The sequence below is a fragment of the Pan paniscus genome, chromosome 7 (genome assembly GCF_029289425.2).
Source record: "Pan paniscus chromosome 7, NHGRI_mPanPan1-v2.0_pri, whole genome shotgun sequence".
In the NCBI taxonomy this organism is placed as follows: Eukaryota; Metazoa; Chordata; class Mammalia; order Primates; family Hominidae; genus Pan; species Pan paniscus.
In genome coordinates this window covers 42,321,844-42,393,932 of record NC_073256.2, presented here as the reverse complement: position 1 = coordinate 42,393,932, position 72,089 = coordinate 42,321,844, and the positions used below count along the sequence as shown (strand labels likewise).

General features: G+C 40.7%; 1 protein-coding gene across 1 annotated transcript; it reads left to right on the top strand.

Annotated features, from left to right (window-relative positions):
* The first annotated feature begins 36,496 nt into the window (after positions 1-36,496).
* On the top strand, positions 36,497-49,387 carry STC1 (stanniocalcin 1). Its single transcript, XM_003823571.6, has 4 exons — positions 36,497-36,911; positions 38,920-39,062; positions 39,767-39,978; positions 46,258-49,387. The coding sequence occupies exons 1-4, from the start codon at positions 36,794-36,796 to the stop codon at positions 46,526-46,528; spliced, it is 744 nt and encodes a 247-aa protein (XP_003823619.1). The 5' UTR covers positions 36,497-36,793; the 3' UTR covers positions 46,529-49,387.
* Positions 49,388-72,089: the final 22,702 nt, after the last annotated feature.

Genomic DNA, 72,089 nt, shown 5'->3' with positions numbered 1-72,089 from the left:
GCTAAAAAACAATAACCAAAGGCTGAAATAAATGGTAGTTAACGGTCTGTGACCCAACCTTCCTGGAAAAGACCAGTAGTTAGAATAAGAGACCTCATGAGTGATTTAAAGCTCCTTTCTTAGGAAAATGTCTGGAAGTTCACTTGAGAGGCTCAGGACATTTTTGTCCTGAGAGTGCATTTGGATCCCCATATAACATGGAAAGGTGAGGAAGGTGGCTATGGTTAATCAGATTTTGTCCCTTCAGGCCTACATCTGAGAGCAGCAGAGACAGTAACTACAATGGATCAGTGGCGTCACATGTATTCTTTAGTTTTCACCATCTATAGAGTAGGTATGATCGTATCTCAATTTACAGGCTAAAAAAAAAAAGTTCAAAATGACAATGTGACTTGCCCAAGATCACAGAATGATCTATGCAGTGACAAAGCTGGATTTCAACCATGGAGCTGCCGCCTCCAGAGCTCCAGAGCCTTATAATCTAGAGGGAAAAGTAAACACATATATGTTAACTCAAAGTCAAGGAAGACTAAGATAAACATGTAATAAAAGAATAAGCAACATGCATGAGGACTGTCAGGGAGGGAAATGTTAATCTTGCCCTTTTGCTGCTGCCTCATTAAAATTTGCACTGACCACATCACAGGCAGTGTCAGGAGAGAAGAGCAACCGTGAGGAAGTGAGGAAGAAGATCCCAGACTGCATCTACACTGTCAAGAACAAAGCAAAGGGTAGACACGACCAGATCAAAACTGCAGCGTGCACTGTCTCCTTGCAGGTACATGACTCAAAGCACAAAAGCATCCTCAATGCATGAAGCTATAAGGAGAAGGCACTGTACTGGGAGCCAGGAGAACTAAGTTGTCAAGTCCCAACTTTTCTATCATCTTCAAGGGTGATCCGGAGCCAGCCACAGACAACATTTTGATGATCTGGGCCACAGTGTCTGCAAATTTGAGAATTAGACTAGATTGATTTCCCAGTTCCTTTGCCTGCCCTGAGTTTCCAGGGTTTCAGCACAATGCCATGGGCTCTGTGGACAGTCATGCACAGAGCAAGACTGCCCCTGAACAGACACCCAGATAGAGGACCTCGCAAAGCATAAGCCAACTGTGTTTTTTCCACCTGACCACATCCTAATCATCAGGGTAGTGCTATTGTCAGGCTGCCCATCAGATAGAACATTCCACCTCACAGATGGATGCATTTCAGTGGGTCGCCAATAAACTCTAAAGAAATCCCTGCTTCTAGGATCAGATATTCTGAAATAGCAGAAGTATTAACAGACTCTTAATTGTCGATGTAGTTCCCCTGCAGAACCAAAAGCAAGTGAGAGTCTCCTTGTGTGTTCAACTTGAGAGTTCTAAGTTTGGTATTTAAACTCCAGCATCCTCTGCTGCCTGAGTAAATATAATTAAATCTAGGTTTTTGCCTACTAAAATTAATGATCATTCACTTAGTGATGGCGATAATACTACTAATAATAAGTTCTTACGTCAGTACTTTTCAACTTTTCGGATGACTTTGACATGCTTTATCTCACTTGAGCTTAATGATAGCCATTCAGAATAAGTAGGGCAAGTATTATTATCCCCATTAATACTTAGAATAGCTAACATTTAGGTAGCCCTTTGCATTTACAAAGTGCTGTCACACATATTTTCCCATTCTACTAGAGGCCGAATTCCTGGGCATAAGTACTATGTCTGAGTCATCTCTGTACCCTGTAGTGTTTAGATGGGACCAGGCACATGCAAGTCACTCAATACATGCATATGAGATTTTAATTTCATCCTCATGAAAAGTCCATCAGGTTGTAAGGCAGCTATTTTTACCCTTGTTTTCAAATAGGGAAGTTGAGGCTCAGAGAGTTTCACTGACACATCCAAAGTCATATAGGAGTGTACAGATCAAGAAAACGGTCATTTCTAAATAATCCCAAAACATTGTGCTCTTTTTCCTCCATAATAGTGCTTGTCAAAATTGATCACGTGGTGATCTTGTTAAAATGAAGATTCTGATTCAGCAGTTCTGGGGCAGGGTGTGAATGTCTAAATTTCTAACTAGCTTCTAAGTGATGCTATGACTGCTGGCTTGAAGACCACTTTTCAAGAAGCAAGAGGACATAGGAGGCCAAGAGCCATTAAATGACTTGCCCAAGGTCACCTCCTGAGTTAAAAGTAGAAATAGAATTATGAGTTATTTCACTGACTCACATTCGGCCCTAAGCTCGTTTTAGACATTTGCCCTCATGATTCAATAAAATGGCACTCATGATTCAATAAAATGGCACTCAGAGTTCACATGAGTCCCCACATACTCCCATCCCATTCACAGTTGGGAAGAATTTCTTAACCTCTCACACTCAAAAATACCAAAAACAACATTTCATTGTTGTTTAAGGAACACACACCAAGACACGTAACCAGAGCAAAAACTGCACTTCAGAAAATCAATTTTGTATTATGCTTCCTGTTATGCTACTAAATTGTACTGGCCCCCTTCAATCCCCAATATTCTATCAATTTTATCCTTATAATATGCCACCTTCAGGTCCATTAGGCAGAGATCCTCTCTACCCCTTTTGTCAGAGACCCTGGATTCCCTAATGGTCTAGAAAAATTCCCTCTAGGAAAGGTGGACATAGCAGGATCTGGCCCCAGATCAGTACCAGAAATTCGGATCCTGCCAAACAGGAAACAAAACAGCAATCAGTAACCAGGCACCAAACAGGGCCACATGAGCTGATTGAATAACCTCTCTGTGAGCTTTATATGTTTATCAATCACCCTGATTCATCACCAGAGCTTAGGTAGAGCCCAGTGTTATGCAGAGAGACTAGGTGTATTAGTGAAGGTTCTCAAGGTTCTCCAGAGAAACAGAAGCAACAGGAGACATATATATACACACACACATATATATATACACACACACATATATACACACACATATATGCATACATATACATATATACATATATACACATATATAATATATACATATATACACATATATAATATATAAATATATACATATATACACATATATAATATATAAATGTATACATATATACACATATATGTATATATACACATACATATATACATATGTGTGTACGTATATATGTGTGTTGTGTGTACCTATATACATATATGTGTATATATTTTCACACATGTATACATACATATATACATATATACACATATGTATGTATATATGTGTGTGTATACATACACACATATACACATGTATATATATACATATATACATATATACACATACATATATACACATACACATAATACACACATATATACATACATACATACACATATGTATGTGTATATGTATGTGTATATACACATAACACACACACATATACATAGACACATATATATACATACACATATATATGTATATATTATATGTATGTGTATATGTACACACACACACATACACACACATACAGAGGTGGGGTGGGGAGAGAGAGAGATTTATTGTTAAGAATTTGCTCAAAAAACTGTGGAGCCTGGAAAGTTTCAAGATCTACAGTCAGTAAACTGGAGACTCGGGAGAGCCAATGGTTTAGTTCTATTCTGAGTCTCAATGCCCAGGATCCCAGAGAGCTCACGGTGTGGTTCTAGTCTGAAGGCCAACAGGCTCAATACCCAGGAAGAGCTGGTCTTTCAGTTCAAGTCTAAGGACAGGAAAAAGCCAGTGCCCAAGTTCAAAAGCAGTCAGGCAGAGAGGAATACAGCCTTTTTATTCTATTCAGGCCATCAACTGATTGATTGGATGTGGCCCACCCATATCGGGAAGGGCAATATCTTTTACTCAGAGTCCTCCAATTTAAATGTCAATCTCATTCAAAAACACCCTCACAGATATACCCAGAATAATGTCTGACCAAATATCTGGGCACTCTATGGTCCAGTCAAATTGACACATAAAATCACCCATCATGCCAGGGCACCAACCACATCTACCCACTGTTCAGCTAGGGAAAGAGAACACCCAAAATCTGACATACTCTAATACTCTAACATCTGCCACTCTGCATTTCCTATTTTCCAGAGCCCCTTTTTCCAAAAGGAATATTCTCAATGTGACTAGCTAGCTACAGTGTGTGGTTCTGCTAGTTACCATTACCTGAGGCATATTTAGAAGAGACTGGATGTGAGAGGCCACTGACCAGCAGGAGGGTGGGGCAGAATGGCACATGCCCAAGATGATGTGGCTGGTTTCATTGCAGGATCCTTTCTGTGGTGCCGAAGGGCTCATGCAGAAGAATGGGCTCTGACCTTATCTCCCTCCCCTCGTTATCCCTGAATACTAGTTCTTCATCCCTAAACTCAACCCCTTCCTCCCCCTGTAGCTCTGGAAAGGATGATTTCTCAAAAATCAGAGGAACATTTAAAAATGAGTAATATGGGATCGGGAGTAGTGGAGCAACTTCTAGATAAGAAAGTAATTATAAGAGCATGCATAGACTCAGGTCATGGGAATCTCCTATGTGGTAAGACCCCCAACATGGCCCATCTCCCAAGGCTGATGAAAATAGTTGCTGGACAACTGCGCCCCAAGAAGACTTCCTTGGCCCTGGTTCATTCTAGTTTATACAGTCATCAGGTAGAAGCCCTGAAAGAATTGCCACCGAGGATTCTAGAAAAAAATAAGGTGTACACTAATGGACAAAAGTGAAAAAGGAGGTGAGCTGGGTTCAGTCTGATTATCAGAAAGTATGGAATATATTATACTCACTAGGTGAAGAAAAGCTTTCTCAGGTATTCTGCTTCTAAACTCTTTTCCTGATTTAACCCTGAAACAGGCTTGCAGGGATTCCAACCATGGTCACAAGTTGTACACTGCATATGCATATTTGTGCAATATGTAACATTCAAAAAAATATGCCCAGCAGATGCCAGGCATGGTACTAGTTACTAGAAAAAAAAACACACAAAATAGCGTACTAATCTGTTCCATTTGCAAAGAGCAATATCATTTTTACATACATGATCCCTATTTAATCCTTACAACTGATTTCTGAGCTATGTATTATAATCCCTATTTATAAATGAGACTCGGGGGGTTAAATACTTTATCCGATATTGTGTAAATAGAAGGTAGCAGAGTTGGTATTACTAAGGCAAGTCAACACATACCAGCAATGGGCACTAAGGAAACGCCTCCCACAGTAATCTCAGAGTGTTGCAAAAGAGCTTCTAGAGTGGATAATGACACCATCCTGAAATCCCCAGTATCCTTTTCTATGTTGTGTTCCCCAAGCTCATCAAGCATTCTGGACTCTGAGGCCCCACTCCAATTCTTTCTCCATCACCCACCAAAGTCTGCTTGCAGAAAAAGCTCTAGTATTAATTAAAGGACCATTCAAGGTGAGCAGCAGTTGGTCTGTGACCTTGCCCAAGGGTAACTGTGCATTAAGTCTTCTTCCTACTTGCAAAATGAAGGTCATTGTTCCCCACTAAGGGAAAAGAGGTTCTCCCACCAGTGAGAAAAGAATCAGGGAGAAGTTGGAAGAGATGTTTGAGAAATCATTAAGACCTCCCTTCAAAATGGTACCACAAAGATTTCATTCCATGTGTCAGTCAAGACTCCAAGAAGAAGCATACTCAACCATTTTGACTAGCTTTCATTCCTCATTTATTCATTCTCCCAGAATTTATTTTCCTCTGATTATTTTTTAACTGATAAAAATTTATAACTTATGTATGTATTGCATACAGCATATTATTAAAATTTTGTTATCTCTTATGTGCCAAATATTGAGAGATGAGTAAGATACAAGACTTAATGTCCTACTGAAGTAGAGAGAGAAATACAAATAAGCAGATGATCACAGTTCAGGTGCCACAGCAGAACTATGAGCTATGGGTTCCTGCAGAAACTAACTAACAGAGCCCGAGTAGAAAAGCATCACAGAAGATGGAAATGGGAGCTAAGCTTTGAGGGATAAAATGAAATTTCTAGACATGGAGTAGGAAGAAGCATGTTTCGGGCAAAGGAAGCTATGTGAACAAAGGCACAGAGGTATGGAAGGCATGGAATGTTAGTGGCAGAAACAGGGTGTGCCCTACACCCTGTGTCTGATGTGGTGAGAGCTGTAGCTGGAAGGGAAATGTGAACTTAATCTGGAGCAAAGGGAAATCAAGAGAGATTTTCAAGGAGAGGAGAAACATGCTCAGAACCCAAAGTGACAACCACATTGTAGGTGCCCAATTATATGTTGATTAAACATTAAGCTTTGTTTTTTAAAAATATAACTGGTATCTTGTATAGTGTATGGATTTGGTAGGCAAGGGGATGAGACAGTAAGCAGAAAGAAAGGCAGCATCATCAAGGATGAGGTTTCTCAGAGCCCAAGATCAGAGACATCTTTATGCCCCACTTCAACTTGAAAAGGCCCTTTCTCTGAGATGGCTTACATGAGAAGCCCTTGAACTATTTCATGGAGCATAGTTTTTTGATGGAAATGAGGCTCTCCACCCACCAATATTTTTTTCATCTTTTCTATGTTTAAAATTCTCTACAAACACATCTTTTAAAACTATGAAAACAATCTTGTTCAGAAGAAATCATGGAACTATTTGATGGACAAACATATATTACAAGCCACAAGCTTAGAATTTCAAAGCAACTTCCTGGGGCTCAGGCAGACATTCCTAACCCTGAGTTCCTTTGTTCCCACTATGGTCCATGGCCAGGCTTAGACAGGATGAGGGGCCTTCTCTTGGTTAAAGTTGGTGATAAACTATTGCAAAAAAGAGTACTACATCTTTCCATACTCTTTATAGCGGCTTTGAACCATAATCCCCAAAGACCCAGCAATAAACTCCATAATCCCGAATGGTGAAATCCTGAAAGATCAAAATCTCTAAAGTCTAAAATCCTGAAAATCATAATCACAGGATAGTTGCATCATGTTAGGCCAGTTCTTATGGGCTATCTCCATGTGAATGCCCATAAACTATCCCTGTAATCCACTTTTTTATATGTCGAATTTTCTTTTTAGTTTGTTGTGCTTTGGTTTTCAGTTTTTTCCCTTTTTCTTTTTTTGGTTTTTTTCACCATTTTTCATTTTCAGCACATTTTTAAAAATTTTCTACACTATGTATTTTGTATTCACATTATTTCCAGTAGTGGAAGTATAAGTTATATAGAGACTTTTAGAGCATTCTAATCTGTTTTATGCATTTTTTGCAAACTTGACTCCATGAAAGTCCATTATCACAACATTGACATTGCATGTTAACATTGTGCGTGTACATAAAAACTTTGAAATTTCCTCAGTAAATGAAGAGATGTCCTTTTGGTACATCTGCATTTATGAAAGATAAAATTTCTCAAGATCTGGCTTTTTGAACAAGTGCATATGCAGTGGTGACCCATCATGGTTTTTGAACAATCTTGTCAAAGGCTTAGGTTGTCTATCACAATATTTCAGATGACTGCAGTGATAAAGTTGGGTGCACACAATTGCCATTTATAATATGTGTTTCTATATTTCCCTTTTTTATCTATTTCTTTATAGATGTGGTTCATCTGCTCACAAGTATTGTACTGGTGCAACTGTCATTAGCATAACTGAGTCCTTATGCTTGCAAAAATATGTATGTTCTTCTTGCCTATTTTATTGTGTAAAGTGGCCTGTGAAGTGTCCTGTCATGTTTTTATATTTCTCAAATAAATCCCCATTTTAAAATGTAAGTAAATGCCTTTTTAAAATGTTTTAAATTATTTTTTCCAGAGTTAAATTTTGGGGATTTTGATCTTTTAGGATTTCAACATTCAGGATTATAGTGTTTGGGATTGTATCTTTCAGGTTTACACTTAGCTTATTGGCTTACTGGTTTATTACGGCCTGGTTCATGGAGAGCCTACTATGTGCAAGGAATTGTGGGGTCTACTAAATGTCTTTAAACTCTAAGATATAAACTGATGAAATATTAAAGCATAGGAAAAGCAAACAACACCTCAAAAGAGAATTCTACCAGAAGCTATTAGAAGGCAGTAAACAGCAATCTACTAATGGGTGACACGAACAATAACTGCTAGGAAATCATGGCCATTGTTCACATTGAAGTCACATTTCCCTTAATAGAAAGCATATAGAAGACTGCACAGTTTAACATGCATCTATGGGTCTAGGAGACGTAGGGTTAATTTGCATAACCCCAGATGAGATTCTTTCAGCCATCAATTGTCATGAACTGGATGATATTTTTGTGTGTTTAGCTCTCTAGTAGACATCATGGGATGGGCAGAATGAGTAAAAGGCTTGGTCTCTTCTCTCCAGGAGACTCCAGTTGAATTTAAAAGCATATCCAATCAATAGTATAGGATAAGTAATTGCAATGTGAGGCTTACTAGAGATACAAGTAGAGTAAAAGAAACTATTGATCTACAACAGAGGTTTTATGTTGTAAAAAGAGACCTAGGACAGAGAGCATGAGGCCAGATTACAATGATCCCCACCACTCAGTTATAAAATTCTGAACTTGACTTCTCAACAATGAGGAGCCACTCTAGAAACTATGCTGATTCAGGTGTGAGCTGACTGCATGGCTTAGGGAGTTTGACTGCATTATGACCAAAGAAAGAGAAAGAATCAGTTGGCACTCACCTAGGTGGTATCTGGAGTAATGGACTTTCTGTGGACTTCTGCAAGTGTATTAGTCAAGGTTCTCTAGAGAAACAGAACCAAAAGGATGGATGAGGGGAGAAAGAGAGGGAGAGAGATTTTAGAAAACTGACTCACACGAGTGTGGAGTGGGCAAGGCTAAAATCTGCAGGATAGGCCAGGAAGCTAGAGGCCCATGGAAGAGTTGATGGTGTACCTTGAGTCCAAAGACAGTTGACAGGCAGAAATCCCTCTTCCTCAAGAGGCTTTAGTCTTTTACCTCTTTAGGTCTCCAACTAATTGTTGAAGTCCCAACCACATTATGGGGGTTAATCAGCTTTAAGCAACATCTACTAATTTAAATATTGATCTGATCTAAAATATACCTTCACAGTGACATTTAGATGGGTGCTTGACCAAATATCTGGGTACCACGCCCTAGCAAAGTTGACACATACCATTAGCTATCATAGAAAGGAAACCAGGTTTCTTTCTTATCCCTCCAACCTTGCTTCCTCTTCCTAGTGGCTTGGTTTCCTGTAAAGTACTGAGCCTGACTGGAGTGAATGTTTTGATCTTACTTAAATATTAGGCCAAGTGCAGTGGCTCATGCCTGTAATACCAGCACTTTGACAGGCTGAGGCAGGTGGATCACTTGAGGTCTGAAGTAGGAGACCAGCCTGGCCAACATGGTAAAACCCTGTCCCTACTGAAAAATACAAAAATTAGCTGGGCATGGTGGCACATGCCTGTGGTCCCAGCTACTTGGGAGGCTGAGGCAGGAGAATCACTTGAACCTAAGAGGCAGAGGCTGCAGTGAGCCATGATCGTGCAACTGCACTCCAGCCAGGGCAACAGAGTGAGACCCTGTCTCAACAACAACAAAAAAAAAAGAAAGAAAGAAAGAAAGAAACATTAAAAAGCATTCAGTCAATCTAAAGTAGAGCCAGTTCTTCTCCAGCAATAGGAAAACGTTCCTTGTCTTCCTAAATCCACTTTTCTCAAGACCTCTATCAGCTACATCTCTTCTCCCATTTGGTAGTCATTCTCAGGTTGACCCTGAGAATCTATCTCTTGTTGACTCACCTCTGTTCTGCAGTAAACAACCTGGTAAAACAGTTTACAAGAAACTCATGTCATTAGGGCTGTGTTTTGTTTCGGTTTGGTTCAAAGATTTCTGAACCAGCTCTCCAACTTCATCTAGCTTGTAATTTACGGTGGTTTGACATGTCTTATGAGGGGGAGAGAGATGACTTTCATTTAATATTAACCAAGCAGCTTTCTGCCACTTCCTCTTTTCCATTGTTTCACTTTAATAAACAATGGATTTAGCAAGTTGTTTAAAGTCGGCTGGGCTCTGAAGCATTCTTCTAAGTATTCTGCCTCACACATGACCTTCTGAAGATTTTACTCAACATCTGTTTAGAAAAACACACACACATACCAAACACACAAGACCCAAATAAACTATGCATTGTTTCTAAGTAATGGTCATAATGTACTTGATGTTTCTTGAAAGGGAAGTACTAAGCAAAAAAAAAACAAAAAATTGTTTTCCCCCAAATTATTCATGCTGAACAGGAAAAAAAAAAAATTTGAAGTCAGAAACATTAACCCATAGATAGTAACTACCTTTCCAGCCGGGGAGGGATTAAAAATAGCACTTAGAAATTTCTAGTTAAAATGGCGCTCATCTTTACCAAATTCACTCTACACATTGCTGAGGGTACAGGGAAATATGGTAATGTGCTATGGCAAAAACTCAGGTTTAGAGATTATATAATGTCAGACTCTGTTAGTCATTTCCAGTGAGGAGAGCTGGGTTAAGAAACAACAAATCAGATTTCTCCTCATGGCAACTGATATGGCTTCTTGGATCTGGTCCCCACCCAAATCTCATGTCAAATTGTAATCTTCAGTATGGAAGGTGGGGCCTGGTGGAAGGTGACTGGATCATGGGGGTGGATATCATGAATGATTTAGCACCATCCCCTTGATGCTGATCACGTGATAGTGAGTCCATTCTCCCAAGATCTGGTGGTTTACAAGTGTGTGGCACCCGCCCGGTCTCTCCCTCTTGCTCCTGCTCCAGCCAGGTGAGATGCCTGCTCCCGCTCTGCCTTCTGACATGATTGAAAGTTTCCTGAGGTCGCCCCAGAAGCTAAGCAGATACCAGCATCCTGCTTCCTGTACAACCTGTGGAACCATGAGCCTATTAAACTTTTCTTTATAAATTATCTCGTCTCAGGTATTTCTTTATAGCAATGTGAAAATGGACTAATACAACAGAATTAGGCTTCCCTATTGGAAACAAATAGGAAAAGATATCTTACAGAAATAGCTGGGCTAAAAGAAGGGAGGCAGTGATTCCCTGCCCTTCAGGGGAGAGCAAAAAATGCTGTGTGCTGCAAGGAGTAAAGAGAAATCCTAGAAGCAGTTACTCCCATCCTCTATCAGTTCTGGGTACAAACATAAAACAAAGTGATCCAAAAAGTTCTAAGAATAAGCAGAGATATGTCAGGTAAGTTGCAATAACTAAAATAGGGATAGCTGTATTTATGGCAGAAAAATTAGAATTCATAGTCAAAAGCATAAAACATTCCAAAGAGGGTTCTGTTACGGTGCTAAAGGGTAGAATTCACAATGAATATTTAAATGGCAATTCTAGGTATTTAGTATTAAACTGAACTGTAAAATATTTTGGCTTCTAGTGTAGTTACATTATAAATAAAGCCTACTAGACATAAAAATGTCCATTTCTTTAATCACTTAAAAAGAAAACATTCTAGACTATGTACCGGGATACACTGAGAAAGGACTTCAGTGTGTCTGATCATTTGGTAGCAAGAAGTAGGAACAAAATTGCTATTCTAAGACTTCCAGAAACATGCTTTCTGTGATCCTTAGGTTGGAAGCTTGGATTTACTTAAAAATAAATGGCAGACATTTTGTTCTGAGAGGCACTTCAAGGTGAGTCTCCTTCGGAATGCAAATGTCCTCTGTAAAGGTACCTATTCTTTAACCATGGAAGCTCCAGCTGTCCATAAAGTCACTGCAATCCAAACACTGCAATCTGAGATGTCAAGTATTCTCTTCATTATTGCAAGGAGTCATTCTGCTTCCACGGAAGAAGGAAGAGCATGCCTCTGGATTGGGTCTATTACCATAGAAACAGGAGTCACAACTGCAGGTAACTTACATAAATTAGTGGGCCAGGTGGGGACTGTGAAAAATTCAAAGCTCAAAGCCATCAATAGAGCAGCCTTATGACATGACAATGTGGTCCCAATACTGTTGGGTCTTCCCATGAATAAAGGCAGCCACAAATCCCGAACTTTTTACCATAATTCACTGACTCTCTGATGTAATACTTTACACATTTTAACAGGTTTAAAGTCAGGATATGTATTATAATCAATAGTGTCTTACAGTTATAATTGGCAACAATGTTTTTATTTCCTTAGTGGTATGTAAAATAATGATGTATCTTAAAATCAATCATGTCATCTTAATTTTATAAAATTTTATAAAATCTCCATATAGCTAAATGTTGGTAACTGATTCAAGCAAAATGAAACAGAAAAACCCACTGTAAAGCCCCCCACAATAAAAATTAACTGAGCTACCAGTTTATAATGTTTCATAGAAAGACTTTTCAGCACTCGCCTCCTGGAACTTTTTTAAGAGGACAACTGGCAAATATTTTATTTGTGCCACATAAAATTGTTATAATTGATATAAATGAACTGATTCGTCAAAGGCTGAGAAACTTGACCAAAAAAAAAAAAAGCTAAAATGGCCTGCATTATATGAAATAAGATTTAAGAGATAAAAATTGTACCATGTGTAGATAGAACATACCTTCTTTTCTAGTGATCAGGGAATATTTATAAAAGTTAACCATATATTAAAGTGCTTAAAAGTCACTAAACTGCAAAAATCAAAAGTAGTCTAGACCAGAGGTCAGCAAACTATGAACCACAGACAAAATTCACCCCTTTGTCTGCTTTTGCAATTAAAGTTTAATTGAAACATCACCATTTGAGGCATAACTTATTAACAGACTGTCTAATGCTGTTTTCCTGCTACCATGGCTGAGTTGAACAGTTTCAGCAGAGACTATACACCTGCAAAGCCCTGCCATCTGGCCCTTCACAGAAGTTTACCTATCACTGCTTTACATCAAAATCTATGAACACAATATGATTTCTAAAAAAAGAAAATCATAGCAATCATTTTAATTCATGAGTGAAACCAACTTAAAAACTAGGCTACAAAACATACCTTTAAGAAATTTCTGTACAAAATTGGAAATACATTCAAAAACTTTAAGGTGGGAAGAAAAAAATAAAATAAACATATACATAAATAAAAAGAAATTACAAACACAAACCACAATTGCAAATTATCCAGAAAAATAATAAGATACAAACACTATATAACTAAACAAGTTTGGGGCCACCATTGTTCTCAGAGGAACATTCATGCCATTAGAAGCTCTTCTTACTAGATTACAAAGCTTTCAAAATGTTGGGGAAAGATCATTTCTTCACGGTTTAAAAAATATACTAGGCCATAGAAAACAATAGAAAGTTAACTGGTGATTTACTTCATCAAGTTATACTTACCTTCTCTGAAATCTGACAAACAGCCCACTCAAAAACACAGCTGCAAAACAATCCCATTGGCAAAATATGTAAGCAAAACTCTGAACTAGGGTAGTGGTAAATGAATCCATCAATTATTAGAAAAATACTTTTTAATAAATCAAGTTTTACTCTAGAAACGCCTGAATTATAATATTAGAAATCCATTAACTGAATTTAGATTATCAGTGAAGAAAACTAGAGTCCCTGTACTTTGTGGACAGAAGTTCACTGGTTTTGAAAGCCCTTATTCTAAGAAGAAAAGAGAATGCAATGAATTAAGATGACAGAGTATAAAAAATGTAAACTGATAAACATCTTAGAGGAGATATAAGGAAGAAGAATATTTTAGATATTAAGAATATTCCATTCTTAATAACGAGCTGGTTAGGGTTGCAAGTCAGCCCACTGACCCTCCGTCACCACTTTCTGCTCCTCCCCTTCAGTCCTTTATTCTCCAAGTTAAACTGTTTGAAATGTCCTGAAAGTGCCACGCTCTTCTCTGTGGCACGCTAGGAGCTCTTTTTTTTGTGGTTTTTCTTCAGGTGCCTTCCTTCCCTCTATAACTTGCTACTTATCCTTTAGGACTCAGCAAGATGTCACTTATTCGGGGAAACCTTCCCTGCCCATCCTCCAAGGATGTGTCAGATATTTCTTCTAATGACCAATCACGTCATATGGACCCCTTAGCACTGATAACGTGTATTGTAAATGTCTGCTGCTTGCCTCTTCTAAAGCTCCTGAGGGCAGATACTCACTGACTCTTATCAATATTGTATCCCTAGTGGCTGGGACTTTGAATGGCATAGAAAAAAAAAATGGGTAGAATGAGTAAAGTACTTTTAAACTCTCTTACCCTTTTGCTTTCACTGTGGCAGTATCACAACGAAAGCCCAGTACTCTCTTCAAAGCTGCTAGTACCTACCATCCCACTTCATACCCCAACATCATCATTTTGTGCATTAAGGGTAAAATATGAATGTCTTATGGATGTTCAAGGTGCTCATACACTAGCCCAAACCTGGGCCCTTCTGCCCGTGATTTCCCAACACAAACCATCCCATTTGGGCACGCTGATCCCAACTGCTCCCCAGGCATATCTTATGCTCCCCTGACTCCACATCTTAGTTCACACCATTTCCCCTTCCTCAAGCATCTTCTGATATTCTAGCCATAGATCCAATTCTCCATCTGTCAAGGACTAGCTGAGGGTCTAATCTTTATAATGCCTTCTTTTACACTCAACTCTTATGTTAGCTTTTATATTAGTTTATGTTGGCACCATTTGTTAGCCACTTAGTTTATACAAATACACACACACACACACACACACACACACACACACACACCCCCACAAAGTCAGTGCCTCTAGTCTCTGTTCTCTTATACGATGAGCTCATTAATTCATCCCAAAGCTCTTTCTACTAGACCCCAGGGACAGAGAGTTCAAAGAAAACATGGACGCTCCCCTCAAATAATTCAGTCTGGTATTTGTAAAGAAATACGTATAATCAGACAATTATAGTACAATGTGAAGAATAAACCCATTAAAAATACCATAGCTTTGCAGTCCAAAACATGATACTAGATGATTGATAGGTATAAATACAGGTAAATTTTTTGGAAATGATTTTTATTTTTAAAAAGGTAGAGAATCTGACACCCAATAAATTTAAACCAATTGTTGGTAATCAACAAAAAAATAGCCAAGGGACAACAAACAAGTCATGACTTTGATCTTCAGCTCTTTTTATCTTTTTTTTTTTTTTTTTTTTTTTGAGAGGGGGGTTTCACTCTTGTTGTCCAGGCTGGAGTGCAGTGGTGCAATCTTGGCTCACTGCAAACTCCACCTCCCGGGTTCAAGCAGTTCTCCTGTCTCAGCCTCCTGAGTAACTGGGATTATAGGTGCCCACCACCACACCCAGTTAATTTTTGTATTTTTTTTTAATAGACACAGGGTTTCACCATGTTGGCCAGGCTGGTCAAGAACTCCTGACCTCAGACGATCCACCCGCCTCAGCCTCTCAAAGTGCTGGGATCACAGGCATGAGCCACCACGCCTGGCCTTCTTCAGTTCTTTCTTTAGTTGATGTCTCCGGAAATCTGCTTTTTTCCTTCAATAGTATGTTTTCTTCCCAATCTTCTCAAGACAACATTCACCTAGAGATGTTAGGTAAACAAATATTTCCCTAGTCCTCGCACATATGTCTGACATCGTATCACATAGCTATCAACCAGTTTCTCACACTTTTGCTAAGAACTCTCTTCTCTTAAACCTGAGATTGCCACTGTCAAAAGCTTTTGCTATTACTGTGGCTATACTCAAAGTTCCAGAACAACAAAATGCATGCAAAGAAGCCCACTGGAAGCTTCTGGAAAGTTGTGCTTAGATCTCCTGCGATGGTCCCAGAAGCAGAATCATCACAGGAGGCTCTGTCTTCTGCTGCCATAGTGGGAGGACTGAAGTTTATTGCTTTTAAGGGAGCCTGTGAATATTACATGATGTAAGATTAAAAGTGTTGGAAAAGTCATTTTGAGATAAGCAGAATTCAGTTTTCTCAAATATAAAATGATGGGATTAAACCAGGTTAGAGTTCCCTACATAGGCAGTTACTATGAAGAGAAAAAAGGAGAGGGTGAAATTGAAGTTCACTGTGCTCACCTGAGGGCCAGGCGGGGAAAGAGGTGAATAGAAGGGGCTTAAAATCACCCTCACCAGCAAGCGCTCTCTACAGTCATAATAAGTTCTTATATTCACTAAATTTTTGTCAAATTAGAGCTATACGAAGGCAAACCTATAACATAAGAAAAGACTATTCTCTGCCTCTCTCTATTACCTTATTTCTCTCCTTGGAATCTCATGATTAGGATTAGCAAATGCTAAGTAAATCTAAGCCTCTTCCTTCATCAGAATTCAGCCGGCCTATGTTAAGTGGCATTATTGTGCTATGGTGCATGATAACTAGCTAATCTACAAATCTGTTGGTGAATATTGGAATTATATTAAACTTTGATCCAACAAATGAACATATTGGCATTTTTACAAGGACTGTTTATAGACAATGCTGTATTCCACCATTTCTCAAACTCAACACACAAGTCCTTTTGAAAGCACAGGAGAAAGGGAGGACCACACCAATCAGTGGAAGGCCATGGTGCAGGTCAGGCTGCCTGGCAGCAGGTGAGAGGAAGAGCCCAGGGACACAAGAAGAAAAGCATTGTGTCCAGGACTGCAGCAGGATGGCCCCATCCATTCAGGGATGTGAGTTATTCAAGATCCTGAACCTTCTGCCCAGCACCATTCTCAGGTCTAAGGACATAAAAGGATGACAGCAGCAGCAGCGGTAGCTCCAGAAAGTTGTGTCAGTGATATTATAAGCATCAGAGAGAAGGAACTTACTTCCTGGAACAATATTGTAGAGGCATCCTTGGCACCAACATGAGGGTCTATCACCATCCTTGTGTCTACACCGTGGCCTATCTGAGTACAGAGAGTTCTAGAGAGGGACTTCCCACAGCTGAGACTCCAGCCCTCTGGAAGCCAGGCTCTTACCTTCCCTGGGTAAAAACAAAGATGTGGGAAGCCCCAGAGACCCAGACCTGGAAGTGGGAGTGTAGGTAGTTCAGCTGCCATGTCTGAAACTGAGCTGGCCAGGTAGCCAGATAGTCCATGGGTCCAAATTCCACTAAAAGAGTGGGGAAGGGAGGGTGAAGGCCACATAAGCTGCTTCCCAGAGACCCAGATGTAGTTATGGGATAGAAGAAATGCACTGGTCACTCTGGATGTCTCTGCTGATGGCACTGCCGATAGCCCATTGTCATCATCCTGGGTGCTTAAAGACCTGCTCAGGGGACTGGAGCTCTGAAGAAAAGGGCTTTGGGCTCGGTTCAGTGGCTCATGCCTGTAATCCCAGCACTTTGGGAGGCCAAGGCATGTAGGTCACTTGAGGTCAGGAGTTCAAAACCAGCCTGGCCAATATGGTGAAACCCTGTCTCTACTAAAAATATAAAAAAGTGAGCCGCGCGAGGTGGTGCGCACCTGTAATCCCAGCTACTCAGGAGGCTGAGGCAGGAGAACAGCTTGAACTGGGGAGGCGGAGGTTGCAGTGAGCAGAGATCACACCACTGCACTCCAGCCTGGGCAACAGAGTAAGACTCCATCTCAAAACAAAAACAAAAACAAAAACAAAAAACAGGATTTTGGTTTGAGTCTCATCAAGAGAAAGAAGAAAAGTTGCAACTCCTGGCAGGGATAGACCAAATGACAGCAATGTCACAAACTGAGAAGTGCAAAGTGAGCAGCATCCACACATTCTAATGGCCTTAAAAACTGAAGGGGAATTTGTATTATTTATTCACTTTCAAGGTGGAGGATTATATGGTGATGAACATCATTTATTGTAGTTTTGTGATTTCTTCAAAATTTACAAATGTGATATTGCTATGTTAAAATGAGAAACATCTACATCATCACAGAGGATTGTTAAAAATTGATTGAAAATGAGCAATTGATAGCCATATATTATCCAAAGTCTTTCCCTACACACAATGAATAGTTAAAGGGTGCACTGCAAAGATGACCCTCATTAAAAATAGCACAAGAAAGATGTACCTGGATGTAAATTTAACAAAAAATGTGCTACTGGTAAATGCAAAAGAATTCTTAAGTAAACAAAATGGAAATATGCATTCTTGAAGAGAATGGCATCACAAAGATAATAATTCTTGCTAAATTAAGTACGAACCAAGTGCATAACAATGGGATTTTTCAACTATACAAGTTGATTTTAAAGTTGGTATAAAATAAAATAAGAAGAGTCATTGCAATTGTGAAAAAGATTAATGAGGCCGGGCACGATGGCTCACGCCTGTAATCCCAGCACTTTGGGAGGCCGAGGCAGGTGGATCACAAGGTCAAGAGATCGAGACCATCCTGGCTAACATGGTGAAACCTCCTCTCTACTAAAAATACAAAAAATTAGCCGGGCGTGGTGGCGGGCACCTGTAGTCCCAGCTACTCGGGAGGCTGAGGCAGGAGAATGGCATGAACCGGGAGGCAGAGCTTTCAGTGAGCTGAGATTGGGCCACTACACTCCAGCCTGGGCAACAGAACGAAACTCCGTCTCAAAAATTAAAATAAAATAAACTAAAAATAAAAGAAAGAAAAATATTAATGAGGAGGAAACAGCTTTATCATATATTAAAATGCATCATAAAGTTTAAAATAAACAGTTAAGTATCTGAACAGAGAGATTAATGTAACATACTAGGAAGTCCAGAAATATACTCAAATAAGAATTAAAATACAGTAAATTATATAGGAAGTATTTCAAGTAAACTGTTAAAACTTAAGGCTTTTTTAAAATAAATGTTTTAGGGACTAGAGTAACCATCATGAGGAAAAAATAAAATTGGCTCCCTATTTCATACCATACATCATCAAAATAAATTTTAGATGGATCAGGGATTTAAATCTTTAAAAATTAAAAGCATAAATAGTGCTACAAAAATATGAGTTTTTGATTGTAATCGCAGAATGGAGAGAGTTTTTCCAAATATAATACAAAACTGAAAAGTCATAATATAAAGACTGACAGAGTTTCACCTACTGGCCATGATGAGGTAACTAACCCCTATGACATTAGTTTCTTCACTATAAACAATTATAAGGCCAGGCACGGTGGCTCACGTCTGTAATCCCAGCACTCTGGGAGGCTGAGGCAGGCAGATCATCTGAGCTAAGGAGTTCGAGACCAGCCTGGCCAACATGATGAAACCCTGCCTCTATCCAAAATACAAAAAATTAGCTGGACGTGGTGGCGGGTGCCTGCAGTCCCAGCTACTGGGGAGGCCAAGATGGGAGGATTGCTTGAGCTTGGGAGGCAGAGGTTGCAGTGAGCTGAGATCATGCCACTGTACTCCAGCCTGGGCAACAGAACAAGACTCCATCTCAAAAAAATAAATAAATAAAACTGGACAAGCTATACAAAGCAACTCTTTTAAGACGTTGGATAAGTCAAGATAGCTATAATTTGTGAGAGTAGGAAAATTCAGGAGGTAAGCTGAATTTGACAATCCTGGTGAGTTTAGGAGGAAGAGATCAGAGTTCAAAGCAGCTGATTTTACAGGGAAAGATGTAGGAGAGAGAGGCAGATGTGCAGAGTTGGGGGCTCCAACAATCTGTGTTAGGTACATGAGCCCATAATGAGATCTAGACTGCACATGCACAAGACAATTCCATTCACGGTTTTCCAGAGAGCAACTGCAACAGGGTTGAAAAGAGAACCTGGCTTCTAGAGGTTGGACTGTGCTGAGGTAAGAGCAGTACCAGGGAGTTCTGACCCCGCCAGAGTGGAGAATCCTCATTAATTTCTCAACATCAGGCTGAATTTCCAGAAAACCTTTACTTAAAAGTAAGGATAAAGCTCTAGAGCAAGACTTATTCTAGACTTTCTGAAAATCAGTAACACTTAAAACTAAGCCCTGACAAGATGTTATGGAAGAGGGACTTTGGGAGTTGAGATCCCTTTTGTTATAAGGGACTGCCAAGACTTAAAGGGGCTTGGGAAATATATCCACTCAAATAAAGCATAAAGTCTATTCTATACAAATTCAAAATGACCAACCACTAATTTCACTGCCTGCTAAAACATGCCTCAATAATCTTCAAAGAAATATGACAGAATTCAGAATCCTTACAGTGTTTTATTCCAAATGTCCAATATTCAATAAAAGCCACTAAAAATGTTTTTTAAAAAATAAAGAAAATGTAACCTATCGTAAAGGAAAAAATTAATCAATAAAACAAGTTCAGATGTTATATTTAGCAGATTAAGAGTCTAAGGAAGTGGTGGCAGGTTGTATCTTCCGAAGATGGCTACAACAATATCCTCCCCCATATGCTCTTTTTCAAAGTGTATGTGCCAATCTCCCATGGTCTGGTTTTGGAACTTTTTAACCAGTAGAATACATGGAAGTGTCATAACGAGACACCCTGGACAAGCAAGGTCTTAAGAAGCCCTACAGCTACCACCTGTGCCTCTTGAAACATTCGGCTGTCATGATGTGGGAGTTCAAGCCACATAGAGAAGCCACATGGAGATGCTGTGTTTGACAATTTCAACAGAGTTGGGTCCAGTGGACAATCGGCAACAACATGTGAATGGTCATCTTGGATGTCTAGCCCGGTCTGTGTGAATACAGAGTTATAGAAATTATTCAATCTGTGGGAAAAAATGGAAGAAAAATAAATACATTCTCGTGAACCTGTGGGAAAATATCAGATGATATATAACCTACATGTAATAAGAATTTCAGGAAGATAATAGGGTAAGATGGGGCAGAAAAGAATATTTGAAGAAATAATAACTAGAAACTTTCATAAATTTGCTTTTTTTAAAAACTGATTTACAGATCCAAGAAGCTCAATAAACTCCAAGCAGGATAAACATGAAGAGAAAAGAACCACTCTGAGGATGATCATCACAAAATTGATCCAAAGATGAAGCCTTAAAATCAGCCAGAGAAAAAAGATTAATTACATGTAAGGGAGTGTAGATAATAAAGACTATTAATTTTTGATCAGAAGCAATGGAGGTCAGAATTTAATGAAATGACATCTTTAAAGTGAAAAAAAAACCAACTATGTCCACAATTTTATATCCAGCAAAAATAAGGATATTTCAGAAAATCAAAAACTGAGAGAATTTGTTCAGTAGGTTTTTTTTTTTTTTTTTAGTACTGAGTATCACTCTGTCACCCAGGCTGGAGTGCAATGGCACAGTCTCAGCTCACTTCCGCCTCCTGGATTCAAGCTACTCTCATGCCTCAGCCTCCCGTCCTGAGTAGCTGGGATTACAGTCATGCACCACCACACCGGGCTAATTTTTGTGTATATATATACAAATATATATATATATTTTTAGTAGAGATGAGGTTTCACCATGTTGGCCAGCCTGGTCTCGAACTCCTGACCTCAAGTGATCTGCCTGCCTCAGTCTCCCAAAATAGGTTTACAAGCGTGAGCCACCATGCCCAGCCTGTTCAGTAGATCTTTACTAGAAATAGTACTAAAACATAGCCTTAAGTCAGAAGGGAAATGACACCAGATGAGAACTAGGATTTATAGGAAGGAATGAAGAGAAACAGAAGTGGTAAATAAATGAGTAAATACAATTTTTTTCTTCTCTACTTTATTTAAAGCATAACTGACTGTTGAAAGCAAATATAATATCACCAGAAAGAAGGTTTATAATATATAAAAGTAAAATATGTGATAACTATACTTAAAGTATAGGGGGTGGGTAAATGGAATTAATTTTATTATGTATAAATTATATCACAATAAAGTTGACTGAAAAATATTGAATATTGATCACATAAAATTTTTAAAAATATTTTCCAAAAAGGGATAAAACTAACAGCAAAACAAGCATGTTAAAAGTGGAAAAAATAAATTAATGAGGATATAAAAAGATTTTAATTAGAAGATTTAATAAAACTCAATGGTGCTTTGAAAACACATGAACAAATCTTTAACAAGTCTTATTAATTAAAAAAAGCAGAGGATACAAATAAACAATATTAAAAGCCGACAGATGGTCTCAATCACAGCTACAGAGGAAATTTCACTAATTCAAAGGGAATACCATAGAGAAACTTATTCTAATGTAATGAAATGTAGATGAATAAGTTTTTCTAGGAGAAACATAAATTGCCAACATAAACTCAGAAAAGGGTAGAAAATCTGAATAAAGCAAAAATACAAACAAAACATATTTAAAATAGAGAAAAAAATTCACTTTGCAAGACACAATAGTAATATAGGAGGTAAATTACAATGACCATTCAATTTCGCCAAATTTTTTTTTAACTTTTATTTCAAGTTCAGGGGCAGATGTGCAGGTTTGTTTTATAGATAACTGTGTGTCATGGGGGCTTGTTGTACAAATTATTTTATCACCCAGGTATTAAGCCTAGTACTCATTAGTTATTTTTCCTGATTCTCTCCCTCCTCCAACCCTCCACCTTCTGAAAAGCCCAGTGTGTGTTGTTCCCCTCTATGCATCCATGTGTTCTCATCATTTAGCTTCCACTTATAAGTGAGAAAATGTGGTATTTGGTTTTCTGTTCTTGTGTTAGTTTGTTAAGGACAATGGCCTCCAGCTCCATCCATGTTCCTGCAAAGGACATGATCTTGTTCTTCTTCATAGTTTCATAGTATTCCATTAATTTCACCAAATTTTTTTTAGTTGCTAATGTTCAGCATTGGTGAGTGTATGGATAAAATAATTATTTTCATAGATTGTTCAAAAAATGATATAGCCTTTAGGTGATATTTTAAGCACATATAAAATTTTATGTGCTTACCCTTTGATCCAAAAATTTTACCTTGAAAACCTATTTTACAGAAAAGCTTATGCATGCCCCAAAAGGCATTTACAATGATGTAATTTGTAACACTGAAAATATTTGAACAAGCTAAATGTCCCTCATTCAGAGGCTGGCTATATATCTTGCACACTAATTCTATAGAACAGTTTAAAAACAATAAGGTGTATTTGTATTTACTTATTTCCAAGACATGTATTTAAAGAGAAAAAAGCAAATTACAGAGCAATATGTGCAATGTAATCCCATTTAAATTTTGAAGCAATGATAACATTGGGTATTGCATTCTATCTAGCAGAATACTCACCACACTGTTAAGAATAATTACCTTGGAAGATCAAAGTGGGTGGAAACCGAATAAAGGGACAAACATGAGAGACAATATAGGAATATATACACATACATGTACATGCATGTACATACATATACATGTATATGTGTGTATATATATACACATACATATATATACTTGTTGAAAATTAATTGCATATATGCAATTGATTTTGCATATATATGCTTGTTGAAAATTAATTGTATAATATGCATATACATATATGCAACTGATTTTCCACAAGTATGTCAAAGAAATTAAGCTAAGAAAAAATCATCTTTTCTAAAAATAGTTCTAGAACAATTGGTACAAAAAAAAAATAAGCTGACCCTTACCTCAAACCATATACAAAACTAACTCAAAATCAATAATATTTTTAACTGTAAGGGTTAAACCTATAAAATTTCTAAAAGAAAACATAAGGGAAAATCTTAATGACCTTGAGTCTGGTGAAGATTTTTTAAATATAGTACAAAAAGCACAAACATAAAAATATATAAATTTGACCTTATCAAAACTAAAACTTTGCTCCTTAGAAAATAGCATTAAGAAGATTAAAAATGGAGCCAAAGACTGGGAGAAGATAAAAATGGAGCCAAAGACTAAGAGAAGATATTTGCTAATCATATATCTAATAAATAACTTATATCTAGAATACATACAGAACTCTTACAACTCAAGAATGAAACTAAATAATTTTTTAAATAAAGCAAAAGATTTGAACAGATACTTGACCAAAAAAAGGTATATGGATAGCAAATAAGCATATTGAAAGAAGCTAAACATTATTAGTTATTAGAGAAATGCAAGTTAAAACCACAATGAGATAGCACTACAGACCCACTAGAATAGCTCAAATTAAAAGGATTGACAATACTAAATGTTAGTGAGGAGGTGGAACTCCCACCACTGCTAGTGAGACTGTCAAATGGAACCACAACTTTGTAAAACAGTTTTTCAGTTTCTTAGTATATGACCTAGCCATTCCACTCCTAGGTATCTACCCTAGAGAACACATTTGTACATGAATACTCCTGGCACCTTTATTTGCAATACCTCAAAACTGGAAACGGGCCTGGCACAGTGGCTCACGCCTGTAATCCCAGCACTTTGGGAGGCTGAGGTGGGTGGATCTCAAGGTCAGGAGTTCGAGATCAGCCTGGCCAAGATGGTGAAACCCCGTCTCTACTAAAAATAAAAAATTAGCCAGGCGTGGTGGCAGGCGCCTGTAGTCCCAGCTACTCGGGAGGCTGAGGCAGGAGAATTCCTTGAACCTGGGAGGCAGAGGTTGCAGTGAGCCAAGATCGTGCCACTGCACTCTAGCCTGGGTGACAGAGCGAGACTCTATCTCAAAAAAAAAAAAAGGAACTGGAAACAACCCAAATGTCCATGAACATGTGAATGGATAAACAAATTGTAGCATATCCATTCAATGTGATACTATACAGCAATCAAAACGAATGAACTATTGATATGCACAACAACATGGATGAATCACAAAATACAATGAACGAAAGAGGCCACATTAAAAAAGAACACATAAAGTTTTTCATTTATAAAAATTCTGGAAAATGCAAATGAATCTATAGTGACAGAGAGAAGATCAGTGACTGTCTGAGAACTGGACAAGGAGGGGAGGAGAAGGGTGAGGAGAGGAGCAAGTGATTACAAAGTGTAGTGAGAAAACTTTTGTGTTCATTACCCTGACTGTGGTCATAGTTTCATGGTGCATTTTTAAATATGTGCAATGAATATGTGTCAAGTATACCTCAATAAGAATGTACAATTTTTTTTAATTCCAATAAGCAATTCTCATTTCTTGCTTATGTTAATATAGTGGACATTGTTGGTTGCCCAACCTACATCTGTTCTCTCCTTCAGCATCCCCAAAAGAACTCTAGTCTTATGACTCAAGGGAAGATAATTCCTATTTCCTGAGGTAGGATTTATTGGTTTATTTACCCCTAATGCCTTAGCAATAATAAATTTGGGAAATCACATTTAAGTCATTAAATGCAAGGTATTTTTCTGTCCAGGATTTGGTTCAGGAATAAGCATGACTCAATTTAGCCCAATAATAAGCCAGGAAGAGTATACCAGGGGCTTCTGTAAAGTTAAGTTTTCTCCCTCTGAAGTGTGAGAAAGTAGAAGAGACAAAAATTCTCTTCTGGATGCCAGAAGGTACTGATGTGAAACCAGAAGCAACTACAACCATTTTGTCTCCATGAGGGAAATAGTCTCACGATAAAACCAACACACAGAGAAGGGTACCCCCAAGAAAATCCAGAGTAATGAAGACAGAACCATTAGAATAAGGTGAACTGGAAGCCTTCTCTACTTCTAAAATTCTAGTAGGAAGAGTCAATACATACCCTGGTTGTTTAAGCAATTTGAATCAGGTTTTCTGTTACTTCCAGCCTTATACCCTTGTTCTCTCTATAGCACTTAACAGTTAACTACTTCCTTCTTCCTAAACAATCTTTTCCTTTGCCTTTGCTGACTAGATCTTCTTACCTCCCTTGAACATGCCATTTAAATCTCCTTCATAATCTCCTTCCTCTACCCAACCATTTAAGGTGTGTGTGATTTCTACAGACGGCTTACTTTTTTGACTTTCCTTGTTTCTAACTCAATGCTTTCCCCTTAAATAATCTCACCAATTTCTATGGTTTCCAGAACCTGATAGCCAGCAAATTTACAACTCCAGCTGACTCCCCTCCTGAGCTCGCAATCCACAAAAGCAACCACCTACTCAAAATTTTCCATCAGACATGCTAACATCTTAATTAAATTTGTCCAAAACCGAGGTCATCCTCTTGCATTGACACACAGAAAACTCTCTCCCACCAGTGTTCCATATCTCAGTAAATGTTGCCTTCATCCAACCAGTTCAAGACAGAAACTTAGAAATTATCCTTGAATTCACACACTCCCCCTCTTCACACTCCCTCTACCCCCTAAATATCTTTTGGACCCATTTCTTTTACTCCAACTCTGCTATCACTATAGTCCAAACAACATTCATTATGGTTCATCTCCCACTAGTCTACCTACTCTACTTTAGTTCTCAACCAACCTATTCTTCATACTGTAGTATGAAGTATATACTATTAATGCAAATCCCACCCTGGCATTCGCCTACTTTAAATCCTTTAGTGCTCTCACATTGCCCTTAGGAAGAGTCCAAAAGCCTTAACAGGGACTACAAAATCATGCTTGATCTAGCCCCATCCAATCTCTTTGTTCTCTTCTAATATCACTCTTCCTTTCCCCAAGTTTCTCCATATCGTACATTTTTCAGTTTCTTGTACCCACCATACTGCATCTCAGGATAGTCACACATGCTGTTCCCTCTCACTAGAAACCTCTCCCCACTAATCACCCTAATTTCACACGCTCCACACTCAGAACTAGTCTAGATACTGTAACTAGTGATCTCCAGAGTTGTGCAAACAACTACCCTGTCCCTGCTATTGTCTAACTACTTCTTAGCTACTTAGATTTCAGCTTAAACATCTCTTCCTTTAGGAAACCTTCTCTAATCACCCAACCCCAGGCTCAGTCTGATTCTCATCTTGAATTTTTGAGTTGCAACACTGAGCACATTTGTGACTATTTGTTCAATGTTAGCCTGTAATTTTCACTCAGCCAAACTATTGATATTAATAGAGAACTGAACATAATGGTATACATAAGAATGTGATTAGACTTTTTCCTTCATATCATGTTAAATGCCTAAGTAATATTTAGCATATTTTCTTCCTATCCCTGATGATGATCTCAGCTTAGAAATAGCATGAAAGAGAAACATAAAATAATGTTAATTATCCTTTTTATTTCAATAATTTGGCTTTTTGTTGTTGTTTCACACAGCTACAAAGCCTGGAGAGTATAGGTGTGCAATTTTATGTCCATTCCTCCATAAATCCACCCTCCAAAAAAACAAGCCATGGGAAGGCTATAACTATACAAAGTCTTAGAGCTCAGACAATGGATCTCACTAATGGAGAATCAACTACTTAGGTGGCACACAGAGGCCCTTCTATAAAAGGAGATGCTTACAAATACTAGATTCTGTGACCTTTACTAGGTGTGCACCCTCTATACTACATGTGAATGGAGAAAGGCATAAGCTTAGAATTTTCCCCAGCAGTTTTGAGGAGTAAGGACTTGGGACTCCTCAAATGAGGAGCAATATTAGAGCTGTAATTCTGAAGTTCCTCTCTTTGTATAGAGAGAAGGCCAAGACACCATGCACTCTACAGACTCATCAAAGCAGCCATGGGGCTGCCCCTCCATTTTCTCAAGTCAAGAAAGTAACCCTCAAGCAGAGATTGGCCCATTCCCTAGTGAGAGGCAAGAGCAATTTTAATGGGACAAAATTGAAACGAGAGAAAAGGGCATCCCAGATGATTCTGTTTTGCTGCAGTATTTTAGGTAGCCAGCAACTACCTCAGCAGTGATTACTAGAAGGATCCATGTGGAAAAATGGCCATTGAGGAGAGGAAGCCAGAGAGAAATCCCAAAGGAAGAAGCAATCCTAAACCTCTGGGTGCAACCTGGCCCAACCACCCTGCACATTGTCAGCAGCAGAGAGAGCTTTCTAAACTGGGGGAGAGATACTGGTCATGAATGCCTGCACTCCTTCCTCCCTAAGCTGCTTCATCAGGCAGTTTAGAAGAGTTTTGTTCAGTTGAAGGTAGAGTTTACCAGGACCTAAAGGAAACACACACTTTCTATTACCTTTCCTAGAGCAATAGATAGAAGACATATATGGAGAGACCTACAGTGGAATGAAAATGGGGCATAGCCATGTCCTGGATTCTTAAATATACTTATTTCTGGATTCAGTGTCTTAGTTTTCTTCTATAACATGCCATTGGTTAGAATCATGGGCTCTAGAGTCTTATACACCCCATATTCTGTTGAATAAAGACTCTACTTATTGACAGGGCTTCCTTGAACCTCACTCTCTTTGTAGGTACAATATGCATAATAATACCTGTATTACACTGTTGTGATGAAGATTGCAATGGTGAGATTAATTGAATTAGTGTATGTCCAGGACTCAAAGCCCTATTGACCCTCAAGCAAAGGAGGGTTTAATTCTGAGTATGGCTGTAAAGAAGGATGCCTGAGGTTGCAGGTATAAAAATGTAGTCCAGAGTAGGACCAAGGTAAACCCAGAGGATGTAACGTGGCAGTTAAGAGGTTTCTAATCAGCAGCTCCCAAAGTTAGTTCCAAGGAACACTAGTTTTTTAGGAGAATACTAAGTGGTACTCATTTAAATAAAATTTCTGAATCAAATGCATTTGGGAAACATTGGATTCAATAATTTAAAAGCTTTCTTCTTGCAGGATTTCTGGGTGACTTTCACATGCTGATATTCCTGGTACTCCCCTACACCAAAATGAATTTGAGCATGGAGTCCCTTTCTCTTGGTACATTTCAAAGGACTATTGGAACATAGTCTGAAATGTCGGTTTAAATGAATGGGCCTCTGTGTTCTGTCTGACAATTCTTTCTTGAACTCAAAACCCAGAGCCACCTTATTCATTAGTCACTATAGGATGGTGCCGAGCATCCACAAGCTTTTCTAAGGCTTAAAGACGATTGAGAACTGGGGAAAAAATGCTTACTCCAAAGAAAAAAATGCAAAAAGAAAACTGCACAAAGCTGAAACAAATATTTAAGTAAGCATCTACAAAATGTAACGGCATGCCAACTAATCAACTGCTGTTCATGACATTTTATATATATAATTACATAAAAATACACTTATCATAGAATATGGGTGCATTTTAACATGTTTGCCATGCTATGATTTAGGAGCTCCATGAGAATGAGAACCTAGAGTTGAGAAAGGCCATACCTTTTGACCGTAGATATACACTCATATGATGTGTACACACACACACACACACACACACACACATGCGCACACCCTGGAGCTGCAGAAGTTCCAACCAGTAAGGAACCAAAATTATGAACCAAGCCCCTGGCATAAGAGCAGCACCTGAATTCAGTTGCTGAACCTAATAATAGGGTACATAGAGGATTCTCCCTCCCCACCTTCCACAGCCCTCAGGGTCCACAGACAGTACAATTTGGATTCTTTGTCATGTAGCAAACCCTTTTTGGCAATAGTCACAGAATTCTGCAGCAAAGCACAGCTCATTCTCAGTAAATCTACCCCTCCCTGTGACAAGCCATTCACAGCACCTATTTCACAGCTGGTGGCTTCGCATTCACGGCTTCTGAAAGGAGCTCTGGATGGCAAAAGGCAACATCTTCAGGAGTGAGTGGGGGAAGGAGTTGGAGCAAGGCTGAAAGAAAACCTCATAGCTTCTAAAGGTCGTCTAAAGAAATTTCACTTGTTCAAAAGGAAAAAGTAAGGATTACATAAAGGTAAGAATTCTCGGAGCCTTGCTCACTGTGAAAATACGGCCGCCCTTCACGTCCTCAGCTCCAGCCTGGGCTGCAATAAAGGGCCAGTGAGGGCAACGACAGGGATCTCTGGAGAATGACTGTGTCTGTGTCCCTTTCTGAATGGTCTGGAAAGACATCTGGACTCATGGAATAAGTCTAAGCTGTCAGTCCATTTCTCTACCTCTATGGAGAAAAAAAAAAAAAAGAAAAGAAGCTATGATTCCAAAAGCCCAAAACGTTAACCCTTCTTCAAATCAACCCATTTTTTAAGGTCTGATATGTATCATGTAAGGAAATACACTTTTCTCACTTCAAATGTTTGATTTTCACAGTATGACTCATTTCACATTGTTTCCCGTATACCAAAGTCTATTGTGAATGATTGAAACACTAAATGAAAAGAAGGGTAGACACACACACACACACACACACACACACACACACACACACACACCCCACAGAGGAAACGGCCTTTCCTTTGTTAATCTAACAAGAGAAACAGTAAAGACAATCAATTTCAACTATGTGAAGAAATTATTCTAAGTACAAATATGAAAAGCAATGAAAATATAATTAAAATTTGCTGCATGAAAAAAAAATTGCACCCTTCCACCGTTTTTTGAGCTAAATTTCCCTATCCTAGCAGCAGTGACTCCCCCAATGACATTTTGCTCTTATGGATTTCACCACTTCCTCCAAAGCTGTAACTTTTCTCTCTCTTCCTCCCCTTCCTATTATTGTCACTAGGGAGAGCGGAATGACATGTTCAAGAAAATGCTTGCCTGGAGGCCAGAGTGTGTTTCCTTTGCACTTGGATTTCCATTTGTTCCACTAAATTTCCTTACAATTAATTTTTAAAAGGGCTGAGAGAGTTCATTTCCCAAACATCTAACAAGAACTGTGTTCTGTAAAAGCAGACAAAATGGTACTGGGTGACCATTTTTGCTACCATTAACAAAATCTTACAGTATAAATTCTGACTCTGCATTCTGCACTTTACTACTCTGATATAGTAATGGGAATATGTTGATTCTCCCGTGATACCCATCCAGAGCCAGGAACTGATGTCTCTTAACTGCACTTTAGCCTAAAGCATATTAAATGCAATTTGATTATAAAATACATCTGAATTGCCATAAAAAAAATTCTTGGCAAGATTTCCAAACATCAAGTAAAGAAATCTATAATCTCCTAGTCTAGCCCTTTTCCTGACTTGCCAGGTAACTTCGTATAAAGGCTATTTCTTCCCCACACCTCTCTTTCTCAGCCAATAAACTAGTAATGATAGATTTGTCTAGCACTTAGGAATGGCTGAAAGACACTTCTTTACAATTTGACAGCATTTTGCAAATGACAAGCTGGCTTTAGGCTAAATATGTCAGAATGATGCTTCAGCATGGGTTGTTGGGGTGGACTTTTAAATATTTCTATTTCACAAATTCATTGGCATCATTGATCAGCCCTACTCATTATAGCTTGGTTTTAACGACATGTGTATGCTAACTTGGGTTCAGTGTTATGAGCCCAAGCCTTGCCCTACGACTTCATTGCACTCTCACAATGCTAACACCATTTCCGACACAGAGAGCAAAAGAAATAAATGCACACTGATGGATGGATTTGTCAATGGAAGTGGTAAGCCCTGACCCTCTCACTGAAGGGGTCTGCACATCTCAGACATGCTCAGCGTGACAGCCTGCCCCACCCTTCGGGTATTGCAAACCAGTCCCTGCATCCAACTGAATGCAAAACCCCTTCTTCACAAAGGTGTCTGGGGACAGGAGCATGAAGTAGCAGATGCACAGGTTTGTCCTGATGTCTGCCTCCCACACTCCCCTGGAAGATCTCCAAGCAGGAGGATGGGCACAAAAAGTGACATAAATAGATTAAGTTATTCAGCCTTGATCTGCCTAGAGACAACTGGAAAAAAAAACTCCTAGGTAGAAAAATGAATGAAAGGTTTCTTTTTCTCTAGTAATGAAGAGGAATGCTCACTACCACCTTGAAATAGAATCCTCTTTTTAAACTAAGAAGCCCAAAGTACCTCAAGTGTATTATCTGACATATCCTCTCAACTGCCTTGAACAATTTGAGTACAGATATTGATCTTCACTTAGGACTGGGGCTGATCAGGTAAGAAACTTGCCTGCAACCTATTTCCCTATCAGGCAATAATAGTATAGTATATAGAATGGTATATGGTGCAAAACTTCCAAATATGCAGGACCACACTAATCTGCAAGCTCAAGGGCTAAGTTATAGGTGACTGCCCTAGACCACTAACACAGAAGCATCCTGACAACATGAAACAAAGGCTGATCGAACATAGCCAGCATTCACAACTTTTTTTTTTTTAATTTTAAAGGAAACAGATCCTCATTGTTGGTTGGTCCGAGCGCCCTCATGTGTCTCAATAGAGGAATGTCATTTTAGGTCTCCCCAAGAGCTATTTCAAAGGACAGATTCCATGACATACAAATCCTCTTCCTATTTGCTTCAGAAGCCTCATGTGAAACTTTGAAGATTTTCAGGCTGCTCTGGAATGATGAATTTGTCCTCTCTGATATAAAGTGACATTGGAACTTATACGTGAAGGTATGAGAAGCAGATGTTAACAAGAGTAGAGGCTAATTTCAACTTGCCTGTTCTGGTTTAAGCATGTCAGGTCATCCTGCCTATTTCTTTTTCCTGTACCCTTCTCCCCGCACCCTGAGGGGCAGGGCTGTCAGCATGTACACTCTCACTATCACTGCTCTGGTCACACAACTAAAGAACCCAGAGCTGCTTCTGTAATAAGCAAATCTCAGGAGATTTTTCTACCATTCACTTTAAGACTATGGGAGAGCCATTCTTCTCTTTGGATCCCCAGATCCTCCTGTGGGAAGGGAGGAGAGCAGTTCTTTGCTCACAGTTAAGAAGCCTCTGCAGTAATGCCTGGCATAGAGCAGATAGGCACCCAGTAAATGTTAATTGAATCCAAATCTACAAACTCTATTCCAACCCACTTGCTGTATTGTATTTCCAGAAAACAGATATTCTTCTTCAAATACAACATGCATGCTTTAAGAACTAGCTTGGGAATTCATGGAGCACAGGCAAAGGTCAACCATCTCTGCATTTCCCACAACACCTGACCTAGAACCAGGCACACAGTCACCTTCCATCAACAAAGGAGAGAAGTGGGGAGTTTGCCCTCTTAATATATTTTCTCACTTTCTTTCTTTAGTAGAGTTTACAGCAATCAAAGACTTGCAAATGGCACAGATTTTCTCATGAATTGAGGACTGTCCACACAGATAATCTGGTGCCTTTATAGAAGAGTAAATAAAAATGTTTTCCCCTCATCTTCCTCATCTTCCTTCTTCTTCTTCTTTGTCTTGAGGTTAGGAAGGCATGAATCAACAGCCCAAAGTCCAATCAAAAAAAACACAGGCTCAGAATTCCCAAAGAAAAATGGTCCAACTTTGGTCACTATGCCAAAACAACCTTGGTGGGTCTAGCATTCTGTTAGCCAAACACGCGCACACACACACACACACACGAACATTTACCAAGAAAACATGCTCTGTTCTTGGGCTCCTCTCACCAAAAGGCAGAGAGCTGTTCACTGCTTAGCTTTAAGCTAGCCAAATCCAACAAAGCCCCAGAGATTTTTGGCTTAATCTTCTCACTGAACTCATGCCAGCCTGGCACGGGCATAGCCAGGGCATCATCACCCAGTCTTAGGTGCTGGCAGCTTCTCCCACCAACTTCTTAGCACTTTCCCTGCTCAGGGCAATGGCAAAGTATACCCTCCCCTCCCACCCACTGCACTTGGGCGCACTTGGGCGCACATTGCAGTCAAGTCCTTTTTTTAGGTAATTCTGCTGCTCAACAGTATGCCAGAGAGCACCTGCCTAACAGAGACACTAGATAGTCCTGTCAACTAAAAGTCATAACTAAAATATAAGGAGGGAAAAGTCCTCATGTGTATTATCTCCATTACCACTAAACTGGGAGAAAGGTTTTTCCCAAGACAATCCTTAGGTTAATTAATAATTTCCAGTTCATTTAAAACATCTCCCATATTTGTCTCCCTTCCTTTCCTGCCACAACCATTGTAGGCCAGAATCTCATCAACAAAATTCTGTTATTAACAAGTCTTAAAACTTCTGTTCTTTTCTTCCTCCAAACCATCATAAGTATGATGAAACAATCTTGCCTAAACACTTATTTCCACCCATCATTTAACAATTCCTACTCAAGAGCCCGAATAACTTCCTGTTCCTTACAGGATAAAACTCAGACTCTGAAGAGTGCTAAGCAAACTCCTCCATATTCTCTCAGACCCCCAAGAGAAGTTACAAAGAAACCAGACATCACCACCAGGGTCCCCAAGACCCTTTTATCATTGCTATATCACAGTTCCAGACAGTTGCACAATGATTGAGGGCACTTGGATATCCATATACCATGACATTCTAGGCAGAAATTTTACACTGGGCATTTCATGTAGACTTCAGCTCCTTCCCCTAAGGTTCTCAAATGTATTGGCATGCATACTAGTTACATTCAAATCAATGGGCTGACCACTATTGTATTTCTTCAAAGGACAGTTTACCTGTTATTGGGAAACACTTGGCACACCTAGCAATGAACTTCCAGGCACAAGATAGTAAGTGAGCAAAATAAGAAGGAATAATAAATCAACATCGGAAAAAAAAAACACAAACACATCTTGATGCTTGTAGGACATCGTGTTCTGGTGAGAGCAACAGAGAGTTGGAAAAACAAAGTGGATGGCTGGTGGTAAATCATCACCCTACCAAGCCAAGCAGACCAACTCAGGGAAAGCCCAAGAGAAACAAATGGCACTGCCTTAGATGATGAATAATGGCCAAGGAGGTAGAGAATGCTAAAGAACAGAAGTCAAGACCCTTGGGAGGAATACGCATCTGTCCTCTTACTCCCTTTCTGGAAGAGAGCACTGAGAAACTCTATTGCCTTGCCTGGCATCTACTACTTCTAACTAAGGCAATACAAACAACCTTGAAGCTTTCCACAATACAAGCTTTGTTTTTTTAAAATGAAATAGCATAGCTTTTTCCTAAATTCTTAAAAAGCAACAACAGCAGTTTGCATCTTTCCCCACTGATCTTTCCCTCAAGAGCTTTCCCCACATCTCCAGCCAGTGCTGCTTGAGCCTGTGTCTTACTATATGAGGTCCTGACATCCCGAACCTTTAGGAAGTATGACTGTGGCTGGTCATCTTCCCAACTCACCTGCAAGTACCTTCAGGACAAGAATCATGAACTTACCTTCTCTATGTCTTCTCATTTATCCTCCCACATTGTCCCCTAGCACTCAGCCCAGAAGGTTCTAAAGAAATACCAATACTGCCTGTTAATATAAATTAAAATGTATTCTTGTTATATAATGTAAATCTGAAAATTCCCTTCCTTTCTTTTAGATATTTCCTGTATCCTTTATTCCTTCTATTCCTTTTTCTAGCAAACTTTCATACTTCCCAAACAACCCTATTTTGTGAGGGATAGGCCATCATCACCCAGAACCGCGCCGCCGGCTCCCCCGCCCCCCACCACCCTATCACCCCACAACATATACAGAGCTAACACTTGGTTTAGTTTGTGGTTAACAGGGTTGGCACTCTTTCTTCAACTTTTGTTTGAAGGTTTTAGGATTCAAAGTAAAGCCACTGGCCCCGTTTCTCTGCAAGATTATCCTGCCCAAATCTGTATGAATCACCAGTGGCCCTTTCTCATCTACTTCCCCAAAATTATTAAAGGTTTTATTGTATAATACCTTCACCACCTTCCTACCCTAAGAAGTCCTCTCCTGGCTCATTAACCTCCTTCACATGCTGGGGACAAACCTCAGCATTGCCTACAACTCACTTATAAGAAAATATAAGTTTCTATACCAGGCATGATTTGTGATTGCAGTGCAATTTTCCTATTAAGTCTAGAGCTTATCATTCTTCTCTCCTACACATTCTGGTCTTTCTCTACCCCTTCTTTCCATTCTGCCCCCTTTTTTCCTACCCCTCTCCCCAAGAAATGAACTGGTTTCCATTCAGCAGGTTTAGTCTCGCTTTGGCCAGCTTATTGTTTCAAAGTGGTTATAAAGTTGCTGGGCTTGAACACAGATTATTAATTTTCAGGCATTCATGATGTCTCCCTGTTGAGTGTGGTATGTGCAGGTGTGCACATGTGTACCTGGGGTAACTAACACTCCTGGAATATGCAATTTTGCTGGTGACTGAAAAGATGAAGTCAAAGTTGATTTGATTATTGAAGAATCACATTATTTTAGAGGTATACAGAATGTCAGAGTCCAACTTTGGCATTTTACAGATGGGAAAACAGAGGTGGGGCAAGGTAAAAAGACTTAGCCAGAGTCATAGGTTGATCAGTAGGGGGACTAAGGCTTCAGCTCTGAGCTGTCATATCTCAGTCCCCCAAGGCTTTTCCACTCACATAAATTCCCCCTCAAGGGTTCAAATGTGTGAGTGAGAACCCAGGATGTCCACATACAAACAAAAATGCATCATAGACATGTGAACATGTACACACAGAGAAGATAGGGAGTTATTGCATTTGTAGCCTACAAAACAGAACCGAGAATGTGCTGTTAAAATTAGAGTAAAACTGCTGTAAGCAGGTTAAGTTCTCATCTAAAGAGATCACATTTCCCCACCATACCCGTGCTATCCATTTCCCCCAAGTGGCTCATTAGAAAAAAAGATGGCTAGATTTCAAAAAGCAACTTGGAGAGATTTCTATAGGATTTTTCTTTAGTTCAATCAATACAGAGTTATCTCTTACTTCCACGAAAATAGCTTTTTCACACATCTCTGCACACACAGTCACACACACATATAAAACATTGGCAGCAGGTACTTTTAATTTGCTGGAAAATATTTCTAAGAAGTCAAAAAGCTCCAGCTGAATTGCATGCCCTCTTATTGGCTCACCAGACCAGTTGAGGGACCTGATTGGTCCTTGATCCTGAGGACCGATAAGAACGGCTATAAAATCCCTGGGTGCAGCTCTTGGGCCCCCAGTTTGCAAAAGCCAGAGGTGCAAGAAGCAGCGACTGCAGCAGCAGCAGCAGCAGCGGCGGCGGCGGCGGCAGCAGCAGCAGCGGCGGCAGCAGCAGCAGCAGCAGCGGAGGCACCGGTGGCAGCAGCAGCAGCAGCAGCATCACCAGCAACAACAACAAAAAAAAATCCTCATCAAATCCTCACCTAAGCTTTCAGTGTATCCAGATCCACATCTTCACTCAAGCCAGGAGAGGGAAAGACGAAAGGGGGGCAGGAAAAAAAAAAACCCAACAACTTAGCGGAAACTTCTCAGAGAATGCTCCAAAACTCAGCAGTGCTTCTGGTGCTGGTGATCAGTGCTTCTGCAACCCATGAGGCGGAGCAGAATGACTCTGTGAGCCCCAGGAAATCCCGAGTGGCGGCTCAAAACTCAGGTAAGCAGCAAACCCAAGAGCAGTTTCTCCCCCAAAGAGCTGTCCTCATTTGCCTCTCCCTTTTGCAACTGTGTCTGTGACGGCTGATCTTGATAATAAATGTGCTTCATGCCTGATGGCAATAAACTGCCAGTGTAATCCAATAGCCTTAGGCAGTGGAGCTCCTTTGTTTAATAAATTGCATGCAACTAAACGAAGAAGCTGGACGCTCTGCTGAGGGTATTTCATTGCATAAGCCTAGCCTGATTGCCTGAAATCTGGCACGTACCCTCTTGGAGGGGGAGGGGTGAGAGGGGAGGAAAGGCTTGGATGTTGGCATGCTTCAAAGAGCTCTCTATACTTTCCAGAAGCTGATCTAAGGTAAGACCTGGCTTGTTTGATGCTGTCCCTCTTCCTTTCCTCTTAAGACCCTACCTCTTCACTTCTTGACTTCTCTACCTAAGAGAATACACAGAAAAGCTCCCTCTTCAGACTGATTTTCAGAACCATAGCCCTCAAGTCTGACAAATCCAGGGCGGATTCAGAGAAAACCCTATACATCCCACCCCCAACCCTGCTGCCTGTCTCCCTCCTGGCTCTCTAGGGCTCCATTCAGTCGTCCCTGCAGCCCGTAGCCAGAGAGCCCCTAGAAAAAAAAAATTGTGAAACGTAGCAGCTGTTTCTCCAAGGGTAAGGTCTCACTTTCGTCTTGACTCTTGGAGCAGTTAATTGTGCATTATCTTGGCTTCTGAAGGAAAAGAATCATTAGGAAGCCCGCATTGACACCTCTGCCTCTTGACTTCTCTGGCTCCACTTGTTTCCCTTCCAATACTGCCCTCTGTCCTCCAACTGTCAGCAAAGACCGGATCGCAGGTGTCAAAATGCTGCAGATGATGATCCCCTTGGAAGAGCACAGGTCCCTGCCGAGAGGAGGGCTTTTGCTTCACTTCCTTTTGTACTTAGTTGCTATAGAGATGCAGTGATTCACAATTCGAGCTTGCCTAAAACAATAGCAGCCCTAATGCATATTAAAACTGCTTAAAGCAAAGTTATAATTTAAACCCGTGGAAATATATAATTAGGGAAATGACTTGTAACATCCTAGAGGCTGCGGGTGGTGGGAGGGGGTGGGGAAGACTAACTGAACCATGCTTTTGATCTCAGAGGAGAATCCTATGGCATGAAGGCTGCAGATCATTCCTTGCCTAGCTGCCTGCCAGAACACCCCCCTTCTGTGGGAGAAAAATTACTTTTATGGGAGATCTTATCCAGAATGTAGAAAGCCTCATGCAAGTTTTTTGCGGTTTTCTTCCAGTCTTGCACAGGGATGCCTTGGCCTGGTTATTCCACACCTGTGTTTCTTCTTTCTTTCTTTCTTTTTTAAAAGGCTTTTAATATGAAAGAGATTATGCATACCTCTAAGCACTGTCCTAGTGGAGGGTTGGGGTGAAACATGAACGGATCAGATTTCTTTTTGCCAATATGACGGTAAGTTAAAAGCCTGAAATCAGAAGGGTCTCCAAGTGGACTCCTGGCACAGTCTTCTCTGCCATTTAGACTAAAATCCCATGCTTTTTACTCGGGAGTGCATTTTTCCAAAGCTACATGGATTCCCTGGCCCTTTTACCTCTTAAACCTGACCACTAGCCACTGTCTCCTGCCTTCCCATGCTTTCAAGTGCTAAGCAATGACCTTTGATTCTATGGAATGGCTTAAAGGCACTGTGCATTTCCAGACTTGAGCCTCACTTCTTCAGACACCAAAATTGTAGGTAATGGTGAAACAGGGAGCGTGTGTCTGAAACAGAGAACTCCCTCCCTGTCCATCATGTACTCCAGCAATCATAAACAAAAGGAGCCTGTCTATCCTCTCTTTCTCAATCAAATGGGTCTATCAATTGCCCCTCATGACAGATTCCTAGGATAAGTTCTTCTGACCTCATGTCCTTGAAATTCACCTCTGCACCCACTTGATCCCACCCAGCCATCCTCACTGTTTGACCCAGAATGGATGGATTTGTCTCTTTCAGCTGAAGTGGTTCGCTGCCTCAACAGTGCTCTACAGGTCGGCTGCGGGGCTTTTGCATGCCTGGAAAACTCCACCTGTGACACAGATGGGATGTATGACATCTGTAAATCCTTCTTGTACAGCGCTGCTAAATTTGACACTCAGGTAATAAAACCTTGACCCCTGCTCCCACTGGCTGCTTGTCTTTAACAGTGTGTTAGACCATGGTTCTTAGGAACCAGTCTTGTAGGGAACCAGCCCTGCTTCTCAGCTTCCCCACTCTAAATTCCCATCTCAGCATGTGTGTGCACAAGTGTGTGCACGCACACACACACACACACAGAGGCACTCATCTGGCCAGGAAATAGGTTCTGTATAAGACACGCCCCACTCACTCTAATGCATGATTCTAAGGAGCTAGTAGAGGCTGTCTTATAAGGCCAGGGGTGATAAGCCAAAAAGATTTTCCTCTGTGAGAGGACATAAAAATGTGCATAGAGCAAGGAAGTTCTCTCTGCATGACCTAGCATACTAGCTTTTGATCTGAATTCTCAAAGTCTCAATCTCAAGAATATGAAGTCAGATTACGACTATTTTTAAGCTGCAGAATGGTTGATCACGGTTCATCTTTTTTTTCTCTAATTTCATTTCGGTAGAGCTTAATTCTCAAGGGAATCCAGGGAGATGGGGAGAGGGCTTTTTTTTTTTTTTTAATCCTTAGCCGAGACATGCAATCTTCTCATTGCAAGGATATGCAGATGGTCATGATACGTTGCCCAGATGAGCCCCCTTAAATTCCTCCATGTGTATGCCCATCCTCTTTGTCAGGTGAAGCTAAAGACTTCCCTCTTGTCCTTCCTCCATGGCAGGGAAAAGCATTCGTCAAAGAGAGCTTAAAGTGCATCGCCAACGGGGTCACCTCCAAGGTCTTCCTCGCCATTCGGAGGTGCTCCACTTTCCAAAGGATGATTGCTGAGGTGCAGGAAGAGTGCTACAGCAAGCTGAATGTGTGCAGCATCGCCAAGCGGAACCCTGAAGCCATCACTGAGGTCGTCCAGCTGCCCAATCACTTCTCCAACAGGTACAAACTGAGTCTACTTTTTCACAATCAGGGGACTGGGAGCAGGTGGCTGGCTGGCAGAGCCAGACTGGGAGGGAGGGTTAAATTGCCACAGTCATGCTCTTATTTTAGCTTGCAGTCTTCCCAGCTTTTGCAGGAAAAAAATATGTTTGTGATTGGTTGTGACAGTTTAAGCAGCTTGGGCTTTTTTTTCCCTACTGTTATAGGAAAAGTCTTTTCATGCAGCTCATAGAAAGCCAGCCTCATCTGCAGCATCCCTGGGTGCTTTCATTGACCATTTTTTGCCATAAGCCTGAAGGGAATGGTGAAGTTTCTGGAAACAAGCTTTTAAGACATCAGATTTGGCTGAAACCATGACCATGCAACAACACAATTGGCCATGATTAAAAAAAAAAAAAAAGCCCTCTGGTTAAATGTCATAATGCAGATTTTAAGTCTCCATCTATTTCAAATCAGTCCCAAACACAGTCAGAGATTTCACTGGGTAGCCCAGAGCAAGCCATCTCACTTCCCTGGGGCTCAGATTTCCTTTGTAAAAAGCAAAATGGCTGGACTGGACCATTTTCAGGTTTCCTTCCAGGCCTTATGTTATTCCATTCCTCTAGCCCAAGATTTCCTAGAATGAGTGTGTTTTATGGCTGTCCAGATCCCATTCTCATCGTAGTATTCAAACACCACCCAAGGCCACTGAGTTAGTACAGTAACATCTGGGCATTGTACTTTTCAGTGTTTTTACCAGCCAGGAGTGAATTCCTGTTACATGAGACAGCTGGCATCCTCAGTTCATGTGCATGGCCTGGAAAGGTTCCCAGCAAGAACTAAGAGATGCCAATGGGGTTGGCATGGAGGTCTGGCACGGGCAGTGCAGACCGGTCAAGTTTAGCCCCCTGTGATATTCCTCAGCCTAAAAACTTGACTCCCAGCCTTGAATTTCTATGATTCTTTGACTCTCCACTCAAATCTGCACATATCCACAATGATCAGTGCTTTGCATGTTACTCTGACCACCTGAGAGTTATCACAGGCTTATCTGATTAATTTCCTAGCCAGGTGCCACCACCCTTCTTAAGACAGTGGCAACAGCCAAGTCCCTCTGGGGCTTACAAGTGATTTAGTCATGTACATACATGCAACAAAAAAGTAGTTCCTCCTTAGGGAAAGGCTAAGGTGCCTAACACAAACGCTGTGTAAAATTTCTTTTTCACCCTTAACTACAGGTGAGTGCCCTTCAGAACCACAAATCAATTTGTAAAAATCACTTCTCTAGTCCTTGGAAGTGACTTTATCATGGGGTTCTAAATGGTTTCCTCAGAACAGAAAAATCCAACCGTTTCTCTCAAGTGGGCTGTCTCTATATAACTCTTGGTTTTAAATTTCCCCTAGGAAGATTCTTATTGCACAGAGGAAACAGGGGCAGAGGGTGGGGAGGGGAGATCTGATTAATTATTGGAGACTTCCTTCACCATTAGCAAAAGAAATGAAGAATTCTTAGCCAGACAGGGGCTAAGGACAAAGTATGTGTTTGTGTGGTAGTTAGGGGTCGGGGGAGAGGTACATTAGCAAAGCCACTATTACAATTTAGATCCTTAAGGATTCTGTGACAAATCATGATCTATAATACGGCATATTTCCAATTTTGAGGCGATACTAATCTCCCTATTTCATCTGAAGTAGCGTCTTCCATTAGAAAGGCAGAGAGGTCTTTAGGCAGAACTATATAGCTACTCGACTAGAGGTCCCAATTTATCTAAGAAGAGACTAGTAAATTTTTAACCAGGCCATTATTTCTTCTAATCAGTGCCTTATTTTCAACACCTTTAGAAAATGGTCACAAAGAAAGTCTTCTTATCTCCCTCTTTCATCTTAGGGACTCATTAGGAAAGGTCAATCGGAGAAAAAAAAAATATGGCCAGCCCTTGAAAACCAGAATCTTCCATGCAACCTTTCTCCAAAAATTTCACTTTAACAGGCTATATTATTCCTGCTCAGGATTGTAGAAATGTCCGGTTCCATGCTGGGCTTGCTTTGCTCCATTGAAGCTGCTCACCTTCCTGAGACATCCTGCTTTCCCAGCCTCTATCCCACCATAGACACATGCTAAGTCAGTGCCAATTGGCACAGAATTGCAAGAGGAAGTAGTTACAGGTTCATTCCACCTTCCTGTGACTTATCTAGCATGAGATTTGGGGCTGGGAGAATCCAAAAGCCTGTGACTGGACCAGGAGCCAGAACAAGGGGATTTTCCATGACAGAAATGCACCTAGAGGGTAAAGAGGTAGCTGGAGTTTCCACCTGCCTGAATTTGCAGACTATGCTTTCAACCCTGTGGGAAGCAGGCAAAATTGATCAGGCCAGCAGGGCGGTGTGAGGCTTGGGAACCACTTAGACCAACCCAGATCCAGAGTGGGAAAACTGACAAAGCTTCCAACTCTCTAGGGCATGGATAGGGAACAGGAAACAGAAGAATAATATTGATCAAGGGAAACAAAGGACTATTTATAAACCCTCACACAGAACGTTCCTAGGCAGTATGTGTGTATTTGGGTAAGCATGGCTGAAACAGTAGCTATGGAGAATATCTGATCTTATTCTTTATCAAAAAAAAAAGGTCAGGGATGGAATTTTCAAAGTGAGAAAAAAGAAACATAATTTAAAAGGTCCTTTCGGGCTGGGTGATCAGAACACTTAGTCCACCAAGTCTTTCCAACACATCTCCTCCATCCTCCATAAAGATAAAGAAAGGAATCTTCTTCTTCTTCTTCTTCTTCTTTTTTTTTTTTTTTTTTTTTTTTTTTGACAGAGTATCGCTCTGTTGCCCAGGCTGGAGTACAGTGGTGAGATCTCAGTTCACTGCAACCTCCATCTCCTGGGTTCAAGCAATTCTCCTGCCTCAGCCTCCAGAGTAGCTGGGATTACAAGCACTCACCACCGCGCCCAGCTAATTTTTGTATTTTTAGTAGAGACAGGGTTTCATCATGTTGGCCGGGCTGGTCTTGAACTCCTGACCTCAGGTGATCCACCCATCTTGGCCTCCCAAAGTGCTGGGACTGCAGGCATGAGCCACCATGCCCAGCCAAGAAAGGAATCTTCTTAAGCAGTCCTAACTACCACTGCAAAGGAGGGGATGTAAGCAGAGCTGCTCTATTTTTTGTAAAATTGAGAAGAAAAATGTGTATTGAATCCCTAGAAACATAGAATGTCATAGTTGGAGATGACTGCTGAGGTTAACTAGACTAACTGCCTCATTTTACTGATTAAAGAATAAAGGCTCAGAGAGTGGAGTGACCTGCTGAAGGTCACACAGCTTGTGAATAACTAAGTTGGGCTTAGAACTCATGTGGCCTTGAGCCAAGCTATTTGATTTCTACTTCAAAAATGGCAGCCAGCAAAATCTGCAGGAAATAGCCACAACCCAAAAATAGAATACCAAGCACAATTGAATATATGTGCACCGTGGTAGTCCACAATTAAATTTGCGTCCTTTCTCTCCCAAAAGGATGGACACATCCTACCAATAGCTATAGGAACTATAAGACCATAGCACAAGAAGGTGCTCACTAAATAGGTGACGATTACTAAGTCAACTCTTGCTGGAGACACAACCTCTTAAATAATCCATCTCACTTAGTGACACAGGAAAGGGCTATGTCATTGGCAAGCATGATCCCAGAGGTAAATGGCTATTCCAGCCCTTACTGGACAGGCACTGGTTAACCTATTGCTCATACTGAGAAACTGGTGACATCAAAGAATCCTGACAAATTTTCCAGCCTTTGAAGAACTACTAATGGAGACATGGACTTTGTTTTATATTCTAAAGAGCTTTCTCAGCCTGCCCTTGCTGAGTTAACAAAAGCCCCATGAGGGAAATAGGGTAGATTCTAGTGGGGGTGGGTGGTTCTCACTAAGAGCCCTCAGGCTGGCAAGGGTCATTGTCAAGAAACACCAAGGTCAGGTGTCATATCTGAGCCAGCAGACAAAGCAACAGTAAAGGTAGAAAGGTAGAAACCCTCCAAAAAAGAGCAGGCACTCTGACAAAGTGGGGCCTGAAGGAAATGTATGGCCCTGAAGCTGCAAAGCTGGCTGCAGAAGCTTAATTACCTTAAGGGTACTAGACTCTTTGTCCAGACAAGAGGTTTCAAGTCCTTCTAAGGAAGAACTAGCATTTCTTTTTATCCCTTTCTAGGGAAAGACTGTATTTTCCAGCCTATCTGGGGACTCATCTGGCATGAACAGCTCTTTCTAGAAATGGAAGGGCTAACTTCTAAGTTATAAAGTCCTTATTGGAGGGATGGGAGATCAGAAACCACCCACCAGGATCTAATCACCCTCTGAAATAGACACAGCCATCCAAGGACCCAGGTCCTAGCAGAGCCCAAGAGCCAGGAGATGCCTGGAGATCTATATGGGTGTGTAGATGTCAGAAGCTGCTGGTGCAAAGTTGTTTATTCTGTGTTTCTCCAAAACTGGTTTTCTCCCCATTTCCCCATCCAAACGAGATCTCCTTTGACTCATGTGCTTTGTAATTCCAAAGAGTTGGAGAATGTTCCTCTGTGCCAGAGAGTCCCAGTTTTGACCACAGCTGGATATAATTCTCCCTGGAGGGAAGGGTTTCGCCAGGCCTGTGTCAGCAACCAAGACACTGCACTTGCCTCTCAGTCCCCAGCTTCCTTCTGCTGGGCCACAGAAGGGTGACCATATCACCTCATTACCCACGTTCCATGCTATTTACCACACATCTTTGAAATAACCTCTCTGGGGGATTAAGTTATTCTAGAAAGATGTTTGATCCTGTGCACTGTTTGGTGAGTTAAAAATAAACAGGTTTCTTTTCACGGAAGACCTGGTGGCCCCAGAGATCCTTGGGCTCCTCTGAGAAAAGGTTCTCTCCATGTAAATACTGCAGGTCACTGTCACTGAGTCTCTTATTAGCGAACACAGAGCTAATGGGTTTTGACAACTCAACTGTGACTACAAAATGGACCAAATGCATCCCAGTCTAAATTGGATAATACCTGAACTGTCTTCCCAAATAACAGGACAAGTCATTGATATGCCCTAAATATTAGACAGTTTAATCCTTTCTGAGCCACAAAGCTTAGCTACATTGCTTGGGGGTATTTAAAGAATTCACTGCAAAGATGAAGGTAACTGATACCAAACACAAGGGGTTCTGGTAAAATTTACTAAAACTACAGATAAGTTTTCTTCTGGGAATCACTACTTATTGGAGAGAATTATATTCTTAAAACTCCATTTCCTTAGTGGCTGCAAAATAAATCAACAAATGTGCAGTGATCAGGCAATGCAGCACGATGGCACCGGGCCATAAGGAATACAAAGAAGGACACAAATCCTGCCTTCAGTAAGCTTACAGTCTAGTCAGCGAAATAAAGCCATCACAAAACCATCAAATGCTGGCCTATGTGATGGCAAACAAAGATCTATAAATATCCAAAAAGGGAAGAGGTTAGCAAACCCTGGTATAGTAGAAGAAGGATTCATGAATTATAGTAGCATGAACCCTTAAAAACCACCAATATTTCCATTTAAATAGCCTTCTTGCCTAGGATTTGGCCTTCTGACTACAATATACCTTTGAAGGAGGGCTGAAGATGGAGTCAGTCAATATCTTTTATCAGGGCTGTCCAAGTATGTGATAAGGGCATTAGATTTTGTAGAAAAATGCATGGCACACAGAAGAGGGGGCCTTAGACAGAAGTTTCATCAGAAGATGCACACATCTGCATACACACACACACACACCTGTGCCCACACACCACCAAAAAAAGGAAAATTACAAAAAAGCATCAAAATAATTACACATGCATGTACAATGGCTACTAATCTCAGTGTTGAGCATTGGACTCACTTCATTCTAATTTGCTTCAGCTCATCCACCTTAGTTTCTTCTCTACAAAATGAGAGTTGAACTAGTCACCAAATGGTCTCTGTGGTCCCAGCTAGCTCTGTAATTCTGTTTCTAAAAATGTCAGTCACCACAGTCAGCCTGCTCTTCAAAGTGTGATCTAAATCTCCTCAACTCTAAACATGAAGATCTGTCTTGCATTGTGTGGTAAACCCTAGGAGCAGATGCTTTGAAACTAGGGTGACATGGCACAAGGGTTAGAGAGCAAAAGCCACCTTCAGCTGATGAACTATTGATGTTTGCATGGTCAGGCCATTAGGGACTCGTGTTGGCTGGAGCCCGGGTGAAAGCCTGGGTCTCGCCTGGCTCTCATTGGATGACCACCATATGCACTCTCTTTCTTGATGCAGATACTATAACAGACTTGTCCGAAGCCTTCTGGAATGTGATGAAGACACAGTCAGCACAATCAGAGACAGCCTGATGGAGAAAATTGGGCCTAACATGGCCAGCCTCTTCCACATCCTGCAGACAGACCACTGTGCCCAAACACACCCACGAGCTGACTTCAACAGGAGACGCACCAATGAGCCGCAGAAGCTGAAAGTCCTCCTCAGGAACCTCCGAGGTGAGGAGGACTCTCCCTCCCACATCAAACGCACATCCCATGAGAGTGCATAACCAGGGAGAGGTTATTCACAACCTCACCAAACTAGTATCATTTTAGGGGTGTTGACACACCAATTTTGAGTGTACTGTGCCTGGTTTGATTTTTTTAAAGTAGTTCCTATTTTCTATCCCCCTTAAAGAAAATTGCATGAAACTAGGCTTCTGTAATCAATATCCCAACATTCTGCAATGGCAGCATTCCCACCAACAAAATCCATGTGATCATTCTGCCTCTCCTCAGGAGAAAGTACCCTCTTTTACCAACTTCCTCTGCCATGTTTTTTCCCCTGCTCCCCTGAGACCACCCCCAAACACAAAACATTCATGTAACTCTCCAGCCATTGTAATTTGAAGATGTGGATCCCTTTAGAACGGTTGCCCCAGTAGAGTTAGCTGATAAGGAAACTTTATTTAAATGCATGTCTTAAATGCTCATAAAGATGTTAAATGGAATTCGTGTTATGAATCTGTGCTGGCCATGGACGAATATGAATGTCACATTTGAATTCTTGATCTCTAATGAGCTAGTGTCTTATGGTCTTGATCCTCCAATGTCTAATTTTCTTTCTGACACATTTACCAAATTGCTTGAGCCTGGCTGTCCAACCAGACTTTGAGCCTGCATCTTCTTGCATCTAATGAAAAACAAAAAGCTAACATCTTTATGTACTGTAACTGCTCAGAGCTTTAAAAGTATCTTTAACAATTGTCTTAAAACCAGAGAATCTTAAGGTCTAACTGTGGAATATAAATAGCTGAAAACTAATGTACTGTACATAAATTCCAGAGGACTCTGCTTAAACAAAGCAGTATATAATAACTTTATTGCATATAGATTTAGTTTTGTAACTTAGCTTTATTTTTCTTTTCCTGGGAATGGAATAACTATCTCACTTCCAGATATCCACATAAATGCTCCTTGTGGCCTTTTTTATAACTAAGGGGGTAGAAGTAGTTTTAATTCAACATCAAAACTTAAGATGGGCCTGTATGAGACAGGAAAAACCAACAGGTTTATCTGAAGGACCCCAGGTAAGATGTTAATCTCCCAGCCCACCTCAACCCAGAGGCTACTCTTGACTTAGACCTATACTGAAAGATCTCTGTCACATCCAACTGGAAATTCCAGGAACCAAAAAGAGCATCCCTATGGGCTTGGACCACTTACAGTGTGATAAGGCCTACTATACATTAGGAAGTGGCAGTTCTTTACTCGTCCCCTTTCATCGGTGCCTGGTACTCTGGCAAATGATGATGGGGTGGGAGACTTTCCATTAAATCAATCAGGAATGAGTCAATCAGCCTTTAGGTCTTTAGTCCGGGGGACTTGGGGCTGAGAGAGTATAAATAACCCTGGGCTGTCCAGCCTTAATAGACTTCTCTTACATTTTCGTCCTGTAGCACGCTGCCTGCCAAAGTAGTCCTGGCAGCTGGACCATCTCTGTAGGATCGTAAAAAAATAGAAAAAAAGAAAAAAAAAAAGAAAGAAAGAAAGAGGGAAAAAGAGCTGGTGGTTTGATCATTTCTGCCATGATGTTTACAAGATGGCGACCACCAAAGTCAAATGACTAACCTATCTATGAACAACAGTAGTTTCTCAGGGTCACTGTCCTTGAACCCAACAGTCCCTTATGAGCGTCACTGCCCACCAAAGGTCAATGTTAAGAGAGGAAGAGAGGGAGGAGGGGTAGGACTGCAGGGGCCACTCCAAACTCGCTTAGGTAGAAACTATTGGTGCTTGACTCTCACTAGGCTAAACTCAAGATTTGACCAAATCGAGTGATAGGGATCCTGGTGGGAGGAGAGAGGGCACATCTCCAGAAAAATGAAAAGCAATACAACTTTACCATAAAGCCTTTAAAACCAGTAACGTGCTGCTCAAGGACCAAGAGCAATTGCAGCAGACCCAGCAGCAGCAGCAGCAGCAGCACAAACATTGCTGCCTTTGTCCCCACACAGCCTCTAAGCGTGCTGACATCAGATTGTTAAGGGCATTTTTATACTCAGAACTGTCCCATCCCCAGGTCCCCAAACTTATGGACACTGCCTTAGCCTCTTGGAAATCAGGTAGACCATATTCTAAGTTAGACTCTTCCCCTCCCTCCCACACTTCCCACCCCCAGGCAAGGCTGACTTCTCTGAATCAGAAAAGCTATTAAAGTTTGTGTGTTGTGTCCATTTTGCAAACCCAACTAAGCCAGGACCCCAATGCGACAAGTAGTTCATGAGTATTCCTAGCAAATTTCTCTCTTTCTTCAGTTCAGTAGATTTCCTTTTTTCTTTTCTTTTCTTTTTTTTTTTTTTTTTTGGCTGTGACCTCTTCAAACCGTGGTACCCCCCTTTTCTCCCCATGATGATATCTATATATGTATCTACAATACATATATCTACACATACAGAAAGAAGCAGTTCTCACAATGTTGCTAGTTTTTTGCTTCTCTTTCCCCCACCCTACTCCCTCCAATTCCCCCTTAAACTTCCAAAGCTTCGTCTTGTGTTTGCTGCAGAGTGATTCGGGGGCTGACCTAGACCAGTTTGCATGATTCTTCTCTTGTGATTTGGTTGCACTTTAGACATTTTTGTGCCATTATATTTGCATTATGTATTTATAATTTAAATGATATTTAGGTTTTTGGCTGAGTACTGGAATAAACAGTGAGCATATCTGGTATATGTCATTATTTATTGTTAAATTACATTTTTAAGCTCCATGTGCATATAAAGGTTATGAAACATATCATGGTAATGACAGATGCAAGTTATTTTATTTGCTTATTTTTATAATTAAAGATGCCATAGCATAATATGAAGCCTTTGGTGAATTCCTTCTAAGATAAAAATAATAATAAAGTGTTACGTTTTATTGGTTTCCCCCCATGTCTTTCATTGTTATTCTTGAAAAACTTATGGAATGAGAATTTCTGAACATGAACCACAGACTGATTAGTTTCTTTAAAGTCACTAATTGTCAATATGTAAATTTGACATATTGTTTAAATCAACATTTCCTAAGTTTTTTAAAAAACATTGAGTGGCTCCCATTATTCTCACTGATGGTATCCCAAACTCCTTACAAAGTTGGAAGAAGCTTTAAGATCTACAGGCTGCTCAGCTGTAAGACCCAACTTTCTTTCTGTTCAGTGACCTCTACGCTCCCACCACATAGGCACTTCTGGGAATGATTGGGATCTGTCCCTTCCAGGTCTTTTATTTATGCTATTGTCTCTTTTTGGAAGATTTTTTTTCTCCATCCTTCACCTAGACTGAAAGCATGATGGGGAGAAGCGCGTGCTTGGTCACCAGTGTGTCCCCAACGCTAAAATAGCATCTTCAATACTTTAAATGAATGATTTAGAAAGAGTTGGAGGAGGGGGAAAAAGACAACTGAATCAGTGTGACAAGGAAGGCAGATAGCTCTACAGTTAAAACGAAAGATTTGAATTCAGGCTCTGTCACTCATTAACCACATGATGTCAGATGAGTTTCTTAATCTCAAAACACATCAATTTCTCCCTCTGTAAAATGGGGATTGTGACAGTCATCTCACAGAGCTGCTACGGGGAAATAAAACAAGTGAACTGCTTACAATATTCCCAATATACGATTATGCTCAACGAGGGTCAGCTGTTATCATACAAGTTGCGACAATGAGAGCAAAAGCTCCCTATCTCAGAAAATGGTCGAAGACTTCACAACAGAATGACAGCTGGGTCTTGAAGGATGCTTATGAGTTTGGTCACATAAAAAGGGGAGCTTCGGTGGTATAATTTTTTTCAAGAGACACCTTATATAAGAGACATCTTTAATTGTGAAGGTTATCTTCACAATTAAATATTAGTGAATTTTTCCCATATTTTAAATTCAAATGGGGGCATTTTTCTCAACATCATTCATTTCTAGCTCCAAATTGCATTTTCCCAAGTTCAGTTATGCCCAAAGCAACTAATAAATAGTACGTGAATTGTCACTTAAGGGCCAAATATGTACTGCATTTGCTTTACTCTGACCTGGCCAAGGAAAAAGAGAACATTTCTTTTATTATTATCCTTCATCCATAGTCTTCTATAAATATTTATTTATACAGAGAGACTGCATGATACACTATAGTATAGTGTTTAAAAAAAAAAAAACAGACCTGGGATTTGTATAAACTGAGTTTAAACCTTAGTTCCTCTACCATTTCTGTGGCCTTGGGCCAAGTGTCTGATATCTTCACACTTTAGTTTTTTTCATTTATGAAAATGCCCCTACAAAATAGGGACAAATAGTAGGCCTTAGTTCCAAAAGTAACTGAGAATTCAATGTGTTACATATAAAGGACTTAAAATAGTGTCTACCATATAGCAAGTACCCAAAGAATAGAATTCCTCAAGCCCTCAACACATATAACTCTCACCATTTACATTAAAGTTATTCCCATCACTTAGATTCTACTCTCACCCTCACTGTGAGTATTGAGGTACCATTTTGGATGAAGAATGTTTTTCTGACTTTTTCCTTTTGTAGGTCACCAAACATTATTATTTAATTAAGATTTTATAAATCTGGTTTTTTGTTTGTTTGTTTGAGACAGAGTCTCACTCTGTCACCCAGGCTAGAGTGCAGTGGTGAGATCTCAGCTCACTGCAACCTCCGCCTCCCGGGTTCAAGCGATTCTCCTGCCTCAGCCTCTGGAGTAGCTGGAATTACAGGTGCCCACCACTATGCCCAGCTAATTTTTGTAGTTTTAGTAGAGAAAACTGCTAATCTGAGCAACAAAAGACTCGCCAACAAACATGGTTAGATATTAGCCTGACCTATGCAAAGCACTGTATTAGAGAGCTAGAACACAGAGAGACTATATCCACCTGCAAGTCAAGCTCCATCATGTTTCCTGTATCCTTAGCTATTTTGTCACATAGTCATTCTTCTAATACCCCTCTGCTCACTAATTCTTCTTCCCTATGCTCAAGCTCTACCACAAACTGCAATCCTCATGACCCTTTGATTTGATTTTTTTTTACCTCAAAGAAGAACTTGAGAACCTAGGTGAGACACTGCTTAAGCCTATCCCACCACCCTACTGTAAAATCTAAAGAACAATGCACATCGCTCCATTTTGTAAATAACTAATTAAAGCCTGATTATTAAATAAGTGTCAACTAAGTACCAGTATGCTTCTCAACACTATGCCTGTATGACCCGCAGCATACTAAGCAGAGAACTCACTGATTCCAATCCTTACCTGCCAATTAAATACATCTCTGCTCCCCCTCAGGACTAAGGGATCTGTGGCTTCCACTTGAGGACAGAATGTTGTTCTCAAATCTAGCACAATTAAGTCACACTGCAGGTGTACTCTGCTATAGGAAAACCAGACACAGTATATGTCCCGCAAGAGACTAGCTGTTTCCAACATGTGGTCACAGTCCTGGAACCAATTCCAATGACAGCCCACTCACTTGTCCTGGGATTTCTTGGAAACTCAATCACTCCTGGCCATAGCTCTCTCCTGCCACACTAGCCTAAGTTCCTTTCCTCCCCATCTTGTATGCATTGGGAGGCTGCTAGGACTAATTATCTGGAAACCTTGAAGCCTGCTAATCCCTTCATGCCTTATATTCTGGTCATCCAAACTCACACTCAAAATGTAAGCCTCCGCAATCATCTAGCTCCTCCTGTCTGTACATTCCCATATGGCTTTATGTTCCTCCCTGAGTCAATCTCCCACTACTCTCCTCCTTCCAAAATCTGTCCATTCCACGGTTTTTAAAACATTTCTACTACATCTTCAATCTCTTCTTTAATATTCCCTCCGGTGTCCTGTCTTAACTGAAACCTGGTTTCTCAAGAAAAGTTGTCCCATGCAATCCTCCCAAATGGACGCTTATTATTCCAAGTCTCGAGATTGACAAATGGGGTTCGTGTGCCTCTTTTCCCAATGCTGTTCCAGATATAATTCTGCTACTGTCCTATAGAGCTTCTGATTGACTGAGGGCATACCCCTTTCTCCTCTCTACATCACTGCTATCCAGTCCGAAAATACCTTGGAATGATATTGACAGAAATTGCCTCTCATTGATCAATGATGTTCATGTCAGATTTATGATTTTCCTTTTCATTCTCAAGTCTCATCATAAGTCTGGGAAAATTCAATATTTATGTGAGTGATTCATCCAGTACCCAAACTTACAATCCTTCTTTGGCTCCAATAATGATAACCTGCATTCCCTAGCCACACCCTAGAAACAGGAGGTACACACCAGTATGGCTGTACTGGCTGTTCACTCTGACTGGTCATTCTCCATGTCATGCCAGTTACATATGTTAAATATCACCCTTTTCTGAAACTGATGCAATTCTGAAATCCAAAATCTCCCCTTCTAACTATGGCTTCTTTTCCTTACAGCTCTCCTATTCACTTAATTGCACTATACCCATTCTTTAAGCTCCATTCCCTTGATCCTTCTACATTCTCCTGATCTTTCAACACCTCTCCTATCATCATCTCCTCTCTGCCCAACCATGAACCCATGGTTAATCACTTCAACCATACCACTGCACTGCCCTCAAATAGCTTGCCTCATCAATCTTTTGCCACACTCAACTGGAAAAATTCCAGCCCTGGAGTCTGCCTTCTCCACTAGAGAAAAAAAAATCATAAATCCATGAACAGATTTGGTGTCACTTAAAATTTGTCAGCTTCAAGTTCAACAAGACCCTCAGTGTTGCCTGGGAATTTTCTTATCCTTCCCTGCTCAGTTTCCTTTTCTACTCTCCATAGCAACTATTAAAACCTTCTCCAATCCATTCAAACCTCCCACCCAGCCACCTCCCTTCTAATGCCCAGGAGAAAATCTTGCCTCCTACTGCACAGACAAAATAGAAACCATCACATGGCAAATTCCTCAATTCCCTGCCACCATACCCGTCCACACCTATCCTTTGTTATTTTCTCCTGTCATAAAAGGTACAGAACCCCCCTTCCTATCTCAGACTAATGAGTCCACCTGAATCCTAGATGCCACTCATGACAGACCTTCTAGCCTGCAGGCATTCATTATTAGCACCCTCTCTCTACTTCAGCCTCCATGATCTCTACAGCCTAATCAGCACCTGCTCCCCTCTGCTTCCCCTCAAAACCATCTGTCTTTCAGCTGCCACCATATACTTCTCACCCCTGCAAAACTAACCTTCTCTAAAGAGATGTCTGAATTTACTTTCTTCTTTTCTTCACCTCTAATTCAATCTTTAACCCTTTAGAATCTGGCATCCATCGCCAATGAAATACCTACCAACAAGGTCAAAGACTCCTCATCGCTAAGTCCAGAGGATGCTCTCCATCCTTTGTCTTAATTAATTAATCAGTGCCTTTTGGCAGTGATAAGCATGCTGTTCTCCTGAAAAAGCTTTCCATGACAACACTGTTTCCTTTCTCTCTAAAGGTTCCATCTCAATCTTTACCTTCCCTTCTCATTCTTTAAATAATGGAGTTACTTGGCATTTTCTGGGGGCCTTTCTTGTCTTCTCATTCTATATACTCTTCTTTGGCATTCTGGTCTGTTCTTCTATTTCAATTGCTGTTGATGTATTAATAACTCCAAGACTCTTTATATCCCTTGAAAACTCTATTGAGTTTCAGATCTACATATCAAACTGGAGAACTCTGATGTATGACAGCCACTAAAGTCTTAATACATTCAAAACTGAACTCTCTCCAAACCTCCTTCCCTCTTAAAGAGACTATTCCTCCCCTGTGTTCCCAAGCTCAGTGAATGACATCCTGATCCCCCTGAAATATGGATACCATCTTTTACTCCTCTCTCCTCACCCCTCTCAGCAAATCATACCCATTGATTCTTCCTCCTAATTATCTCTCAAACACGTCCATTTATCTACATTGACATTAGGCCCATCCTTAGGAGCCCCCTAAATTCTCTCTCAGATTCAAGGAATACCTGGAATCTGCCCCTAACCCCAAATCCATTCCCTCCCTTGGGGTCAGAGGACTCTTTACAGAGAGCAAATCTGATTCTGTCAGTTGTCTTCCTGAAAACCAACAATGTCAAGTCTAAACTATCAGAAAAAGACATCCACATTGCTTAGTATGCAATATAAAAATGCTGCATGATCTGGCCACTTCTTACTTTTCAGCCTAATCTCTTGCTAAAAAATGGAACCCCTACTCTACCCCTCCCACTATGAGCTCCCGTCTTGTATGTAGTATAAGCAATTCCATGCATTTACCTTGCTTTCCTTTTTTTTAAATTTGCGTACATTTAAGGGATACAACTGCTCCTTGACCTTTGTTTATACCATTGTATTAACTATGCAATAATACTTTACTAATATTATTCCACCTCACTGGCCTGCACACACACACGTATTTCTATGTCTGGCTAACTACTGTTAATCCTTTAGGATTCAGTGTACTCATCTCTTCCTCCAAGAAACATCCCATGACTACCTAAGACAAGTTTAGGTACCCATTCTACCTGTGTCCAAAGCATCTAATGGTTACCTCTTGATATGGTTTGACTGTGTCCTCACCCAAATCTCATCTTGAATTGTAGTTCTCATAATCCCCACATGCATGGGAGGGACCAGGTGGAGATATCTGAATCATGGGGGCCGTTTCCCCCATCTTGTTCTCATGATAGTGAGTTAGTTCTCACAAGAGCTAATAGTTTTATAAGGGGTTTCTCCCTTCGCTGGGCTCCCATTCTCTCACCTGCCACCCTGTGAAGAGGTGCCTTCGCCATGATTGTAAGTTTCCCAAGACATCCCCAGCCAGGCGGAACTGTGAGTCAGTTAAACCTCTTTCCTTTGTAAATTACCCAGTCTTTGTCTTTCATTTATAAATTACCCAGTCTCGGGTATGTCTTTATTCGCAGTGTGAGAATGGAAGAATACACCTCTTTATCAGATGATTTAATGTGCTTATTGACTTGTTTTTCTTCCCTCCCTAGACTATATGTTCTTTGAGAGCTAGGTAAGTGTCATTTTACAAAATTGTACACTCATTGCCTATTGTTTAGCACAGTGCCCGGTACCTAATAGGTACTCAGTGGATACTTGTCTAATTTAATTGAAGGAAGATATGACCTAATTAAATTAAAAGGTAGTCACTCTGTTTTCAGAAAATTTGTTCTGGGACAATAGCAAGACACATGTGAGATATACAAAAAGTTCTTACCATCTATAGGCATAAGCACTCTGGTAGAAAAAGCAGCAAAAGAAATAAAAGCAAATTCCAAAAGAACAAATACAATTGACTACTGCAGATGAAAAATGCTCAAGTTACACACATTTTCACCAGTCTAATTGGAAAATATTTTTTAATAATAATTTCCAGAGTGGATCAGTGTTTGAAGAAAATAGAACTTTCAAACACTACTGATGAGAATGCAAAATAGAGTGCCTTGGTTGTGTGGTGGGGGGGGATATTATTTTAAACCTATACAAGGTCTTAAAATTTTACAAATTCTTTGAACTAGAATTTACTTCTAGAAATGTAGTAGGAAATGATATACATATGTAACATTTTATGACACAGATATTTATCACAAAACTTTTCTGTTGCCAAACAAATCAAAATAATCTATATGTTTAACAATAGAGTGATTAAGGAATTTGTGATGAAACAACATTTACTTATTAAAAAGGATAAAAAACATTGCCAGTGATACAGGCTCAAAAAATAAAAAATAAATGTAAAAAAGTCTATATAAACATATACATACAGGTAGAAAAATAATTTAGTAAAATACATGATATTATCTCCTTTTTGTAAAAATATTTATATATGCACTATGGAATACTATACAGCCAAAAAAAGAACAAGACCATGTCTGTTGCAGGGACATGGATGGAGTTGGAGGCCATTATCCTTCACAAACTAACGCAAGAACAGAAAACCAAATACCACATGTTCTAACTCATAAGTGGGAGCTAAATACTGAGAACACATGGACACATAGATGGGAACAACACACACTGGGGCCTACCTGGGGGTGGAGGGTGGATTGGAAAAATACTTAATGAATATTAGGCTTGATACTTGGGTGATGAGATAATCTGTACAACAACCCCCATGACACACATTTACCTATGTAACAAAACCGCACATCCTGCACATGTACCCCTGAACTTAAAAGTTTTTTAAATGTGTATAAGGGTATATATATATATATATATATATATATATATATACCCATATACATGCATATATAAAAGGCTAGAAGGTTATATTTTAGAATGTTGGTAGTGATTGTTTCATAGGGTTGCTTACCATTTTGAGTTTGGGTTTGAGGGGTTTTTTCAGTATTTTTACAAGATACCATATTTTTGTAATAAGACAAAAGTAAGATTTTTTTTAAAAAATCACAATCAAAAAGCAGGCCTTCAACAAATCAGTCACTTACTAACATAAAACTACTCTGGATTGACCTTAAAGGATCCCAAGTATTAATACCATGTTCTAACCATAGGTATTTATATAAAAGGCCTCTTTAAAGTAGCAAACACTTTTGTCATGTTTGATTACTAGCTATTCACATATACATCCAATGATTTTAATGTTTAAGACATATGTGTCTGTTCCCAGAAAACTGCTGAGTCACACAACTCAAGGTCAAGGCGATTCATACAACATGCAACACCAAGATCCAGCTCCTACTAAGTGCTAGGCTCCAAAGCAATCACAGCCTGGGACTAATAACCACCTTCACCCCTACAAGATGATTACAGTTCATAATTTTTTTATCGTTTTCTTTAATGAATGGAAAGTACTTCCTGCCAGCATACTAATTTACTGTTCCTTCTCCATGATGATAAAGCCATCATGATGACAAATGCTTTGAGCTGGCTTCCCAGGTGGCAAAATCCATTCACACCTGATCTCTGCCCCCTCCCCCACTCTTCTTGGCTCTATGGCATTTGGCTCTTCTCATTTGCAAGGTAGCTTGCTATAAGGCAGGTTCTGCCTATGCTCAGGAAGAAGCAAAACCAGCTGTCTTGCTTTTAATCAAACTCCTTCCTCAGTCCGGGCTATTCTATAGAATAATGAACTAGTCTAATATACTAATGAACTAAAAATCACTTGCCTTGTTAGACTCTGGAGGGGAAATAGCAGACCTGGAAATGAAGATTAACAGAATCCAAAGCCAGTCTGTGATACTCTGCCGGAGAAACCAAGCACAGGGGTCGCCCACCCCAAAATCAGGACATACACTTTGACAAATGGGCAAAAGAGTCAACAAAGAAGGGCATTGGAATCTGTACTCTCTCATAAAGGCTGGGCTATAAGGTCACCATGCTCAAAAGGACTACCCCTACCCTGTCCCACTCCATCTATCTTTTAGGAATATTCAACCTCTAACAACCAGAAATAAGCCCAGTGTAAGCCCAAGGCTCAGTGCAAGAAAACTGAATTAGCAATAGTGCTTTGCTACAGGGCTTCTGCCAGCTGGGTGAAGCCCATGCCCCCAGTTCTGCTTCCCCTCGCCTTTCCTTCAACAACTCTGCTCTGCCATAACACTCTCTTTGCCTTGGGCTCAATGGCTATGGCAAGAGTGTGTATAATCCTCATTTCAACTTCTCTTGAACCCTCTGACTCTTCTCGGCAAGTCCTGCTGAGCTCCAAAGGAAGCCAATTCCAATTATGTGCCTGGTCAACTCTCTTTCCTAACTTACTACCCGCTTCCCGCATTCTCCTGGAAGAGCAACGAGTTATATAATTTCACAAGATGTCCGAACCACGACAGCCTCAGTATACTCAGATAGTGGAAATAATCTCCCCGTAAAATAATTTCATGGAGCCACTTAACAGCGTAGCTGCAGGAGCCTGGCTGAGAGCCAGTGTCTCCTGCTGCCAAAAGCCAGTTTCCCTTTATCTTTCCTTTCGTGCCACTTTCTTTTCACTTAAGGTTAATGTTCCTGGGCCTTTTGAAACAGGTGACTCTAGCCATGTTAATAAAGCAAGGTATGATAGCATCTTCTATGACTTCAGATGTCAAACACTGAAGAGAAGAGAGGGGAAAGTACTTTTAAATGACCACATCCTCTTAATAACATTCCAAGGGAGAGACTGCTTATCTTGATTTTAATTTTTCAGTCTCCTTTCATCTCTTCCTCTAAAAATACAACTCAGAGAAAGATTGCCCATGAAGTACTTATTGGAACGGCAACCAATAGTTAGTGGGAGCTGGCTGGAATATGGGGCAGATTAAGGGCAAGGGTTGGAAGGGGAAAGTGACAATGGGGCCTGATGAGAATACACTTTATACTCTGTAAGCCCAGGCACAGGTCATAAACACAGACATGAACACATTCAAAATTTAAAAGTAATGTGAACAAAACATTGCCTGAAGTTCACATCTGAGTTTCCTCTGAAGAAACAGCTAATCAAGAAAATACTTAAAGGAGACAAACTTAGGGAGAGAACATTTAGCTTACTTAGGAAATTAAATTGTTTGCCACCTGCAAAGAAGATCTGATTTCTTAAGTTATTCTTACCTGGTCTTAAACCTTGCGACTTTAAATCTCTATTGGCCAATATGACAATATTTCCCTTTATATGAAAGTCAGACTTCCAGAAACTTCAGTGTTGATCAGTGTTGTTCAGAGTGTCTGATCCATGATCCACCTGTATCAGAAACACATGGGATTCTAGGCAGTTTCTAGGCTCTGGTTCCCTGGAGTTCTCTCTCACCCTATCTCCTTCCCTAACCAACCTTCTGAATCAGAATCTCTGCTGGAATTTATCAGTTTGGAGCCTAGAAGAAATCCTAGCAAGACATTTCTGACAGGTTGGATGGATATAGGTAGTCAAACCTATATAAAAGATCTGGATCCAGGGATTCAACTAAAAATAGAAATAAAGAATTCTGGACATCCAGTCCAGAGCCCCTAGTGTTAATGCCTGGGCAGTGATCAGTAGTACTTTTAATTACTAATGAGAAAAGATGGAGCCTGGCGAGACCTCTAGATCAAATTTAAGAAAAGGAGTTAGAAAATTAAATACCACAGACAATGACAACATTCTGTTAGCAGAGGTTCAAGTCCAGAGACAGAAATCCTGGAGCAAAGATCAAAACCCAGAGACAGAGCTGATGATCAATAAATATAGAAAGAGCCATAGTTAGCAGCAAGATAAACAGGATGGGGGTGCTAAGGTCACCTGAAAAAGGAACTTGAGCTGGGACAAGACATGTTCACACAAGCACATCTGGTTAACAAGAGCAAATGAGTCCAGGCCGCTCCCAACATCAGGGTCTCCCTGAACTCAACACAATATGGGGGTTTCCATAATGATGCCTTTTGTTAAATTCACAAAGCCTACAATAGCTGGAATACACCACCCCAGGGAGGAAGGATGAGGGACACAGGCACGTGGGAGGGGGAGGAGTTGACATCTCTTTACATCCCCAGGCTGAGTTTTAACAAGGGCAAGATAACGCAGCATTAGCCCCATGTGCAAGCTCCAGGAATCAAGACACTCAAGGACCGGCCCTGGAGGGACAGGCACATCTGTTTAAGAAGCTTTCCCTTTACTCAGCATTGAGCAATTGGCCAGGCAAGAGGCTAGAGCAGTAACAGGAGTTTCTTCCCCTTTCTAGCTCTTTCTCCCACCTAAGTTAACCAGCATGGTGGGCAGCATGAAATGACATAAAATCAACATTTATTGAGAACTTACCAGGGGCATCATGCTAGTTGCTTTTATATGTACTATTTAATAGCCCCAATGACTCTGAGAAGTAAGTTGTATTATCCCCATTTTACAGGTAAGAAAGCCAAGCTCCAGAGACGTTAAGGAACCTGCCCAAGGTCAGGTTTGTGTAAGCACTCTGACTCTTGTAAGCATCAGAGCTGACTCACCCTTTGAACTCTAGAACCATGGCTTTCCTATGACTCCATACTGTACGCCTTGCTCTTGCTCCTGCTGCTTAAGGCCCCCTCTCCAACTCTCTCCACGTGTTAGGATGTTTCCCAAACTTCAAAGCCCAGCTCAATTCCTACCTCCTACAGGAAAGTTCCTCTGAGCCATCCACCTATGCCACCCTCTTTCTTCTTATATGCTAGCAAGGACAGAAAACTAAGTGGTCGGCCACAAGACAAGCGTTTGAAGCTGAAAATCAGAGACAGTGCAATGTTAGGCTGCCAGAAAAAAAAAAGAAGAAAATCAAAACATAGTTAGTGGTGTATATATATATATGATGGAATACTACTCAGCCGTAGAAAGGAATGGGTTAATCACATTCACAGTAACCTGGATGGCATTGGAGACTATTATTCTAAGCGAAGTAACTCAGGAATGGAAAACCAAACATCGTATGTTCTCACTCATAAGTGGGATAGGAGCTAAGCTATGAGGATTCGTATGCAAAGGCATAAGAATGATACAATAGATTTTGGGGACTGAGGGAGAAAGGGTGGGAAGGGGGTGAGGGATAAAAGACTGCAAACTGGGTTCAGTGTATGCTGCTCGGGTGATGGGTGCACCAAAGTCTTACAAATCACCACTAAAGAACGTACTTGTGTAACCAAATGCCATCTATTCTCCCAGAACCCATGGAAATTTAAAAACAAAAAAAAAGTAAAGGAAAGAAAACAAAGTACTGTATCCTCTAAATATAAAAAATAATTTTTTTTAAATATCAAAACACAGTTACAGTGATCGAAGTAGAGTGAAGGTTGACCCCAAGTATAATTAGCAGGTAAGTCAAGAAAAGACAAAGCTTGTCCAAAAACATGAAAGAGGAAGAGTCTGTGAGTCATCCCAAGTTTTGAGATGGCCAGAGTTAACAGACAGACCAGGCACGACCACTCGGTCATTGCAGAGTCTATCCCAGGGCTGCCTTTGAGGAGCAGACTCCTTCTGCCAGAGCGGGGCTTGTGCCCACCCTAAAAGCAAGGCAATCAGACCCCAGAATCTGACACCATAATTTCCATCAGAACCCCTCACCCAGAACCAGAAAGTTCCCCACCCTTACAAGGTGATTTTAGAAGCATTGGGAATGCCACTGCTGGTCCCCCAAAATATTCACCATCACTACCACCACCTCACGAATGCCTGAAGTGCCTTTGGTTGTGGAATAGAGCTTGATGGACATTTCATGGACTCCACTTCCCTCTCATCAGCACTGCTCTAATTGCCCCTCCCTGCTCATCCAGTGGAAACCGGCATAGGGGAGGAGTGGCCAATATCTGATAGAAGCTCTGTGTGCACCCTTCATGACCTTTGCGCCACTACAGAGGACCTAAGAGATGTAAAACCCTACTGCAGGAGAAAAGACACACACAAAAACATCGAGCATGTCATCAGTGGACAGCGAGTCAGTACCAAGTTTCCAGCCTGGAAATGTCGATACTATTCCTGGCTGTCACTGATTTGTCTCTGTGATGTTGGACAAGTGCCTAAACCTCTCTGTACTTTCATTAATTCATGAACAATATGTCTAATTCCTGTCTCATAAGAATGCTGTGAAAATTCATGAGCTTATAAAAAACTAAACAAAACTAATGTAAAAGTCTTTTGTATGCCCCAGAGATGCTATAAACACCAGGTGATCTAATTCAAAATACAGATGTGCATTTCCACTTATGTGAGCCAACACAAGAACATTCCATTTTAAAAGGCAATTGCTCTTTGGTTTTTCTTTTTTTAATGAGGGTTCTATGATGAAAACAGAACATCCTATAAGTGGAAGAAAATTAATGTTAAGTACTCAGTATTAATAACTTTTATTGAGTGCTTACTATATGCTAGATGCCATGCTATGCATGTATTATCTCATTTAATCCTTGGAGTAACCCACTGGGGGTTGGGGGAAATGTCCTGTTGCCCTATTCACAGATAAGGAAACACAGATTCTGAGAAATTAAGTAACCAGCCCAAAGTTACATATGTGATCAGTAGCAGAGAAAAGATTTGAACTTCAGGCCTGCCTAGTTCCTCATCCATTTCTTTTTCCATTAAACCATACTGCCTCCCCCAGCAGATATGTAAACCCCCTGGGCCACTTAATGTTTGTAGCATATTAAATGCAAAAAAAAAAAGAAAAGAAAAGTACAAGTTTCATCTAGTGGCCAAGGGAGAAGGCTTAGAAATGTAAATGCTCATTAATTCTAAAGACAATATATAATATAAATTATCTATAAAATTAACAAATCAATAGGAAAATAACATGTGATGTGTGAAATTCGTTACATTTGCCCTTCCACTCAGCTCATTTTGGAGATCGTATTTATGATGGAGGTTTCCAGGAGCACAGAATTCAATGGTCCCTGTGGAGAAGGGCACCTGCTGCCTGGGACCAGACCCCCTCCAGCCCTAACATGCTACACAACCTTGGGCAGGTCACTTCCCTTCTCCAGAGAATCAGTATGATTGAATAAACATGACCAAGAACCAATCAATCATCAGGCACTGGACCAGACGGCCTTTCCCAGCTACAAAGTTCCAGGACTCCAGGAAAGCACCCCAGAAGCACAGAGCACAGTGTAGTTCACCTGGCATAAATTACCATGTTAAATTTTTTCCAACATCCAACTTATTGCTGATGAGACTAAGAAGGACTAAAAGGGACTCAAACTGCTGCTAAATCAGTTCCTTGTTGCAAATCTAACAAGCCCTGACTTTAAATTTCCCCTCTCTGCAGCCTGACAGCTCAGTGGTCTGATGATTAACACACCATCCTCCAAAGGGAACAATTGCCTTCTGGCCCCAGGGTGGGTTGGTGACCCTGGGCTTCCTCCAGCCCACATGGTGTCCACCTGTTTCCTCTCTCTCAGCCATGCAGTTCTCAAGACACTGCCTAAAACCCAGAAGCAGAGAAGAAAATGATCCATTGCTCTGAGCCCTAAGAGTGGAGCTGAGTTGAGTCAGCCACTCAGGGTAGAGCTGGAATCCTCCCTCTCCAGCCTCAATAGCTACACCTGAGACCACTGGGGCTCCTCCAAGCCATCTGCAGCCTCCATCTCTCCTCCCAGCCAGAAAGTACATAGTATAGTGGGGAGAGGGAAAGAATTGATCTTCCTAGAAAGACCATAAGGGAGGTCAAAAGACCAAGACGTGAGCGTTCATGGGGCCAAAATCACCTATATAACTTTACATGAGGTCATCCTCAAGCTTATAGAAAACTCTTTAATGTCTAAAACCCAGGATGCCTTATTTGTTCATTCCCTTAGTTTTTGTTCCTTTTGTCCCATCCAAGGCTGAATTGAGCCCCATGTTGCTTCTGGCCGAGGTTGGAGCAGTATCCTGGGGCTGGAACTCAGTCAGTGAAGTGGTCACTGTAAGCAGAACAGATCCAGGAGTGAGGACCCAAGCTCAGCTGAGGGGTACCCATCCTGGACCCCTGGGCCAGGCCACCCTCCTCCAAACCATGGGACCGAAGGCCAAAAACAAAAAGTTCCAAGAACTCCAGCTTCACTCTTTGTAGTTGTCTCAGACTTTCTAGTTCTATCTTTGCTCTTTTCCTGTTCATTTGTTTCTGGCTGCTCCATTTCAATGTCCGCTCAACTGCTAGCCCTTTTACTTTCCTTTTAAATTTCTGGCCATTCCTTATATTCCTTATTACCCCAGACTAGATTTATGGGTGCTGCTTCTTTACTGGTACCAGGGCAGGGGAAATATTACACATGGACTTTGCAATCCAACAGATAAGGATTGGGTCCCAGCTCTGCCATTTATTAGCTGTGTGAGCTTGAGCAAATTATTTTAAACTCTCCTATCTTCAATTTCCTCATCTAAAAAATGAGGTCACTAAATACAACCCACACAGGGTTGTAGGGAAGATTCAATAAGATAAGGTGTATAAAGTTCAAAGGCTGGTGGGACCTCAGGAATGGTCACACCCATCCCCTGGCTCTTTCCAGTCCCAGTCCCCAGTCAAGTAGCTACCTCAACACAAGTCAATCCAGTATAGCTTCTGATGAGTGTAGGCCCTCTTCCCAACCAGGATCATTCAGACGTGGCTTGTGGTGGTGAGGAATGGTCGGGGGAGACAAGAAGAGCAGCCAGTTAGTGCTAGGGAAGAGGTTGGTATATACAGACCCAAAGAAAATGCAGACACAGAAAGAGGAGGCAAAGCAAGAGCCCAGTGGCAAGGAAGCGTCCCCAACTTGGGTTGAAAATGCAGTGGGAGTGCTTGGAGCTTAGTTGCATGTGGTGCTAACTACATGGATCTTCAGGAGGCATAGGAGTTAAAAGGCAAGAGCTAAACAAAACATGCACAAAATAATATCCAGGAGATGTAATTGTTTATGCCCCCTTAGCTGTCTACATCTCAGTCTCAAAGGGTTTCCCTTCCCTTCCTAAGAACAGAATTTTGACAGAGGGGAAGTAAGGATGAGAGGACCGTGCAGGAAAGAAAAGAAACAGCATCAAGGGACAAGAACAACCTACAAAGGAGAGAGCATAGCCCCAAAACGAAATTGTCACATTCTCAATTTTCTATTCCTTTGGAAAGAACTGCAAGTTCTTTTTCCAGGTGGTAAGTACATCTTGTGTCCTTAATACCAAGATAGGGGAGTCTACACGGATGAGTAAATAAATACCACAATGCAAGCTGCTTTCAGACTCTTAAGACACTCTATCCACCCTATGACTGCTCTTGACACAAGTCCAGAATCCCAGCACCAGACCACATGAGGCCTGGCCAAGGGTATCAGCACTTGGTAGGGCCTCCTCCAACCCAACCCCACGTATACCACCCACTCACTGAAACCCACCTTTCCTTGCTTTTTCATTCCCTGGCTCCACAACCCAACTCTTAAGAGGCAGCCTGGTATAGTGGTTGGAAGTGAAGATGCTGGAGCCTGACCACGTTAGTTCAAATCCTAATTCTCCTAGTTGTATACATTTGGGCAAGGTACTTACCTTCTCTGGACCTTGAGTTCTTCATCTGTAAAGTAGGGGATGGCAGTTCCTACTTCATAAGATTCTCATTCAGATTAAATAGCTTAATAAAAACAAAAAGCCTATCTGATAGTAAATGCTCAGTAAATTATTAATACCTGCTTTCAATCCCTCTCCTTGGTCTGACAACCAACTTTAGATTCTTTGTACTGGAATTCTGAACTCCTTTTCCCAATAGACCGCTAAGTACTAGTGCCAGTACTTCATCTACTGTTTAAGAAGAGCAATTGTCTGCACCAGCTCCCTGCCAACCTTACCAAGAGTCTTGACCAACCAGGCAAGCCCTCCAGGGTCCCTCCAGGAGAAAAAGTGAGGACAGTTCATTGATTTGATGTCATGGAACACTCTAAGTGTAACTTTAATAAGGGAACTTGAATTGGACTGCAGATGGCATATATCTCCCTGAAAATTATTGCATGCATAGTTCTTATGCTCAACCTCACTCAGCTACAGTTTCTTAATCTGTAAATGGAAGTGTTGGAGAGACCAGCGTTTCCTAACCTCCTCTGCATTACACGTACCTTTGAAAATCTGGTAAATGCCATCAACTCCCTTTGAGTCTACAGTACAGACCCTAGGTTAAGAAGCCCTGGACTAAATGATTTCCAAAACATACACATAAATCCAGTTAAGAAAAATAAGACAATATATGGCAAAATGACTTCATCTGGTATGCACTGTTATGTCTGTGCTGTTAAAATCTTGAAATACTTCTATTCTGGGTGGCAAATGGCATCTGTCCCAAAGCACTCCCACCTCTGTGCTCCCCACTATTCTGACCACTCTGACCCCTTGCTCAGGCCTTAAAGGCCTCTCCATCATTCAGCATATATAGGGAAATATCTGGCACAGAGAAGGGCCTTTGGAGTCATGTGCTAGCACTATGGCCAGCAGCTATTATGATCAGTTAGTGCTCAGTGTTTTGAACAGCATTCCTAGTATATAATAAATCATCAAAGAATGGTGCAAACAAAAATGGCCTAGGAGATCAGAGGGTGTTAGAAAAGTTTCATAGAGAAGGTGACATCTGAGCTGGGCCTTGAGATGGCTTAGGATGTAGATAGCATGGGGGGAGGAGCCCATTCCAGAAACAGGAACAGAGTCAGACGAGACAAAATATAAGGAGTGTTCCATGAACAGCAGGGAAACCAATTTGAGTAAGCAGATGACACATGAGGAATAAAAGTAGGAAGGCAGGCAGGTACCAGCCTGGGGAAGGTCTTCAATGGCAGGCTAAGGAGTTTGAACTTCACCCTACAATGGAGAATCAGCCCTGTCTTAAATCCGATGAAGAGCTAGATTTGTAGCTCGGATATTTCCACTAGTTTAACTACATCACATTATTCTAAAATTTCCCGAATTCATGGAGTGAAATGAAAAATTCAGGAAATAAAAGGAAGTATATTGTAAAAGCAGATTATAATAAAGCCCAGGGGCATTGAATTTCAGCCCGAGTCAACCTCATTCAATACCTCAGAGTCTCCAATGCCCTACCAAACTTAGATATTTGACAATTGGATAATTTGAGTTCCAGTACATCATTTTCTCCTAAAATGTTTAGAAATTTTAGAATAATGTGATGTGGTTAGACAGCAGGCTTGGGCCTAGGGGCTGGAACTCAGTGGGGATGGCCGGAACTGGAAGAGCTGGAGGAGGGGAGCAAGTCAAGTTGCTTCTAGAGGATAATCATGATGAAACCTGAGACCCTGAAATCTGTCTTTGTGGAGCCAGATACAGTAAATAAAACCAAGAGCCAAGAGGCAAAGAAAGGCAGTAACAGAGGAAGAAGCTAGAGCAGATGTGAAGTGAGTATGACCAAAGAACTGCCTATGACAGAGCTGTGGTTGCAAGGTGGATTTCAATTCAGTTTCAGCTATGGAATAGGAGTGAGAAGAGTGACCTGGGTAAAATTCATAGGTTTAGGTACATATTAAATAGATTAACCTCTTCCTCCCTTACTAGGACAGATAATATATTGACAACTACTTGTCCCCACTGCTGAAAGTCTATACACACACACAGTCTAAGCACCTTGGTACCTCTTTTTTTAGAGGCAGGGTCTCACTCTGTCACCCAGGCTGAAGTGCAGCTGAGTGATCATGGCTCACTGGAGCCTGGAGGATCCCACTGAATTTTGACTCAGGCCAAAATTCAATGCCTCTGGGCTTTATTATAATCTGCTTTTACAATGTACTTCCTTTTATTTTCTGAATTTTCCATTTCACTCCATGAATTCAGGAAGTTTTAGAATAATGTGATGTAGGTTCAAGTGACCCTCCCACCGCAGCCTCCCGAGTAGCTGGGGCCACAGGCACTCACCACCACACCCGGCTAATTTTTAAATTATTCTTTTTAGAGTTGGGGTTTCACCATGTTGCTCAGACTGGTCTTGAACTCCTGGCTTTAAGTGATCCTCCTGCCTTGGCCTCCCAAAGTGCTGAAATTACAGGTGTGAGCCACCACACCCAGCCTGGCACCTCTATTTTAAAAGGTTAACTCCACACCTAAAGATGACTATGAGCTAGAAGTAGGAAAAAAAAATACATCCTAGGTCTTGATTTAATACTTACCCATTTGAGGACTTCAGAGCAGTTTCTTTGCTCTAGCCCTTGGTGTTTTTCCACTGTCAAACTGTGGCTAATGTGAGCTAAACTTCTGGTGGTTTGGAGGATAAAGTGAGAGAATGTATTGTGAAAGCACTTTGGAAAAGTATATGTGTTATATCCACGTAAGAGATCGTATTATTAAAACAGCTTTGTGGGCTACTTAGTTTTCAATTCTTTCTCTCGAAGCCGGACTAATCCCAAGAACCTAAGCCAATGGCAACCCATTTATGATTATAGTCAAACCATGACTTTTGATTCCTAGACCAGCTCACCCTGACTTGCTTCAGGTTCTTCTCTCAGCTTCAATGAGTAGTTTTACCCTCGGCTTGCCAGAAAAAAAAAGCAGGGCATCTAGTTAAATTTGAATTTAAGACAAACAAATATTTTTTTAGTACATATATGTTCCAAATCACGCATGAGACATACTGAAAACTGTATCCCTCATTTATCTTCAATTCAAATTGAAATGTGTCCTCTACTGTTATTTGTTGGGTCTGGCAAGAAGCTATTTTATCCTCATACTGACCTCTTGTCTCCTTCCGAACCCAATAAATTTTAATATGGTAATGCTTTTAGTTACCCTTAAAGCAGAAAGGGAGACATCAGCTGCCAATTTCATTCCTCTTGAAAACATAGAGTGTCTTTTTATTTATGGATTTATTTCATAAGTAAATTTCAACATTTTTCTCATAACAAGACCATAAAAACAACAAAAAGCTCAGAGATTAGAAAGCCCATCTCACCAGCCCCATTCTGATCTTTATATCTGTGTTTCAGCCCAGCTTACCCAAATAACAAACACTAATCTCAAAACAAAAAGAGAACAAAGAAAACCCTCCCTTGCCCCCAGCACAGACTGTAATCCTGGCCTCCAATTATATCAGTGACATGCAAAGGCTAAAGTAGTGGTTCTTCAATCCCAGATGCACATTGGAAGCAAGGGAGCGTTAGAAAATTCAAAAGTGGCCAGGCACAGCAGCTCCTGCCTGTAATCCCAGCACTGAGGTGGGCGGATCATGAGGTCAGGATTTCGAGACCAGCCTGGCCAACATAGCGAAATCCCATCTCTACTAAAAATACAAAAAATTAGCCAGCATGATGGTGGGTGCCTGTAATCCCAGCTACTCATGAGGCTGAGGCAGGACAATCACTTGAACCTGGGAGACAGAAGTTGCAGTGAGCCAAGAACACACCACTGCACTCCAGCCTGGGTGACAGTGCAAGACTTCATCTCAACAATAAATTAAAATTTTTTTAAAAATTCAAAAACTCAAGTCGTACCCCAGGTAAATTATGGCACAAACCCTTGGGGTGGTACTCAGACATCAGTACTTTTTAGCACTCTCATGTGATTTTAGTGTGCTTCTAAGATTAAAAACCACTGCTCAAGCCCTTACTTCTCATTTTTATACCCAGCCCAAGCCCCTTACAAAGATTTAGGAAGATACAGGAATCAGATGGTTGGAGAAGGGGAGCAAAACAGCAGAAAGATATGAAAGATATTGTTGCACCCTCTCAGTCCTCAAGTCCTGAATCTTGATTTTGTCTTTCTTCTATGTTCCTCTAGCCATAGCCACCATTGCCATGGAGCAAATATGTCATCCAAAGCTTGTCACCCAACTTCCTCAATATTAGCAAATAGATTTAAAAGGTGGGATAAAATATGAATAACAACTAATGCTTTTTAAATTTGTAACCTGTTTAATTCTCACAGCCACCCCTGTAAGGTGGCTCACAGTATAAACAAGGAAAGAGAGGATCATAAAAGTTAAGCGACTTGACCTAGGTCACCCAATGTGGAAATGGTCCAGTAAGAGTCAAGATCAGGCTGTTTCTATAACTCAACAATACACCCCACATACAGCTGCCCAGGGCACATGCAGACCAGTTCCAGGGAGCATCATTCATTGTATTATGATACGAATGGTGGCTATACAGCAGAACCACAGACAATGTACACAACCTAATATAGCAGCCCTAAATGGCTTTCCCCCAAATTATCAGAGGCTGTTGATAAATGGACCAAGAATCAGAGTTTTGTGAGTGGGAATCTGATTTTGAGAAAAAGTCTCCTCAATCAGGTATTAAATTCTCTTACGTTTTTTGTCCCACCAGTAGGGCAGGCACAAATGAGAGAGAGAGAATAAGCATCAAAAAGAGCATCTTCTCACAGCCACCTCAAGCTCAGCATTTCCTGAACTCTCCCTGCCCCAGAACTGTTCCTCCCCACCACAGCTCGTAACATTTCCTTCCAGCATTTCTCATGTGGTTATTCTAGCCAAAGGACTGGGACTTATTTTATCCCCACACCCTCTCCTGCATTCCCTCACACACAGTAAGTTAAGATGTCCTGACATTTTTAAGTCTTAAATAATTCTCATCTCTCTCCCTAAATGTCCATCCCTAACCCCATATTATAGTAAGGCCCCAGCCTCTCTTCCTTGGACAAAGGTAATGACCTCCCAACTTACCTTCTGAAGGTCAGTCTTTGCCCTTCAACTCCATCCTCCCCATTATAGGGTGATGTCTCTAATGTCGCATTCCTGCTTCATAGGAGAACCTTCAGAAGTTCTCCATTATTTACAAGACTAAGGCTAAATGTGTTAGCATGACAGATAAGGCTTTCATGAGCTAGCTGCCCATTTCTCCAGTATTACCCACCATTTCTACCTTGATGCGATGGTTAATTTTAGGTGTCAGTTTGACTGGATTGAAGGATCACCTGGATGGCTGCTGAAGCATTGTTTCTGGCTGTGTCTGTGATGGTGTTTCCAGAAGAGATTGGCCTATGAGTCAGTGGACCGAGAGAGGAAGACCTGCCCTCAGTGTTAGTGGACACCATCCAATCTGGGGACCCAGTCGGGACAAACAGAAGGAAGAGGATGGATTTTCTCTCTACTCCCTCTCTCCCTTCCCAAACAATATGACTTTTTTTTTCTCCTGACTTGGAATATCATACTCCAGATTCTTTGGCTTTTGGACTCTGGGACCTGCACCAATGGCTTAACTAGGGCTCTCAGGCCTTCAGCCTCAAACTGGAAGCTGCACCATCGACTTCCCTAGTTCTGAGGCTTCAGGACATGAACTGGGCCACACTTCTGCCTTCTCTGGTTCTCCAGCTTTCAGAGGGCCTGTCGTGGGACTTCTCTGCCTCCTGTGATTTTGTGAGTCAATTCCCCTAGTAAATCCCCTCTCATATATCCTATTGATTCTGTCTTTCTGGAGAACTCTCACTTGAACACTTACTTATTATTCTTTGATGAAATCAAACTGATTATAGTTCCTACTTCATGCCATGTGATTCCACATCAATATGTTTTTATCCATGGTGAATCTCTGACCTGAGCTATCATCTCCTCCCACCATGCCTTCTTTATCAAATAACATGTGTGCAGTCATTAAGGCTTCCTCATACCTAGTGTGGGGTTAGAGCCTCAACTATTGAGCTCCCATAGCAACTTTTATCATGGCTCTTACTACATTCAATTAAAAGTGCCATTTTTGCCTGTCCATGTGACTGACTATCTCAGAGATCACAAACTAATGACCTAAGGGCTAAAAGAAATACCAGATGGTTTTTGTTTGCTTGCAGTATATCTTCTAAAATTCTGTATTAAATGTCAATATTTAACAAATGATGTTCAACTTCTATCCAACATATAGTAACAAGGATCAGATTTACCCTCCTGCCTGAAACAAGCAAACCAAAGTAAACAAAACAACAAAAAAAAGACAAAACATATGTAACAAAAATTTTCAAGAAACTGCACATCAGGTAATAAAGGGCAATGACCCCTGAAAGATGATAAACAAATGAGATGAACCCTGTCACTGCCCCCAGTATATTTCCTTGAGAAGGTTTCCAAGACAGGGAATAGGAGGAAGAGTAACTTATAAGGAGCTTAAAGCAGTCCCTGAATTGAGGAAATTGAACTGAAAGACTAAGATAGTTAGAATTCACAGGATAAACTATCAGAAAGGAGAGAGATGCACATGGAAAGGACCATGGATATCTGCAGAGTCCCACTTGGGTTTTCAGCAGAATACTAGTCAGAAAATGAGGCCA

What these genes read in the sequence shown, in the direction of transcription:
- STC1 (XM_003823571.6), top strand. Translation starts at nt 36,794, where the DNA reads ATGCTCCAAAACTCAGCAGTGCTTCTGGTGCTGGTGATCAGTGCTTCT. An exon ending in AGTGGCGGCTCAAAACTCAG is followed by an intron (nt 36,912 to 38,919) that starts GTAAGCAGCAAA and finishes TGTCTCTTTCAG; the next exon opens with CTGAAGTGGTTCGCTGCCTC. An exon ending in CTGCTAAATTTGACACTCAG is followed by an intron (nt 39,063 to 39,766) that starts GTAATAAAACCT and finishes CCTCCATGGCAG; the next exon opens with GGAAAAGCATTCGTCAAAGA.